The following is a 60,948-nucleotide window of genomic DNA, read 5'->3' on the forward strand; positions in this document are numbered from 1 at the left end:
TCCTGAAGCTCCCCGGGCTCTAAAAGTTCTCACTCCAGTGAAATTTACAAGTGTTGGATTTATAAAAAATGATTAGGCCAATGTTGTTAATGATGACGATGACAGTGATTATGATATCAACTACTGAATCCGGCCAAGTGTTCCAGGTGAAGAACTCCGCTTAATCAGGAGTAATCTTATTTTGTTTTCTTATCATGCAATAATTCTCGCGCTCTGCCCAAGCCGTGGTGAATCATGTATGGCCAGCTTGTTTCATTTGCAATTTTTATCATAAAATAAAGGACGTTTTCGCATTCAAATCTTTTGATCTTTGTCTTTCTACTCTTACTTTTATCTTTCCTTTTAAAAATGGCAATATTTTCTTTTCACCAAACACTTCCTAAAAAGCATAAAAATGTCATTAATGCAGATCCACGTCCACCTTGGACCCCATTGATAATGATTCTCTATCGCTCATTATGACTTTGACAATCTGATCTACCAAGTTGAAGAAGAAGGTGACGAAGATTGTGAACTCTCTGAAGAGTTGATAAGATTGTTGAGGCAAGAGGAAAAGGTCATTCAGCCGTACCAAGAAGACATTGAGGTTGTGAATCTTGGAACCGAGGACGACGTGAGAGAGGTCAAAGTAGAGGTTTTTTTGAAGAAAGTGTGAAGATAAGGTTGATCGACATGCTGCGAGAATTTATTGACATATTTGCTTGGTCATATCAAGACATGCCTTGTCTAGATGCAAATATTGTGGTGCATAGGCTACATTTGAAATAAGAGTGTCCACTGGTTAAGCAGAAGCTTCAAAGGATGCACCCTGATATGTCAAAAAAGATCAAATATGAAGTGCAAAAGCAATTTGATGCAGGTTTTCTGGCAGTTACTTCGTATCCTCCGTGGGTAGCGAACATCGTCCCGGTGCCTAAGAAAGATGATAAGGTATGAATGTGTGTCGATTACCTTGATTTGAATAGAGCAAGTCCTAAGGATGATTTTCCGCTCCCTCATATTGATATATTGGTCGACAACACTGTGCAGTTCTCAATTTTTTCATTCATGGACGGTTTCTCCAGTAATAACCAGATTAAAATGACTCTAGAAGACATGGAGAAAACCACATTTATTACACCTCAAGGAACCTTTTGTTACAAAGTTATGCCTTTTGGTTTGAAGAATGCATAGGTAACTTACCAGCGTGCAATGGTAACCCTATTCCATGACATGATCCATAAAGAGATTGAGTGCTACGTGGATGATATAATTGCGGAATCTCATATAGAGGAAGAACATTTAATCAACTTACAGAAATTGTTTGAAAGATTGAGGAAGTTCAGGCTAAGGCTAAATCCCAACAAATGTACTTTTGGAGTAAGGCATGGTAAATTACTTGGCTTTTTGATCAGTAAAAGAGGAATTGAGGTTGACACTGCGAAGATAAAAGAGATTCAAGAGATGCCTGAGCCAAGAACCGAAAAACAAGTGCGTAAGTTCTTAGGGAGGTTGAATTACACTGCTAGGTTTATCTCCAATCTTACAGCTATATGGGAACCAATGTTCAAATTGTTGAGAAAGGATCAGGCAGTAGTGTGGAACGATAATTGTCAAAAGCCATTCGAGAATATAAAAGAGTACATGCAAGAACCTTCAGTTCTTATGCCTCCTATAAAGGGTAAACCCTTGACCGTGTATCTCACTATCCTCGACGAGTCGATGGGGTGTGTATTAGGCCAACATGATGAGTCTGGCCGAAAAGAGCACGCAATATACTACCTAAGCAAAAAGTTTATCAATTGTGAAATCAAATATTCACTGCTTGAGAAAACTTGTTGTGCTCTAGCGTGGGCTGCTCACCGGCTAAGACAGTACATGTTGACCCACACTACTCTTTTGATTTTGAAGATGGACCCGATCAAATATATTTTTGAGAAGCCTTCTCTCACAGGGAAGGTTTCCCGTTGGGAAATGATTTTAACAGAATATGGTATCCAGTATATGACTTAGAAGGCCATCAAGAGTAGTATAATTGTTGACTACCTAACTCATCATCGTGTGGAAGATTACCAGCCGATGAAGTTCGAGTTTCCTGATGAATACGTGTTGTTTCTTAATGAATATTACAACCGACCGAACCCATATGAAGACCCAGAACCAGGATTGCGATGGACGCTCATGTTCGACGGTGCTTTAAATGCTTTAGGAAACGGTGCGGGAGCTGTCGTTACTTCTCCCACGGGTTTTCACATTCCTTTCACTGCCAGAATCTGTTTTTGATTGCACAAATAACATGGTTGAATATGAAGCTTGGATCTATGGGATTGAAACCGTTATTGATTTGAGAATCAAGTATTTTGAGGTGTATGGGGATTCTGCCCTGGTCGTTAGCCAAATTAATGGAGATTGGGAGACTCGACATCCAAATTTAATTTCATACCGAGAACATGTGATGAAGTTGATTCCATATTGTGAAGAGATCATATTAAAGCATATTCCAAGAGAAGAGAATCATTTAGCAGATGCGTTGGCCACTCTAGCGTCAATGTTCAAAGTCAAATGGGCAAATGAAGCCCCTTCCATCAGCATTATGAGGTTCGATGAGCCCGCTTTTTGTTATAATAATGACGAAGTTCGGGATGATAAGCCCTGGTTTTATGATATCAATAGATACTTAGAGAAACAAGAATACCTGGAGGACGCGACTATCCCTGACAAGAAAACATTAAGGAAATTGTTTTCCCAGTTTTTCTTAAGTGGTGATGTGTTGTATAACAGGAATCATGACTCTGTTATGCTCAAATGCATGGACATACACGAAGTAGACAAAATTATTAAAGAGATTCATGAGTGTTCGTTTGGAACATACTCCAGTGGTCATGCCATGGCGAAAAGGATTCTGAGAGTAGGCTATTACTGGATGACTATGGAGACTAACTGCCACCTTCACGCCAGATCATGTCATAAATGCCAAATTTATGTTGATAAAGTGCATGTTCCTCTCGTGCCTTTGAATGTTCTGACTTCTCCATGGCCTTTCGCAATGTGGGGTTTCGATATGATCGGACGTATTGAGCCTACTGCTTCAAATGGACATCGCTTCATCCTAGTGGCTATTGATTACTTCACCAAATGGGTGTAAGCTGCCTCCTACGCCAAACGCAGCCTTGTATGCCAAACTTCTTTTTTTGCATAAGCTGACCAACTTGCCCTCCAACGGATTTTCCCAAAGGAAAGGCATGGCACCTCATTCTTGAGGAGGATATTTAAGCTAACTTTAACCTAATTGTGAAAGGGAGATACCATTTGGGAGAAAGAAAACTCGGGAGCTGCAGCACAAAAGAAGTTGGACTAACCACCCGAGTTATTGTGGCAATATGAGGTTGTTGATAATATTGTTGTTGAGACTAATTCTGATGATCACTTCCATTTCTGGGTCTTCTCTGCCTTCCCCCTTGAGAAATAACATTAGTATCCCCTTATTTATATTTTTTGGAAACTGTTGCGATACTTCTTTGTTCCACTTGACGAACTTGCTTCTTTTGTCAAACAACCCTCTCTAACACCTTATTCTAATCTAAATCTCATACCAACCATTTTAGTGAAATAATTTGGAGCACTAACAACCATACTCTCATAATAGAAAGAACCCAAAGTTTTGAGGAACATCTTTGTCACCTCCTTCTCTTCCATTTGAGGGTTAATCTGAGCAACAACTTCACGCCATCTCTGAGTGTATTATTTGAATGATTCATTATCCTTATGTGACATGGCACAGAGTTGGTCATGATCAGGAGACATGTCCAAATTTTACTTGTATTGACGTACAAATGCCTCTATAAGGTCATTAAAAGAACTGATATAAGCACGATCCAGCCTCATATACCACTTCAAAGTTGCACTAGTCAAATCATCTTGAAAATAGAGAATCAACAACTTATCATCATCAGTGTGAGTATCCATATTCCGGAAATACTTAGTCAAATGACTTCGAATACAAGAATTACCCTTGTACTTTTCAAAGTCAGGGACCTTGAATTTGATAGGGATCTTGACATTGGGCACCAAGCACAAATAATGAGCATTCTTACCAAACAAGTCTTTACTTTTCATAGCTTTCAACTCTTTCTCCAATTCTTGAAATTCATCTTAGAATTCATCCATTATCTCATAAAGATCCGCATTTTCACTAGGAGTGGTGTGATAGATAAGATCCTCTACTTGTGGCATATCATGCACAACTAGACGAGCGGTGACAATTACAGGTTGAACTGGAGGAACCTAAGTCACCAAAGGAGCTTCAGTAGCAAGGTTGAAATTCTCTGGCATATAATTTGGAGCCATACCTCAAGGATAACCAACAGGCAACTGATTCTGACGTGGAGGTCCAGTAGGTACACCAGATACAATAGGAGTTGTTGCAATCTCAGAGATAACAATCACTTAAGGTTGAGACAGAGGTGAAGGTTGATTCTAAGTTTCCACCAAGGATTCCAACAGAGCAGTCATTCTATCCATTCTTACTTTCAACGAATTCACATCCTTACAAATTTATCTTTGTTCTTGCTCGAATGTCTCCATCTTTTGTCTTGAGTTGGCACGAGTATTATACCGGTGTGTCAGCTTGTCTTCTATGAAGATGAAGGAAAACGAATGAGACTCCGAAAGAAAACTTGAAAAAATCAAAACCAAATGATGTAAATTATGTAAATGATGCTTGAAATGTAATGTGAAAATGATTGTTTTAAAGGAACTAAGGAATTAAAAACAGGTTGCAAACATCATAAGTAATAACACATTAAAAGAAAACTCGAACTTTCATTTCATTAAAATGTTTGGAAGGATTACAATTTCAGTTCATGATTTCAAATAAATCATACACAAAATACATAAACTAAGGCCTAGGATCCAAGGGAACCACAACTAGATAAAATTATCCTTAATGCTGCAACTTCCTCTTGAGCTTCCCGATATGATCTTCAAAAGCAATCTTCATGTCAACCTTTTCTTTCAAGATCTTGTCAACAACACATTTCCAAGCACCATACATAGCCTCTTGCCCCCTCTTCCTTTTATTTCCATGTTGTTCAATCAAACCATCCTTCTGGTTAAGCAAATCATCTTTCTCTTTCAATTGCCTTTGTAGTTCTAACCTCTCTGCATTTGAAACATAAAACTTTCTCTCCTAAGCATCTCTTTCTTGCTTCATCCGGTATAAAGTAACTTGGAGTCCCTTCAGGTCTTCAATTGGGACAGAAGTATGTCCTATGACTTTAGGGAACATAGGTTCTTCAAAAGGATAAGGCATCTTAATCTTAGCAGCTCTTGCTTGCACACATTGAGTGTAAGGCTCCAAGGAAACACAACCTTTGTTTCCTAATTCATCCTTTCCTTTTCTATGAACCTTATGCCAGGGGTGTACTATCTTTTCCTTAAATTCCTTTCTATCAAAACCTTCTTTAATGAAGAACCCTTCCAAAAGAATATTGCCTGGTGTATCCTTCATAGCATACCTAAGCTGACATTGAGCCAAAATTGGATTGTAGTTGATACCTTATTTTGTACCAAAAAGAGGTACATTAGTGAATTCACCATAACTGTTAATAATCTTCACATTGTCGTAAAATCTAGAATACTAAGTCACACCCGTATTGGTGAGAGACATAATCCTCTAAGACCACCTTAAACACTTCTTGTTATCCTTGAATAAGTTGGACTACCAAAAGTGCGAAACAACCCACTTGTATAGTAAATATGCATGCACACATAACAGTTCCTCAATTCTTTCCCGTTATGTGATAAATAAAATAATAGGTATCTATAAGCAAAGTAGGAACTGGATTTCGAATAAGAAAGATATGGATAGCATTGATGTCCATAAAGTTGTCAAGTTAGGGAACAAAACTATGCCATAGATAAGCAAAGTGAGAACAACTTCGAAAGCAACCATACTCCTAGCACTAGTAAGAGCATAAGCCTTCTCCATCAATAACTTAGCAGGTAGACCAATAATACCTCCTTTAGTCACAAGATTAGTATCAATGACCCCTTTTCTCAAATGCACAACTTCTCCAAATGACACGAGCCTTAGGAATATCCTTTAAACCACTAAATGCTATCTGATCTGGTATAGACAAATCCATGTAATAGAATACTCCTCCAAAGTAGGTGCGAGCTGATAATAAGGGAAAGTGAAACACATATATGCTGAATCATAGAACTAGACCAAGGTGTTCAGAACTCCATCTTCTACATTAGTATTCAACACAGTCATAAGTCTTTCATACCGGTCTTTGAAATCAGAAGGACAAGCCACCAAAGATCCTACTTTCCTTAACTCTTTCAATTCAGGACGTTTGAAATGGAACTGATGAGTGTTTCTCCTTCTAGAGTCCATTTTCAAATTACCTACGATGTTTGCAAATAAAGTTCCTAAGTTCCTTGAAAACTAGGTGAAAAAATAGATGTTCATGAAGGCATGAATGCATGATTATGCCACAATCACAAACATGAGGGGTTTAAAGGTTTAACATCACGAGCATGGATTCATGTGGACAGGGTGATAACCACCCCGCAGGGTATGCTCTATAGCTTTGGATTTATGAAACAGTAACCATATTCAAAAAAAGTTCCTAGAGTTTTAAATCCATCTTTCGGATATTACCGGTTTAACGACTTGCTCGTAGACCAATAGTATTCTCAAGAGAACCTCGTTTGAGTGTAGTATCGTGTATCAACCAGACCAGGCATACGCCAGAAAGGTCACCAACATCCTAAAGGCCAAGTGGGGTTAAAGTGTTCTAAGGTCTCTCATAATCTTGGACTCCCATGTCGAAAATAATAACGCCATTACGACTACTCGCAAGATATTAATACCTCTAAATGGTCTCATCTGAGCGGGGTTCTTATACCAACCTAACAAGACTAACGCCAATAAGGTCAACATGACTATACCACCATCCTAGCTTAAGTGCATTCAAGTCCGGGTATGGGACTTATCTTATCATACAAAGATCATCAAGCCCCCAAAAAACAATTAACAAAAAGCAAGAACATAAACACAGATATACAAGCTAGGCGTAACCCACTTAGAGACTGATCCCCAATAGAGTCACTAGCTGTCGCGGCGGGAATTTTTTTAGAGATTAAACTATTGATTAACTTAACTTAGAAAAGCAAGAGTTTCCACCAAACTTTATTGTTTCTAAAGGGAATGGGAAAAACGTCGAACAAAATCCACAAAAAGGTAAAACAAAAGAGAAATCTGGATACGGGGTTGGTTATGCATGGGTAAGGTATTAGCACCCCCTATATCTATGGTACTCCATAGGAACCACTTGCAAATCTATGTTTATGAAAAATCTGGGTTATTTGTTGATTAGTTTTAATTTGAAAAGACATTTCGTCGTATTCAAGTTGAAAACTCAAACTTACTACCCATAAGTATGAGGAAATGAGCATTTGAATCATCTTGATATGAAGAATTTTTACTTGGACTTTCTCACAAACATGCCTAAACATTCAAGTTGAAAATGTCAATCATTTCTCAACATATTTTAGAAGTATAGTGGTTTGCATCACTACAAGAATAGATTAATATATAATATTTTTTTTAAAAGTCTCTTAAAAGAAAATGCACAAAGGAACAAAAAAGAAGTTTGATGAGGCTTGTCCTTTTTTATAAAATTTTAAAAGAGTTTAAATATGCTTAAATATTTTAGCATTTATTGAGAAAAATATTTTATGGATCACTTGACAGAGCCAAGGTTTATTAAGAAAATGTGTGAAGTTTTAAAATAAGAGGTTTTTGAAATAGGAGGAAGTTTTGAAAATTGAAGAAATGGGAGGGAGAAAAAGAGATTATCCTAAAGCATAAAGTAAATGATATGAAATAAAATGTATCATTGTAAGGTAGCCCAAGAGAAAGCCTTTGTGTGTGAAAGTGTACTAACCACACGATGTAGCAAGCATTTGACATTGGTCAAAACAAGAATTCCTTTCCCTTTGTATTGAGCCACAAGATGAATAAGCACATGAATACCAAAATATCTAGATGAACAACAAAGCCACAAAGAAGCATCCAAGTCTTGAATTAAAGATCAAAGAGTCCAGAGGGATAACAAGGTCTCAGATGTCACTCCAAGCAAGGGAAAACACTAAGTATTAAGGTACAAAGTCCAAATTACTCCCTCAAGCAAGGGATAGTAACACAAAATTCATAAGATCAAATTAAATCTTTTTAAGGTTTTAGCTATTTTATCATGTTTTTGTTCTTTTGAAGTAAGAAAGCAATAAAAGCATAAAGAGTAAAAGGCAAGAATGTAAAATGACATGGATGTAAATGACATAAATGTAAAGAGCATAAAGTAAGTGCATAAGGTAAATGTTAAGAGGTTAGATGTAACAAGTTAGCGATCATGAGGCAAGCAATGTATGTGACAATCATGTTAGAGTGTTGATACAAAGTCAAACTATCAAGGCATGAGTCACAATTGTTCAAAACTCAAAGAGGAAAGAAGAGAACAAAAGGCAAAATGGAGGCAAGCTCAAGTGTTTGACATAGGATCCACTATCAAATAAGTCAAGGGACCCAAACATATGGCATAACCTAGGGATGACCTATCACTAACTCAAAGTGTCAAAAATATAACCAAATGATTATCTATCAACATATTGAATTAGAGAAGATTGAATCAACCTAAGAGACTATCTATGGATGACTTGAAATGTAGAAGCCTTGATCAACCAAGTCAACAACTCAAGCTCAAACATCAAGTTGCACAAAAATCAATCAAAAAAAAGATTTAGAATTGATTAAAAAAGGGAAATTAAAGAGAAAGTTCAAATAAAGCACCAAAACATAAAAGAAATGGTTGAGAAAATTATGAGAAGTCGGAAATATTACAAATAAAAGGACCTAAAAAGTTGGATGCAAAAATATTTGAAAATGATCAAGAATAAAATAGAAAATTAAATTTAAATGAAAAATAAAGTAAAATATCAATTAAATGCAAAAATGATTTTAAAAATTATGTAAAAAATATATGTGATGCAAAATATTTTAATGGATTTTCTGTACAAAATTTGATAAAAAAATGAATTAAGAATCATTAAAAATTAAATCAGAAAGTAAAAGGAAAAAGAATATAAACATAAAATAAACAGAAAATGTTTGAATTAGGGCGCGCCAACGACTAGCACACATGTCACGAAATGATTGAAGGGATTCAAAGTTCGGCACCAAAGCGCGCATATCTGAACTTCATCTTCAACCTCCCTTTGATTTTGTAAGCATCGTGAACTTGGAGTTTGAGGCTCAAACAACACGCGTTTAAGCATCAACTTGGAGTGATTCTGGGTGAAGATCCAAAGCTAAAAGAGCTTGAATCGAATAAATGGTTAACTATTTTTTTGAGGTATCGAGTTCCAATGTTTTTAGAGTTTCCTTGGCTATCAAAGCTTTTAAATTAAGGCAAAAGCTTCCTCTATTTATAGGTGACCGGTCTCTAATTCTACTTTTTTTTGACACTCATTCGGCACCTTTTCACGAAGTCGGTAACACATTAGTCTACTTGTTTTATGGTTCTATTTAGTAAATTAGATGTTTTGCATTGTTGTTTCAATTTGTTGATTATATTTGGTTTGCATCATTATACTCCATTTTATGTCTCTTTATGGTAGTTCTATTGGTCTCAGATGCAAGCAAGAGTACCAGAGGGACAGACAAGCGAATCGGATGTTCCAGGCCCATCGGAAGAGGAAATTGAGCAACACAGTAGTCCTGACACGGCGCCAAAAACTTGATCGGGAAAATAGCAAGTGTACTATTTTTGCCGATGTAGTAATAATAGAGATGTTTCCCAATGATCGATCTCGAGGATTACGCAACAATATATGTGTAAATTGTTATTCAATTGAACAAAACTAAGAATTGGGGTTTTGTAAAAAGTCACTGCAAGAGAAACTAAAATAAATCTTTTCACAAGTTATAATAATATGCCAAGGATGGTGTATGAGAATCTCCTGTAATGACCATTGAGTGTATATCTCCTTAATAATAAAAATTGTTTCAATTACCAGATCTTAAGAATGTTTCCCCCTAAGTCCTCAGAGGGAAACCTTTGGTCATTCAATCTAACCTCTAAGTCCTTAGGCGATTATGATGAAATCAAGCAATTATAATTTTAACAATAATAAACCGGTAACCAAAGGGTATCCCTAGTCCTAGTGATATCTACTATGGTTTCACTGTGTAAAAACCTTAACAATTGCAATCCTGTTAATTGTTAACCATACATCAATCTTGATTTTTCTGATAAAGAAAACATTACACAAATTACACAGTGAAATTAACAACAAATAACATGTATTAAGGAAATTATAACTTCAGAGTCATTACATGATCAATTCAGGGACACCCCCATGGCATTGGGGGGTTTAGTCTCTCATATTATTCAAATAAGATACAAAATAAAAATGAGACACTACAAAAGGATGGGAATTCCGTTGATCTTCAATCACATCCGCTTTTGAAGGATCTCCGTTCTTCACCGCTTTTGACCGCTTCAATCTTTATTGTCTCCAATTTGTTCTCATGAAAAGTCCCTTCTCCATATTCAAAAATCCCCTATGGGATCAGCCGTGCCAAAATACAGCAAAAACTAGAAAATGAGGTGTCCCAGCCAACACCGGTCGTGTCAGGCAACACGACAGGGCGTGTTGGTTGTCTGGTGAAGAAGTCTTGACATGCCCCTCTAGGGAAGCTGGCACGGGTTGTATTAGTTGACACGGGCACCCGTGTCAGCTCCCTATTTTCTTCTTCTAGTTGTCCTCTCCTGACACGGTCCGTGTTGGACAACACGGGTGGCCGTGTCAGGACTATTATGTTGCCCAATTTCCTCTATCAACGGGCCCAGAACATTTGATTCGCTTGTCTATCCCTCCGACACTCTTGCTTACACATGAAACCAATAGAACTACCACAAAGAGACATAAAATAGAGTATAATGATACAAACCAAATATAATCAACAACTTGAAACAACAATGTGAAACATCTAATTTACTAAACAGAACCGTAAAACAAGTAGACTAATATGTTACCGACTTCGTGAAAAGGTGTCGAATGAGTGTCAGAAAACAAGTAGAATTGGGGACTGATCACAACCCCAAACTTATCTCATTACTTATCCTCAAGTGATGCTCGAGACATCAAGACGGTCACCCCCAAATTTTGCATCCACAATGCTACTGTGATCTTTCACAATCTCATGTTCACTTTTCATTCATTGTTTTACTCTTTCCCGACTTTCGACTTCCGCTACACTTTCACCTTGACGCATCTTTTGGCCTTTAGATTTTTACACTCTCACCAAATATCTCGGGATCAAAGTGTTTGCACTCAAGAAAAACAGAGCATGCAAAGTTAACTCTTATGTTTGAAACACAGATACCTTCATAACAAGAAACACATAACACACACTATTCGAGGGCTTTTTGGGTTGTAGCGGGGCTAAGGTGTAAGGTGGGGAGTCAAAACAAAAAGGGGAAATACTAGGGGTTCGGGCTCAGAGTCTGTGTTTCTACCCTCGTAACTGTGTTCAATCTTTTAATCAGGGGATAATCCTATTGGGCGCCGTTCATGTAGGAATTCATTGGCTCTTTTTTTCTTTTTATTTATCTTTTAAGCATGCTTTTTGCCAACCTCAATTATTCTAGATAAATGCTTCATCATACTTCTCATCATATATTTTTTTTCATTTCTCTTTTTTTCTTTGAAGTTTCATACTTTTCTCATTTTTCTACATTTATCTACTTTTTATCGGTGTCCCAAAATTTTGATGAAACCCCAAACTTAGACTTTTCCACAGATCCGGGGTAAATAACACTTATCTAAGCAAGGTGTGGTAGTGTATGGGCTTGCGGTTATATATAGTGGTTAACTAACAAACAAAAGGAAATAAGGCTCACCTTGGGTGAACAAAGGGTAATAATGGCGGGTTGATTGGAAAGGCTCAGGGTTAAAATAAAAACAATGCCTCAGTGTGTACAAGTGTGTTATGAAATTCCACTATCTCTTATGCAAACCCAGAGAGACAAAGACATACCTAGAAAGCTCTCATGATGACAAGTGTTTGGCTTTTTGTAGTCCTCACCATGTTTGGTATAACTTGCAGGTTTTCGAGATGTAGCTTCATCTTCGCTTCGGTTACAGAGTATTCCTAAGAAGTCTAGTGACAGAGAGTCGCATCCGATTGTTCATGTCAGTAGTATCAACTTTTGGGGGTTTCCAGAAGAGCAAGTAGAGGAGTGTGTCTTTCATCCAATCGCTCCAAGCCTCATTATTCATCCGACACGAATGTCCTCTATCTGTAACACACATAATACTACATAACTAATTACTTTAAACACACATAATAAAATGTTGAAAAATACTAAGAACAAAAATAAAAAATAATACCCCCCCCCCCCACACACACACTTGAACTAAACATTATCCACAATGTTTACTCCAAGATAGAGAGGGACTCACTCAGGTTCACCGCGGTGGCGTAAATTGCAACATCAGTTGTTGCATCATCGCATGCATCTCCTCCATAAGAGTCCCTTGACGGGCTTGCTCTAAGCCTTGGCGTGCTTGCTCCGCTCGGAGATCGCCAATTACTGTTTGCATCCACGATCATTGGTCTGACGTCACATATGACGACCCGACACTTGGGTGCATGGTGTCCTCTGGCGGAGCAACAAGCTGCTCATGTTCCTGCACCTCTTCCTCTGGTGGGTCACCTGCAGCAAATTAGTCAGCATTGTGCTTGTCCATATCATCTTGGACGACACTTTCATATAGCCAATTGGCCGTGCTGGAAATGCTAATTCGTGTAGGGTCAGGAAGAGCCATAATAAACTGACCATAATTCATTAAAGCATAATAAAAAAAAATTGATATCATACCTTGCTGAACCAATGTGTTCATGTCCAGTTTATGCTTACCTGCCATCGGCATCTCATTAAGTGCAGCAGGGTCATATCTGAAATGGTGGGCAATCTGTGTGATGATGCCCCCTATGGAAATTCCCTTTTGGGCTGCTCTCCCCACTCAACCCAGGTAATCCGCTGCAAATGTCGTAATGCTCACAGCTACTCGGTTTGCCATGACAAACAAAAAGAAGAGCTCCCTCTGGGTAGCTACACTTGTGTTATCACCCCTACCAAAAAGCGTGAAAGCCAACACCTTTTGGGCATACCTGAAACAAGGGTTCTGAATGCTAGATGCTTTCGCCTCTTTTGCCACATAATTTGATCATCCCGTAATGGCCAACCAGAAAGTCTTTGCATCAAAACTATCTGGTACGACTCCAGGGCCATATAGGGGTAGGTAGAGAATTTCACCCAGGTGCTCCACTATCAACTCGTGGTCGAGATTGTATAACCTGAAAGTCATCATTCCTCCAAAGTACATCGTTGTACCTGTCCAACCTTTTTTCAACTTGAAATCAATGGTGCTCAAGAATTCTAACGTGATGCGCTCATAGGTAGGCGCTTCATAATGCACAAATTCAAGCATTTCGAGGACATGGAACATCCTGTCCAATTCTTCCAACAGACCCAATCGAAATAACATATCAGAGCATAGGTACCTTATCAGAGTTATATTCCATTTTACGTGAGAAGAGTACCTTCGTTCATGCTCTGGGTTATCAAAGATGATATCATGCGAATTCAGATGACAGATGGTCCATTTCCGATGACGGGATGATTCCGCTTCTATTTGTTTCCCCTTGGAAATTCGCTTCAGCGATATTATTGATTCCTGCAAAAAAAAATTATCACCCCAAAAAAAGTATAGAAAATGGAAAAACGATTACCGTAGCCTTGTAAAGGATAAAGAGTAGAGCAACTTTTGTGAAGGGTGTCGACGATTTGGACAGAGTAGAGTGACAAAGTTGAGAGCTTTTTGATGGTGTGGATATGGAGAAAGTTGAAAAACAATGGAAGAGGGAGATAGATTTAGTAAAAATGGGAGAGAGAAGGTGAGAAAATCATATTTTATTGGTTAATTTAGGGTAAGATGAGTTTAAGTGGTGGAAAATCCGGGTGGGGTCCACGAAATCACAAAATCCAAAATTTGAAAAATTATGGTCGTTGGCCACTGTTTTTTGACTTTCCTCCAGTAGAGCTGACACGGGCTGTGTCAGCCTACTGTAAAATTCCTCATCCTCAGCTTCTTGCCTGACACGGGCCGTGTCAGGTGACACGGGCACCCGTGTCAGGGCCCTGTTTTTTCCAAAATTTCTGAATTTTTTTTCACTGTTTCCCCGTTCTCTGGTATCTAATCTTTCTTTTATGAGTTTAGCTCAAACCTCTTCTTCTGCACTATGCGATTTACCTGTGAACCTACAAATAAACTTGGAAACACACCAAACACTGAAATAATTAGAATAAAACCGCGTGGGTTGCCTCCCACGAAGCGCTGCGTTTAACGTCACATGGCTTGACGGTCGTCTCCCTTATCCTTGGAGACGAACATTATTCATCAGACCACTTTCTTGTCCTTTATAGTAGTGCTTCAATCTTTGTCCGTTCACCTTGAATGTATCCCCATTACTTGGACTTTTAAGTTCTATTGCTCCATGGGAAAATACTTTGTGAACCACAAACGGGCCCGACCACCTGGATTTCAACTTTCCTGGAAAGAGCTTTAATCTGAAGTCGAACAGGAGCACCAGTTGTCCCTCGACAAACTCCTTTCTCTGTAGTTTCTGATCATGCCATCTCTTTGTCTTTTCTTTGTAGAATTTGACATTCTCATAAGCTTGTTTCCGAAACTCTTCTAACTCGTGGAGCTGAAGGATTCGGGATTCACCCGCTTTAGCTAGATCATAATTAAAGAATTTGGATGCCTAAAATGTTTTATGCTCTAACTCTAGTGGCAAGTGACAAGCTTTACCATAAACCAATTGATAAAGAGACATACCTATGGGCGTTTTGAAAGCCGTTATGTACGCCCATAGTGCATCTTCTAACTTTAGCGCCCAATCTTTTCTAGATGCGCAAACAATCTTTTCCAATGTTTACTTTATCTACCTGTTGGACACTTCGACCTGGTCACTCGTTTGAGGGTGATATGGAGTGTCAATTTTGTGTTTAACATTATACTTCTTCAGCAAATTCTCCATTAGCTTGTTCAAAAAGTGAGTACCTTCATCGCTAATAAGTGCTCTCGGCACCCCGAATCTCGAAAAGATATTGTTCTTCAGAAATGTCACAACCACTTTAGAGTCATTGGTGGGCAATGCCACTGCTTCCACCCACTTTGATATGTAGTCTACTGTTACCAAGATGTAATTCTTCCTAAAGGATAGTGGAAATGGCCCCATGAAGTCTATTCCCCAAATATCAAACAATTCAACCTCCAGCATAGCGCTTTGCAGCATTTGATTTCTCTTAGAAATATTCCCCGTTCTTTGACATATGTCACATTCTTTGACGATGTCCTGAGCATCTTTGAACAATGTGGTCCAATATAGACCTGATTGAAGAACTTTGGCCGTTGTTCGGTCACCACTGAAGTGTCCTCCATAATCCTAATCATGACAAGCTCTAAGTACATCCCTTTGTTCCTCCTTCGGGACGCATCTTCTGATCAGCCCATCCACTCCTCTCTTGTATAGGAATGAGTCATCCTACAAGTAAAACCTGAAATCATGAACAAACTTTTTCTTTTTGTTAGAATCAAAATCGTTGGGGATTACACCTCCCACCAAATAACTCACATAGTTTACGAACCACGGGATACCGATAACAACGAGGATGTGTTCATCAGCAAACGCATCCTTTATCAGTCTCTTTTCTTCTGTTTCTTCAACTAGTGACATACGGGATAGATGATCCGCCACTGTGTTTTCACACCTTCTTTTATCCCGGATCTCTACATCAAATTCTTGAAGGAGTAGGATCCACCTGAGAAGTCTCGGCTTAGAGTCTTGTTTAGCAAACATATATTTTAAAGTGGCATGGTCCGTATACATGACAACCTTCGATCCTAACAAATATTGTCTGAACTTATCAAATGCGTAAACCACGGCCAACAACTCTTTCTCAGTGGTTGCATAGTTCAACTATGCAGGGTTCAACACATGACTAGCATAGTAAATGACATGTAATAACTTCTCTCTTCGTTGTCCTAGGACTGCCTCTACATCAATATCACTAGCATCACACATGATCTCAAATGGAAGAGACCAATCGGGGGTAATAATAATGGGTGCTGAAATCAATTTGCTCTTCAATGTCTCAAAGGCCATGGTGCATTCTTTGTCGAACAAAAACACCTTATCCTTAACCAATAGAGTGGTCAACGGGTTTGAGATTTTTGAGAAATCTCTTATGAACCTGCGGTAAAAACCTGCGTGTCCTAAGAAACTTCGGATACCCTTCTCATTAACAGGAGGTGGGAGTTTAGATATCACTTCCACTTTTGCTTGGTCAACTTCAATTCCCTTGTAGGAAATTTTGTGACCCAATACTATCCCTTCTCGCACCATGAAGTGACATTTCTCCCAGTTCAGAATTAAATTTGTTTTCTAGCACCTATCTAAAACAAGAGAGAGATTAGTTAAACAGTTATCAAATGAGGATCCAAAGACCGAGAAGTCATCCGTGAAGACTTCCATATGCTTTTCGGGCATGTCAGCGAAAATGGAAGTCGTGCATCGTTGGAAGGTGGCTGGAGTATTACACAACCCGAATGGCATTCTTTGGTACGCAAATACACCATACGGGCATGTGAATGATGTCTTTTCTTGGTCTTCCGGAGCGACAACAATCTGATTATACCCGGAGTATCCATCTAGAAAATAGTAGTAATCATGTCCGACTAACCTTTCCAACATTTGGTCAATAAAGGGCAAAGGGAAGTGGTCCTTCCTAGTTGTTGTGTTCAACATTCTGTAGTCAATGCAAGTGTGCCATCCGGTAATTGTCTGAGTAGGAATTAACTCATTTTTCATTCCTTATTACGATGCTCCCCTCTTTCTTAGGGACAACATGCACCGGGCTCACCCAAGGGCTGTCAGAAATAGGATATATAAGACCCGCGTCAAACAATTTCACCACCTCTTTCCGAACTACTTCCTTTATTGCAGGATTGAGTCTTCTCTGCGGTTGGACTACCGGTTTTGGTGTCTTCTTCCATGAGAATTTTATGCATGCACACAATAGGGTTAATACCTTTAAAATCTTCAATTGCCCATCCAATAGCATTTTTTTTTACTTTTTCAAGACTTGGATGGGCTTTTCTTCTTGGATATTATGTAGGCTCGAGTTTATGATAGCAGGACATTTTCCTTTAGAAACGAGAAAGACATATTTAAGATTCTCAGAAAGTTGTTTCAACTTTGTTCCCTTTTTTGGCTCTTCATCCTTCTCACTAGATTGAGGTGGGCGTAAATCCTCCCACCGGCGTGGTCGAGGTCCTTTCCACGGAGGTTGTGCGTCTAACAAGGCCAACACTTCAAATTCCCCGTTTTCCACTTCTTTATCACTGTCGAGAATGGACAAACTCAACACTCTTTCCAAAGGTGACTGTGGTGCATTCAAAGGACTATCATATGTCATTAACTGATCCAAAACCTCTATAGTATGACTGGTACAAATATCATCCTTGTACCTCATGGTGTTTCGAACATCGATTTTCAATTCCTCATCATAAACCTTCAACGTCATGGTTCCTTCTTCTATGTTTATCAAGCACCTTCCCGTTTCTAAAAAGGGTCTCCCAAGAATGAGAGGGATCTCTTCATCTTCAGGAATTTCAAGAATTACAAAATCCACCGGAAATACAAACTTGTCAATTTTCACAAGAACATCTTCAACAATACCATACAGTTTCTTGACCGAATGATCGGCGAATTTGAGTGTCATCCTGGCGTCTTGCACAACCCCTATACAAAGCTTCTTGTAAATGGATAACGGCATGAGGCTCACACTAGCTCCCAGATCAATAAGAGCTTTGTTGAATGACCTATCTCCAATAGTACAAGGGATGCTAACAGTTCCTCGATCTTTCTTCTTTATCGGAATCTTCATACCCTGCAAAATAGCACTACAAGTTTCAGTTAGAATAATCGGGTTGGTGTCGGCAGTACGCCTCTTCGAAATGATGTCCTTCATGAACTTGGCATAAGTAGGCATTTGTTCAAGTTCCTCCAATAGAGGAATGTTGATCTCCAGCTTCTTGAACAACTCTAAGAATTTTTCAAAGTTTTTCTCATGTTGTCCCTTTTTCTTGTTCCTAGTGGGGAAGGGAAGCTTAACAACCGGCTTAGGCTGAATACTGTTTCTTTCACAACAGGTTTCGGTGCTACCACTTCTTCACTCACAACTTCATTTTCTTTAATCTCAAGATCCACTTCGATCAATTGATCTTCCTCTTCATCCACCTCCTCGACTACTTCATCATATTTACCACTTCTTGTTGTTACATCACTCACATTATTATGCTCTCTAGGATTTGTCACGGTCGCACTCGGTAGAGCACCTTGTGCTTGAGAACTCGAAGCTAATTGCTGAGCGATTTGACCCATTTGGACTTCAAGATTCTTTATGGATGTTATGGTGTTCTTCTGATTGTTCCGGGTTTCTTCTTGAAATTGAACATTATGAGTTGCCATTCTTTCAATTGCAATTTCCCAATCAGCTTTCTTAGGGGCTTGTTGCTGCTGATGTTGTTGATATTGAGTTTGGTACTGACCATGTTGAGGAGCAGTTCTTTTTTGGTCTTTCCATGAGAAGTTGGGATGATTCTTCCAACTCGGATTGTACGTGTTGGAATAAGGATTATTCTGCTTCAAAATTTTGATTTACTCCACTTGTTGAGGAGTTGCAAAATAATGAACAGTTTGGTGTGAACCACTACAAATTTCACAATAGACAGTAGGAGCCGGTTGGACCTGCGCCACCTGTTGGGTACCTATATTCATCGCATTCAGCTTCTTCTCAACTTCAACAACTATATTATCTTCAATAAGGGTTTTATTAGTTTCCAGCTTTAAATCTATAACCCCTTCTGGTTTGCTTTGACATCTATCGTACAAATCCAAGTTCTCATTAGCAGCAATAGCTTCAATGATCTTCTTCACACCGGTGGTTGTTGAAAAATTTGTGGAACCACCGACTGCGGTATCGATCAGCTATTTGGTATTTATTTTGATACCATTCACAAACATCTGCATCTGTTCGGTTGGATCCATATTATGAGTTGGACAGGCGACAAGGACTCTCTTGAATCTCTTGTAAGCATCTCCCAAAGTTTCCCCGTCCTTCTGCTTAAAATTCAGAATTTCATACCTCTTCCGCAAAAATACCGACGCTGGAAAATACTCATTCAGGAAGGCTTTTTCCATTTCTTCCCAAGATGTGATGCTACCGGCAGGTAGAGAATAAAACCATTCTTCGGCTTCTTCCGCTAAGGTAAACGGGAACATTCTCAATTTCTTGGCTTCTTCGGTGTGACCATCAATTTTTAGAGTGTTGCTCATGGTCAGAAACCTCTGCAAATGCTTGTTTGCATCTTCATTCACTTTTCTAATAAAATGCTTCCTTTCAAGCTGATTAATAGTACTCGGATGCAACTGGAAATTAGTCACGTTCACTAGTTGGTTGACAATAGTTAATCTGTCGGTTGGTGCATTTGCACCTCCGTAGTCACCCAACAGTCTTTCTAGTGGCGATGGAACATCAACCATAGTTTCGACCTCTCTATCGGAACCTGAGTGAACCTGAATGAATGGAAAGCTATTCTTCGTTTGATTCTAATCTGGCCAATCGAGCTTGCCTGAGTCTCGCCCACAAGGTTCTCTCGATTTCTACGTCAAAAGGGAAACCAGCTAAGGCCTTACCTCACATACAAATATCAGACATAGATTAGTTGATATAATCGAAATAAATTATTACAATAATGAAAAATAAATTTTAGTTGCAAAGCAACACCGTTTCAATTGAGATAATTTAAACTTATATTTAGCAATAATAGAGATGTTTCCCAATGATCTATCTCGAGGATTGCGCAACAATATATGTGTAAATTGTTATTCAATTGAACAAAACTAAGAATTGGGGTTTTATAAAAAGTCACTGCAAGAGAAAATAAAATAAATCTTTTCACAAGTTATAATAATATGCCAAGGATGGTGTATGAGAATCTCCTGTAATGACCCTTGAGTGTATAACTCCTTAATAATGAAAATTATTTCAATTACCAGATCTTAAGAATGTTTCCCCCTAAGTCCTCTGAGGGAAACCTTTGGTCATTCAATCTAACCTCTAAGTCCTTAGGCGATTATGATGAAATCAAGCAATTATAATTTTAACAAGAATAAACCGGTAACCAAAGGGTATCCCTAGTCCTAGTGATATCTACTATGGTTTCACTGTGTAAAAACCTTGACAATTGCAATCCTGTTAATTGTTAACCATACATCAATCTTGATTTTTCTGATAAAGAAAGCATTACGCAAATTACACAGTGAAATTAACAACAAATAACATGTATTAAGGAAATTATAACTTCAGAGTCATTACACGATCAATTCAGGGACACCCCCTGGCACTGAAGGGCTTAGTCTCTCATATTATTCAAATAAGATACAAAATAAAAACGAGACATTACAAAAGGATGGGAATTTCGTTGATCTTCAATTGCATCCTCTCTTGAAGGATCTCTGTTCTTCGCCGCTTTTGACCGCTTCAATCTTTATCGTCTCCAATTTGTTATCGTGAAAAGTCCCTTATCCATATTCAAAAATCCCCTAAATAGTTTCTGATGACTAATTTGATGTAGCAAAATTCCAAAATGCCCTCCGGGATCAGCCGTGCCAAAATACAGCAAAAACTGGAACATGAGGTGTCCCAACCAACACTGGCCGTGTCAGGCAACACGACAGACCGTGTTGGGTATCTGGTGAAGAAGTCTTGACGCGCCCCTCCAGGGAAGCTGACATGGGTCGTGCCAGCTGACACGGGAACCCATGCCAACTCCCTATTTTCTTCTTCTAGCTGTCCTCTCCTGACACGACCCATGTTGGGTAACATTAGTGGCCGTGTCAGGACTACTGTGTTGCCCAATTTCCTCTTCCGACGGGCCCGGAACGTTTGATTCGCTTGTCTATCCCTCCGGTACTCTTGCTTACACCTAAAACCAATAGAACTACCACAAAGAGACATAAAATGGAGTATAATGATGCAAACCAAATATAATCAACAACTTGAAACAACAATACAAAACATCTAATTTACTAAACAGAACCATAAAACAAGTAAACTAATGTGTTACCGACTTCGTGAAAAGGTGCCAAGTGAGTGTGAGAAAACAAGAAGAATTGAAGACTGCTCAATAGGAAATGAAATAAGATCATGACACGTGTGAAATGGAGGCAAATTCGTATGAATTAGGTCAGAATTTTGATGATTTGTCAAGCGTGTGAAATGGAGCATGAAATGCGTGAGTTAATGATGAAACCAAGTCGTTTTGCACTTGTTCAGATGCCTTTTTCTTTGTCAAAGAGGTTGCACATGTGTAGGTGGTCCCAAATTGAACATGGCATGGAATTCGGGACCTAAAATTTGAGCAAGAAGTAGAGTCCACTGTACCATGTTGGAGCTTGAGTCAAATGAAATTCACTCGTGCGTTTTAAGATATTCTTTGTGCCAAATGATATCCTCATGGTAAAGAATCATATGAAAAAAAAATCAAATCAAAATGATGCTTGAGTTGAAAATGGCATGGATGGAAAATTGGGGTCGTGACTTGAAACTCTAGGCCAAGCATTAGGTTGACCATGTCTTGGGCCTACTTTTGTGCATATATGGGCATCTTGGCCAATTCCAAAATTGATGGACTTAGAGGCAAATTGATGTTTGACCCTTGAAGAAGAGTTGTAGAGGAGTTCAAATATGATATTTCACTTAAAGTAGATTCCAAAATCTTGAGAAATGAGAGAGTTATGGTGTTTGGACCAAGTGACATGCCATACTTGATTTTATGTCAACCAAACATGCACTAACTTGTGATTTCTTGCCATTTCTTGCACCCAAAGGCCTAATGATTAACACTTGAATACCAAATTAAGGAAACTTGATTATCCTTTGAAAAATCTTGATAATTACTTGAAAATTGAATGGAGATGGCATGAAAATATACACATGAACCATACTTGAGTCAACTTTAAAAACATGCACCAAACTTGAACTTCTCTTGATCATATGATGTTGAATAAAGCTTGACATGAATGTGACCTAAGATTATAGGTCATGTCTTGAAGTAAAATCTCTTGTTGACCAAATCTTGACCTTGGGAATCAAAACCCTAATTTAGAAACCAAGCTTGATCCTTTGATTGGAAGTCCCTACCTTGTACAATAAGAAAAAAGGAAATAACACATATTTTTGTATTTTGAAAAAGGTTAGCAAAGTTAGAATGCAAACAAGCAAAAAGGTAAAAAGAAAACACAAATGGTGCTTGATGATCTCCCAGAAAGGCAAACCGAAAGAGACAGAGATAAAGAGGATACCATGCTTGTGATCTTGGTTGAAATGCAAATTATATGATAGGTGGAATCTTAAGGGTAAAATTAGGGTATGACACCATCAATCAAGATAATTCATATTATAAAATAGTTCACCGTATATTAAACACTCAACCGTATTTTTGGCACTTGAATCATAATACACAATTAAATATCTGATAATCAAACATTCAAGGAATTATTATACTAATACAAAACACTCAAACATCAAAAGTAGTACTAAAATAGAGAAAATTAATGACAAATGTTGGGAGGAAGAGCGAAAGAAGCTTTTCACTCTATAGTCCACATTTATCACTCTGAGCTTGTTGTTCAATTTATTGCATCCATCTAGCTTGTCATGAAGTTAATTTGCTTACTTTCACTTCCAAAACTTCTCTCTACACCAGATTTCTTCATCATTCACAAGTACAATTAACTTCATTATGCAAGAATTCAACCGTGTAGGTTGATCTGATAACAATTCCTTTAAATCTAGAAATACATCGCCATGTTTAACCTTAAACAATACAAATAACTATTTCTAACCACACACATGTTACTACAACATCTTTCACTCAATCTATCAATTCAAACAGACACTACGAACAATTTTCAACCAAATTAAGCAAGGGATTAAACATAAATGGACTAATAAAAATAAAAACATAAATCACAGTGTATGAATAAAAAATTATTGTTCAAATTTTAAAAAAATCTCATAACAAAGAAAGTGAAAAAAAAGAAGAAATAATCTAGAAATGAAGGGCCATCCACTATTAGTAGCTCCAACAACAATCTAAGATGAAACACCATTTCGAATAGGTTGAGACTTCTTCTTATTTGTTGCCAACTGGGTCTCGGGCTACAAAATACAAATAAGTTTGGTGCAACAGATAAATCAATTTTCAATAGTAAAAATGACTAATCTATACCTCTTTCTGGACTGCCTCTTCTTTCTTAGACAATGAGTTCAATGTGGCATAAAGATGACATGTAGTCTAACGAAAAAAACACAAAAATATATAAGATACAAAATATATTATAACAAAAAAGGATTCATCCAGAGAGTAAGAAAGACTCAACATACGATTGATTCTTCCATGAGCCCTGTAAATACGCCGTCTTTGCTTTTGAGTTTGATTGACCTGGATATGAGAAACATATAATGAATCCACATCCAAACCTTTCACCTATAGTAGAAAGTCAATAGAGTAATATGATTAAAAGTTAGTTAGAAATATCAAACTACAATATGAAAGTCAATATCAAACTTAAAATACAAAAGACATACTTCAACATTGCTTTTAAAGTTCTTAAGCAAATCAAGAATAAATTTAGCAGACTTGGTAGGCCAACGTCCTTACCAATTGGAATGCCTATTCTTGGCTTGGGTTGTCCTCCCAACACCACATGCAAAGCGCCAAAAAGGAATGATCTGTTTGTGGGCCAAAACATCTTCCAAGTATCTTTTGGTTGGGTAAAATCGAATAAGAACAAAATATTATCATGAAAATCTAAATAACTTTGATTTATACTTCAAAACTCAACAAATCATCCTAATAAAATACATGTTTATTTACATTTACCAATAAAATGTAAAAAAACGGTTAGAGAAATACATAAATTTCAGGTGAAGCTGGTACCTGCAAGGATTCATCAAAAACATACTTTAAGATGCACTGCCTTCAATCTTCATTTTCACTCCCATCAAACAATTGCAAACTCCACCAGATCTCTGCCTTTGAGCAGTTGCGTCATGCTTCATCTCCTAGTCGACATCATATTCGAGCTTGCCTTAGTCGACCGATTGTTCACTAGAATATGTGATTTGCCCGTTGGGATCTGGGTCGATGAGATATGGGATTCGTTTGCTGGGTTCTGGGGTTTGTTTGCCAACATCACTACTTGGAAAAGAGAGATTATAAAAACAAAATATCAAAAATATGAATAAAAAACACACACCCTCATGAATAGATTAAATAAGCAAGAATAGTAATTTGTAGGAATATAATCATAAAGAAAATTGAATCTTAACCATTCAAACATTCAAACTCATCTCAAATCAAAATCAAACTCAAACATTATTCTCATTTAAAAACGAAAAATCATATTCAAATATCAACCTTATATGAACCGAAAATCAGAAAAATAAAAGCTTAGAGAGGAAAAAAAATTGTTAAAAAAATACAGAAGAAATAATAAATCGTTCACCTTTAAAATTTCAATAAATCAAATTGTTCTTTTGTCTTCGTTCGTTCGTTGCTTTCTTCTGCAAGATCTCAGCCAAAAATCATTGATAGAAGTTAGATTAAATAATTATTTTTAAATAGTGTCACTCCAAGTTCCAATGTATTCTTTAAGTATTCTATGTATAAAACACAAGTACAAATTTAAAATGACATTGAAACACAAGTACAAATTTAAAATGACATTGAAAGTTGGAATGTGAGTTTTAAATTTTATATAAATTTTTTTTAAAAAAGTTAAATTTGTTTAGATAGAATTAATCCTATAATTAAAAAAATTTGGATTAAAAAGAATTTAATACTCCCTCCATTTTTTATTATAAGTCATTTTTGACTTTTCACACGTATTAAGAAATGTAATAATTATGGTACGAAAAAGATAAATTATGAGCGATTTTACAAAATTATGGTATTGGAAAGACAAATTAACATAATTGAAATGAGAGAGAATAATAAATATTTAAGGGTATAATAGAAAAAATAACATTAATGATTCATTGGTATTATAAAGCGATTTATGTTGTGGTAGAAAATATTTTTTCAAAATGATATATAATAAAAACGGAGATAGTAATAAATTTATTTTTTATTTAATTTTCTTTCATAAAATAACCTAAGCTAAACTTATCCAAATTAGGGTGGATCAAAGTCACCTAATCAATTTTGCGGTTAAACCTACCCTCACAAAAACAATAATATTAGTAAATCAGAAGTAAAAAAAACAAACAAACATAATTTAATGAATTAGGGTGAATGTCCCAAAACAAATATGTTAATGCAACAAAAAAAGTCAAGTGAAGAAACAAATGGTTAAATCCCTGCCCAGGTAAAATCCCCAATTTACACACCTCTGCCGACCTGCTCAGAACTCAACTGCACCCTCGGTTCATATGAATACAGAATAGAGGGAATTGCTCTTCTGGATTTCGATTTTTCTTCTTCCTATTTCCTCCGAGAATCGATTTCTTCATACACACAACCTTAGTTTTTCAATTTTAAAGGGAAAATTGGGTTGAGTTCAGAGACGAAGATGACAGATGTGTCAATGTGTTGCAGCAGCAGCTGTGAGCTGAGTCCAGATGAAGAGAGGATCATCATCAGAGACATTGCACTTTCTGTTCAAACTAATATCAAAGAAGGCGACACCTTCTTCATCATCACTCAGAGGTTGGGGTTTTTTCTTTTCAGTTTGCTTCTATTTGTCTTACTTTTTTTTTTTTTGCGCAATTGGGTACCCAAATTAGACCCAAAGTTTAAGCCTTTTTTCTTTTTTGATTATGTTACATCAGTGTTTCCTTTCCTTGGGAAATGGGTGTGGCCAGAATTTTTATTTTTTTGGCCCGAAATTTGAGTTTTTCTTTGTTTTTATGCTCATTTGTGGTTACAAATGACAGTTTTAGTAGAATGTTGGGTAACATCTATGGTAGAAAAGATGGTGAAAACTAGATTTAGGTGGTTTGAGCATGGAGAGTGAGAAGACATGTGAGAGTAGTTGGATAGATGAAAATAGAGGAAAATCTAGAAAAACTATTAAGAAAGATTTTGAGATTAATGAGTTGGATAGAAACATGGTCTTTAATTGAACATTATGGGGTGAGGTAGTTTGATCCACATAGCCGACTCAACTTACTGGGAAAAAGCTTGATTGTTGTTGTGGCGGTGGTTAACGGTTGGGAGATAGGGGATAGTTTTAGGTGAATGTTGCAATAATCTGAGACTGGTTTGATCAAATAGTTAATGATTATGCCTTCATTATGAATGCACATGACCATCAAATCATTGTTTTGAGAGGAATGATTTTGGGGCATGTCTTGGATGGGTTTTTATATACTTTCGTTCAATATTATTTTACCCGAGAGAAATTGTTGCAGGCTGCTAGGAGAAATCACTTGCAGCCCTTTTCTAACAACGACCTAGCTTGCAGTTCAGTTATTTTTGTTAGAAAGCTAGGCAGTGATAGTGTTGCTATGTAGCACTGACACCTTTGAAAAAAGACGTGTCCGTGTCGGACACCAGCACCGACATTTGTGATCACGTTTAATCTATTCATATTTTCAAATTATTACCGGTGTCTCCGTGTCAATGTTAGGATCGTTTTCGGGGTGTCCGTGCTTCATAACTCTGTTGCCTTCACTTGCACTCTATTATAATTCAAGGTTGGTGTTTTCATTTGTTTAACTTGCTTGGGTGGGAGGGGGTTGTTGACTTGTTGCTGTATTCTAGTATTGGGATGAACGACTTTTACTTTAACCACATTAAGTTTTTCCCTCATATGCTTAACGGAACCTATATACCCAATAATGGGAAGCTGCTTCGGTTTTTCTTTTGAAAAACAAGATATATTTATAACACACTAATCAAAGCACAGGATATGCTAAAGATTAGAATATGGATTTGACAACTTGATGTTCTCCATAGTTACAACGACAACAACACCATATCTAATGACGATTATTCATATCCACCAATATACCATCCCACCCACTTTTAGTGCCCTAAAATCTACAACCACAACCATTATCAAAGATCAACATAAACATAACATGTAAAGAAGCACGGGTAGCTCCTTCTGATAGTAAAAAGTGCTCCTTGACCCCAATCTCATTATAATTGCATTTGCATGAAATGCTGAGTTGCTGCAGTAAAAACAAAGTACAGAAGCTGCTATGAGCATGAACCAACCGTTTACCACATCACCAAAAATCCAAATTCAGCCACATGAAAACAGTGAAGAGAAACATCTCGCGACTTCTAGTTAAGCTGTCATGAGAATAGGAATTTTGCCGCAGCTTCTGTCATCATTCCATCTTGTGACCAGCACCTGCATAGTTTTTCCATTCCACTATTAATGCGGCATGTCTATGCTTCCTTATCCTTGCTTCCTGACCTACCTGCAACCGGTACCTTATTGATATTTATGCATCCCCTATATTTTTGTTGAATTCATGTGTGCTGCATTCGCAAAACTCAACCAGTTTTTGTGATACTCTTGCTCAAGCTCCACCTCCCTTCACTGCTGTTGAAATCCCTCCACCATATCCCAGCACTAACTCTATCATATTTAACGCAAACACCACCATAATGTTTCTTCTGGTTCACCTTTAATTCTTGTTTTAGCACACTTAGCAGCATCCTCAAAAGTATTAGCACACTTGTTTTAGCACACTTAGCAGCATCCTCAAAAGTATTAGCACACTTGGTGACAAACACATTATTCCAAATGAAAGGAGCTTCTTGACTGTGTAAAATCAATTAAATGTGAACTTCAGTTTCTAGAGTAGATTTGCCTATAAACAGTCAAATGACTCTTGTGCATACAAATATCGCCCCTTGCTTGATACTGTGGATGAAGTGTCGAAAGAGAAACATATATTTTTTTAACATTAACAAAAACCCGCTATATCTTGAAACACGATGCAGACACACTTTCTCCAATTGTTGTTTTGGTGGCTATAGACTAATTGGTTGGTATAGTTTGAATGGTATGACACAGGATAAGAATGAACTTTTTACTTTGTTTCCATGCAGATGGTGGCAACATTGGATTGAATATGTGAACCAAGACCAGACAAACCCTTCTTATGATGGATCTTCCTTTCATGAACATAGCGATTTGGCTAGTTTAAGTGCTTTAAAGAGGCCAGCTGGTATAGATAACTATGATTTGATAGATAATACTGGATCAGAGGACTCTAGTACGGGTATTCAAATTCACGATACACTCTTAGAAGGGCGTGACTATGTATTACTTCCCCAAGTGGTTTGGGACCAATTATTTAAATGGTGAGTTTATCTGCTTTTCACATGTCATTTTTTGCTTTTCCTTTTGATTTATTGATTTTCTCAGTTTTATTGATAAATTATCATTTGGTACCAAATTATATACAACTAAACCTATAACTGGTCTTTAATTTTAGCTGCTCGACTTTTTTCCTTTCATTCTCAACTAGGTATGGTGGCGGACCTTCATTGGCGAGGAAAGTTATTAGTTCAGGTCTTTCACAGACAGAATTTGCAGTAGAGGTGTATCCTTTACGCCTTCAATTACTTGTGTTGCCAAAAAATGTTCGGTCCACTATAAGAATAAGCAAGAAGGTATAATATGAGACATAGTAATGAGTCGTTATAAATGCATCTTTAAAATCCTTTTCCATTCCTTTGCAAGTGTTATTCAACTTGATCATGCTATATCTACCTTAGAGTTGAGATATTTTGGGCAGGAAACTATTGGACAGCTACACAAAAACTCTTGTGAAATATTCGATCTTCAGTTGGACCAGGTAATGACTTCTCATTCCTTTTCAGATTTCTAAGGGTTTGTTTGGTTTCTGATTCTATTTCTGTTTTCTATTTCCATTTTTTATTTAATTACAAACGTGTCACATTGTTTTCATTTTGTTTTCTGTTTCCAAAGATTTAAATGTCAAACATTGAAAATAACAACCAATTGTTCTTGGTGTTTCCTATGCAAAACTATGGATATGGTGAACAAAGTGAACGCAAGGTGGCATTTTTACAATTACAAATCAAAATGAAAACACAAACTATATACATACCCTTATTTTGTAAACAGTGTTTCTGTTTTATTCAGCATGAAGTAAAAAATAGATATGTATGTTGTAGGTGCGCATCTGGGATTACTATGGCCATCGGAAGCATGCCTTGATGAATGACATGGATAAGACTCTAGATGATGTAAATCTTCAAATGGACCAAGATGTGAGTCTTCAGTATTCACCGAGTTTTATGTAGGAATTTTCCTATTGCCCTTACATTTACATTTTAATACTCTTGTTTTTCTATTGATTAATGACAACATTCATACAGATTCTTATTGAGGTCGTAAACAATACAAATAGCACAAGCTCTGCTCAAGAAAATGGATCAGCACAGAGGGAGGCAAATTCTGTTCTTGTGGAGCCATCAAAATCAAGCTTATCAGCTGCTGGTGCCCTGTCTACTAGCAAGGGTCCATCTAGAGGCAACAATATCGAACATTCTTCAACTCAGAAACTAAATTCTCCGGACAGAGATTCAGAAAACCCTTATGGAACTCTCGGTGTCACCACAAGAGGTTCATTTGGTGGTCTCACCGGGTTGCTTAATCTTGGCAATACATGTTTCATGAATAGTGCAATACAATGCCTTGTTCACACACCAGAATTTGCTAGGTACTTTAGGGAGGACTATCATCAAGAGATAAATTGGCAAAATCCACTCGGCATGGTTGTAAGTATCATTTTAAAAGCATTAACTTGTTTCCTTTTCTTTTGATATTCTTTATGTGGGTAAACTATCTGGTAAGAACTTGGAGTAGAGATAAAAGATAATTATAGTCTTCATTAAAACATGATATAGAGTATTATTCGGCATATCATGAAACAACTATTGCAAAAGCTTAGGCTTTAGTGTGAAGGAAGATGGATGCTTTTATGCCAGAAATATATCCTCACACCAGAGTCTTTTGGATTTGAACTATTGATGATTTATAGGCACACAGCCCACTCACCTATGCTTAATTGCTTCTTATTATTTAAAAAAATGGGGTCACAAAGGATCAAATTATAGATGACTTGATCATATAAACTATGGTGTTATCTCATGAACCAAGTGTCCCATCAGCTTAAGCTTTAGGTTTAATGATGCTTTTATTTCGATTTCGACCAAGGTTTGAGTCCACTTTTGATCCTTCCAATTGATTTCAGTTTGAACAAAGTCATCCTGATTATTCAAAATGATATCAAGACGACAAACATACTTTTTTTTTTCAAAAACTTCCATCCGATTGTACAATTAAGCCTAAAGTTTAATGTATGATCATGAAAGTTGCTTTTTAATATATTTATCCTGTCATTAAAATTGCAAGCAAATGCTCTCGTGTTCATTCTATTGTTCCGTTACTCTTAGTTAATAACTTGGGCGATATTTATTTTTTAAATAAAGGAATATTTTAGTAGTTTGTGGTAGTATTTGTATAGGAGTTTTGTCTTCTTTAGCTGTCTTCTTTATCTTGGTTCTAAGAAGATCACTGTCTATTTATTGCTGGAATATGAGCAAATTAGATTTTACTTTTTTGTGCATTATTGTACCAATCTTTCAATGACTTTGATTGATTGGGCAATGTTTTTCAGTCGACCCTGTGTATAATTTATCATGTCTAGGGTGAAAAAGGTGAGGCAATAGAGACTTTCATATAACTATCAAAATTGGGATTGAGTACTTTGTTTTAAACGAAAAACTATATAGGCAGTGAGAGATCCCAGCTCAGTTACCACTCAAGCTGGGAAATTTTTACTACAAAACTATTAACCCTATGCCATAGAGATAAAAATAGTGCACTAAATGACAGAAGACATAATAAAAGATAGGACCTTAGCGAAAAAAGTTGGGGTAGATAGATGATGAAAATATGGTATGTACTTACCTTTGGTGGTTTTGCCATACATTTACTTGAAATTTAGATTAAATGATTTATATATGGACATGTTTACAATTGGCTATCATGACTTTGTTTGGTCATGCGGTGGGAGAAGTTTTTCTTTTTGAGTTATCTTTTTGCATAAACTAATTGTTATAATTATAAATTATTGCGCTTACTTGAAATTTCCGATGTGTAGGGTGAACTAGCCCTAGCATTTGGTGAGTTGCTTCGAAAACTATGGGCACCTGGGCGAACACCGATTGCTCCTCGGCCTTTTAAAGCAAAGCTTGCTCGCTTTGCACCTCAGTTCAGCGGGCACAACCAACATGATTCTCAGGTTTGTTTAAGTGAAATTATTTACCCTTTTCAACTTCCATGATGCAGTCTGTGGTAGCATTTGTTTTATTATTTTATCAGGAGCTCTTAGCATTTTTACTTGATGGTCTCCATGAAGACTTAAATCGTGTAAAGCACAAACCATATATAAAGTCTCGAGATGCTGATGGCCGACCGGATGAAGAAGTGGCTGATGAGTATTGGGCAAATCATATTGCTCGTAATGATTCCATAATTGTTGATGTATGTCAGGTGAGTCAAGTGAATATATCTTCAATCGACATTGCCAGTAAATGCTCAATACTGCAATTTGTTCATGGTTGAAACCCTGGCTTCTTGATTATCGTTAGAAATTGTGATGTCTATTTTTAAATGAAAGACAGAAGCTCATATTTATTTCTAACAATTCATTTATAGGGACAATACAAGTCGACTTTAGTTTGTCCAGTTTGCAACAAAGTCTCTGTCACATTTGATCCTTTCATGTACCTTTCCCTGCCTCTCCAGTCCACCACCAATAGGACCATGACGGTGACCGTTTTTAGTTGCGATGGTTCTACCCTACCATCTCCGTGTACAGTAACTGTGCCCAAGCAGGGACGATGCAGAGATCTTATACAAGGGCTTAGCAATGCATGCTCATTGAAGCATAACGAGAGGATAGTGCTTGTGGAGGTGTGTAACATACTAGAATAAAGTTAAATGTATGTTTTGGAATTGCATTGAATACTTTATTCTAATTGGATGTGTTTTATATTGATTTGTTATTTGCAGATACGAAACCATTTGATCCATAGATTTTTTGAAGATCCTCTTCAATTGTTGTCCTCAATTAAAGATGATGACCGTCTTGCCGCTTACAAGATTCCAAAGATGGACAAAAACACAAAGTACCTCCAGTTGATACATCGCCGCAGAGAGCAGAGTAGTGACTCGCATACCGTTTCAGGATGGAAGCCATATGGAACACCTATTGTTTCGTTGATCTCATGCGATGATACAATCACAAGAGGTGACATACAAGTCATAGTGAATGGTATACTCTCTCCACTTCTTTCGAAATCTGCTTCTGCTGAAACCAACGCCGTGTCGAATTCAACGAATAAGGATGACACTGTTTCAAAAGCAACACACCTACCAACGTTACCCCTACTATTGGTAGATGATAACAATGCTTGCATTGATCTTTCAATGGGAGGGGAGAAAGTAGTTAAACTGTCACCGTCATCAGCAAGAGTTCTAGTTTATATTGATTGGTCTCAGAAGCTTCTGGAAAAGTATGATACTCATCCACTTGAGACTTTGCCTGAAGTTTTGAAATATGGGCCTGTAACCAAAAAAGCCCGTTCTGAACCTCTCTCATTGTACACTTGTTTGGAAGCTTTTCTGCGTGAAGAACCTCTGGTACCTGAAGATATGTGGTCAGTTTATCCTCTCTCATCTATCCCATATATGCTACTAATATTTTGTCTATCTCTCATGCTTAGCAAACATTCAAATGGAATATGCATTAATAATTGTTTGCTTGATCTCTTTTTGACCTGTTTAAATTATTTAATTGTATCTCCTTAAAAAACCACTACCTCTATCCATTGTTATCGTATACCCACCATGGATGCACCATGGAGGATATCAGTGCCACATTTTGGGTTTGCTGCAATGGTAAATATTGATCGATATTACGGGTTTTTCTGACATAATCCGCTAGGACGGCGCCACAAACACGCCGGTATGGAGGGATTTTGGCTCTTCACCATGGACCGCCATCTGCCATCGATAACACCGCCTCTATCCCTAAGTATAAGAATCTCTTGAGAGATTTTCTTGTCCTTTTTTATAAGACACTCTTTGAATTTTCAACTACATTAATTATTTCATTACTAACATACCTCTAACTAATCTACCTATTTTTCCGCAAACAAAAAATACTTAGTAATACCCTAACCTTATTATCTCTCTTGAAAGACGAACTTGTAAAAGCAATATTAATATTTAGCAAATTTAATACTACTACTACTACTACTACCAATTTTTGTTAATTCCCGTGATTTAGTCAATGGCGCTGTACTGTAGGCAAGGTTTATGTGCTAAGGATGCTTGCGAGTGCTACGATCAAAGAAAGATCGTTTTCGTCGCCGGTGTGGTCAAGATCGAGCTTTTTGAAGCAAGATCGTAAAAAAAAAAAATGTGCTGGGCCTTTTTTGTGTGTGCATGTGTTATAATTTTCATGTTTTTGTATGTGTGTATATATACGTATGAAATTACCATTTCCCCTTTGGTAGAATCTTACGTGTTGTACTAACAATCCGAGTTTTACAATCTTTCACAAGCCGACCGATCCTACTTAAGATCTCCTGCTTGACTACGTTGGTCAACGGTGTTCTATATTTGGGGACAAATGTAGTAATAAGTTTGCACAATAAGAATCTCACAGAACTTGTGACTAGTAACACACCTCAAGTTTGAAGGTTTGTTTGTAATAGATTGAGAGTAATAGCAAACAATGTTCATCCAAAACATTAAATATGCTACATTCGGTTACATCTTCGTTTACATAGTCAGATATAGAGCTGTTAAATTTATTTTATTTTAGACCAGTTTTGATCTAGGTGCTTTACATTAACTATGGGATGGCAAGTCTTTAGTTATTTTCAAGATCCTCTAAAATTGACCCATTAACAAGAAAACATCGCAAAAGAGAGCTTAATCACAATAGCACTATTAAGTATTAACATCTCAAGATGTTCCAAAATAGACTCAAAATGTCCACCTGCTGCAGAAACATTTCTTAAATCTTCTGCCGATTACATATATATTAATAAATTCTATGTTTAAAATCTGATGTAGGTACTGTCCTAAATGCAAAGAGAGACGACAGGCAAGCAAAAAGCTTGATTTATGGAGGCTCCCAGAGGTTTTGGTAATTCATTTGAAGAGATTCTCATACAGCAGGTCAATGAAGCATAAACTCGAGACTTTCGTTAACTTTCCTATTCATGATTTTGATTTAACAAATTACATAGCCAACAAAAACAACTCGCGGCGTCAAGTGTATGAACTCTACGCCCTTACCAATCATTACGGTAGTATGGGTAGCGGACATTATACTTCACATATTAAGGTAAAATGATAAATAAACTATTAATTCTTCGAAAGTTGATTCGACTTTTCGGTCTTCATTTTAGCAACACTGCATCCTGATTAGTGAGTGTATATTTGGAATATGCAGCTTTTAGACGAAAACAGGTGGTACAATTTTGACGATAGCCACATATCACTTATAAGTGAAGACGAGGTAAATACTGCTGCCGCATATGTTCTGTTTTACAGGAGGGTGAAAACTGATGATGACATTGTAAGCAATGGAGCTTAGTCTTCTTCCATGTATGCATTTTTAGGCATTAAATAGATTTTCAAGTGTATGTCTCATTTCAGACATTTTTTGTTGTGTAATGAAAAACACAAGCCTGTTGATATGGTAGTTAAGTTAGTTAAATAATGTACTTGTTCTATTTTCCAAATTACCCTTTGTTTTTGGAGTTTCTTTGGTGGAGATTAGGTAAATATTTGATCATATTACTAGAATATTCAACACTATGCTTAATCAAGGTGAAACTATTATGAAGTTTTGTTACAAGCTGCATAGCTATAAACATTTCTTTTACTGATATAATTTTATTGATTGGATTTCAAATAAAACACTTAACATAGATAGAACTAACACAATGGAATTTTGAAACATCTTTGACTGCTAAGTAATCCTCCAATATCTGAACAAGAAATCTCCAAGATTCTTGCCTTTCAGTTTTCTCCTATCACCCCCCTTCCACCTGTGAGTGTCTGGTGTTTTTCTCTATCCTCTCCATCTGGTGTGAGGGCTCCTTGTTTATGATGAAGGTATCCTCATTGAAAGTCTAAAAGAATGCAAAATTTGTCAAAAAAATTCTTTTCACAAAGGAACTGTTGCTATGAGACTATCTAATATTTGATGCAATCCTCTGGATTTACATATATTTGAAGATCATTGTCAGTGAAGAGGAAAATTACAGGTACATTTGAAAGGAAAGCCTTGAAATTTTGTTAATGTTTAGCTGGTGGTGCAACCTTGGTCTAACGAAATTCCAATTAAAGACTTCATTTTCAACAGTGTACCTGTATGGCGTCCAAATGCGGGGTTCCTTTCAAGTTTCAGACCAAGCAAATGGGAAAGAAGTTGGTACATGGCTGGGGGAGTTTTAGAGGTCGACATGTTTGAATTATTGAAAAAGGTGACTTTATTCATAGGCAAGATTTTTCTTGATGTTACCAATTCCCTAAAATCAGGAATACACATAGGTATTCTAAAAGATGGGGTGGTATGGTATGAAAAAGTGCCAGTGTCTTGCAATTGTGGGGTTATAGGTACCAATAAATGTGTTTCCAACCAATCTAACCAAAGATTTAGGGGGATATTTTTTTCAACCTTAGGGGTGTCTCCTAATTCGAAAAATGTCATTTTTATATTTAGAGATGCATCTTCGGATATATTAAATCACACTAGCCTTCGTAAATCAGTCATACACTCAATTTTTTTCCAAAATATAATCCATTTTTTTCTTCAAAATCTGGTTTGAAGATGTAACTCTGCAAATTTTTCTGGGTATGTCCGGAGATGAATCTTCAAAATATTATCTGAAATCATTTAAAAAGTATTGAAAGCATATTAATTGCACACAATGGATATTTCAGGGATACATCTCCGAAAATCCATTGAATGGTTTCAAAGAAGCAACATTGTCCCAACATTATAATTTTTTGAGACTAAATTATATTAAAGTAAAATCAAGTTATATTAAAGTAAAGTGAAAGTAAAAAACCACACATTAATTAAAGTAAAATCAAAATGTATGTCATACATAACTTGTTCCGAAAATACATAAAACAATACAACCAAACATAACTTACAGAACCTACTGAGTATGTCTAACCCCCGACTTCTCTGCTTGTACAACAAGGCATTATGTGCCTCCACAATAATGCCTTATATGAGGGCCAACTGAGATCTGTCTTCCTAAAAGAGTTCCGCCTCTACGCCCGATCTTGCCATATCTACAATGCGTTGACAATGCTGCTCATATCTTGGATATGGTCATCCCTAACCTCAAGTACCTCATGATTAGAAGGTCAATGTGGTATTCTATGAGTGTTTGGTGTCATGTTAGGGTGTGACATCCTATATAACCATGTCATGTAGTCGTCAACATAAACCCATTATACACGAGTAGACATACTGCAATACTCCTCTGATACCAAGTGACTCTCGAAATCCTGAAGTATCGCGTCGAGTTATCTACGACGGAGAATGAGAATAGCGAACTCTGAGGGGTGTCTCGAAATAATTTGTAGATATCCAAATTGGTGCATCACTCACTCAGACATACAAATACATCAGGTCTGACTCACATGCCAACCATCCAAAGTATAACGAAATGAGGTCAAGGTGACGCGACTGACGGTGACCACCGTATGAACAGAAGGAAATGTCATATGCTACATGACGATCAAGATACATCCAAAATTACTCAATCACATTATTCCTTATATACGACACAAAGCGACAACACGTGGCCAATCCTTAGTGTAGGTAGGCACATGTTCCCACCTAGTCTTTATACAGTTCTTTTAAGAATTTAAATCTATCATAAGTACCTCTGGGTAAGCTACCTCATCTGCGACCTTAGGTCAACTCTCAAATATGTGACCAGTATCTCGTTGACTTCCTCTCGTAAGTAATTTCCCCCTGATGGAAAGATGCAGAAGGCATGGGATGTCATCTAGGGTGATAGTCATCTCACCAATAGAAAGATGGAAAAATTACGTCTTTGAATGTCATCTCTCTACAAATGCCGCATGCATGTCATGGTTTATGGTCATGTACGCAACAATACATAAACCGACAAAACCAAAATAACATATAGCATTTCTGAACCAATCAACATCGGGCTATTCAAAATCCAATTCTTCTTGCATTGGTTTAATCATAGTTAAGATTTAGAGGTTGACATGTTTGAATTATTGAAAAAGGTGACTTTAATCATAGTTAATATTTTTCTCGCCGTTACTAATTTCCTAAAATAAGGAATGCACATAGGTATTTTCAAAAGATGAGGTGGTATGAATTGACTTTTGGTATGAAAAAGTGCCTATGTCTTGCTTCAATCGTGGGATTATAGGCTACAATAAATGTGTTTGCAACGAACCTAATCAAAAATCTAACAACTCTAACATTATAAATCCCTTTGGACTATGTATTTGATTAACACAACATGGTAAAAGGAGAATTTATCCCGCCATCCCCAAAATTTAATTTGACACCCCCGTAGTTTTCCATAACATCTATATTATCCTTCTCAAAATGTTAGTCAAAAACTCTATCAAAAAATACGGTAGAACAATTAAAATTTTCGATACAAATAAAAAAACCAGGTAGTTTATTTTAAAAAATACGGTGTGCAGTTATACTGGTTTTTTTTATACAAAAATCGGTGTATGGAAAAACTTACTATTTTAAAAAAAAATACCATGTTGAACCAATTTTTTTAAAAAAACTTGAAAAATCCAGTAGTTTAAAAGTATAGTTTTTTTTAGAAACCTCTTGCACTTACCTTGCTATGCCTACTTCTCAATTAAATGGTTTGAAACCATTGGGAAAAATAATCAAGTTTTCCACTATTTTCAAGAGTTAATATTATAAGTATTTTGATATAGTGAACTAACATCAATGTGAATGCTAATAGCCATACTGTATTATCCTACACACGAATCCAATGACAATTCCTTCTGTTGATGTAGATACTCAACTACTACACATAAGATCCTCAATGATCTTGCTATCCACAATAACCTGCTCCAAGCTTCCTTTCTGCAACATTCTTCCCTTAAATCTAACGAAGACTTGTCTGAGTGATTGCCATTAGCCTCGATTAATTGGATAACTCCCAACTTTATTTTGCGACAACCTTTACATGATTTCACCAAAGTCTTCAATGGAGTACATAGACATTCTTCTCTCTATGTGAACAACACACAACCAAATTCTATATCCAAAAAAATGATTCTTCCACATGATAGACAAAAACACAAACTTCAAAGAAAAATATTAGATTCCATAATGTACCTTTTATCTATATCTCATACTCAATCTTTAGAGTTGAAGGTCCACAACAATGATTTTTGATAAAGATTGAAGATGATGAATAGTATCTGAAGAATATCATACACACAACTAAAGTTCACAAGATCCACATTCTAGGAGGTTAATCACAAGGTATCAACAATGAATTAGTTATTGGTGAATGAAGAAAAATTCCAAGTTCTTCCAAGGTTCTTGGAAAAAGTGGGTTTCAAGGTTCTTGTGTGATTGTTCTAAGATTAATCAATTTTATTACTTGATTGATCAAATCCTTTCACTTTCTCTGAGTTTCTTGGTCTTCAACAAGAACATAAGAGCAACAATGAAACTAGAGATGTGATTCCTTACACTTTTTCTGAGTTTTTCTCTCTAGGGTGACACACATACTTTCATTGAAAAAAAGAAGAAAGATGAATAATGATGCAAGAGGGTATACACACACTCTTAGGAATGCCACTCTCAACTTACCGAGACAAAAGGTTTTTATCAAATCATGAAGTAATGATTCGAATCAAAGATATAATCAATTTGAATCAAAGGTTGGAAATAGGGAAACAAGCCATGATTTGAGTCATGTATACCTCACGATTCGACTCAAAGAAGTTGTGTTTCAAATCACACTTTGCTTTGATTCGACACAAATGAGGCAGAGTCAAATCCCACCTTTCATGATGCTCCATGATTTAAGTCACACATATGTACGATTCAAATCATATAATCTTACAACCTTGATTCAAGTGTTATAACTTGCAATTCAAGCAACACTTTTAATTTTTACATAAAACCAATTGTTAGGCTTAAAAGGAGACACAAACATGGACAACAACAACAAATGTACAAGGACTTAAAATAACCTAAGTGAATGAATACGAATACAACATATTATTTCAAATGAAGTACAAATAGCAATGCTACAACAACAAAGCAAATAAATTCACATAATGGAGAAGAATACAAATACACGATAAATCAAATAATATATTGTACACACAAATTGACAAACAATCAAAACTAAAAGCGATACTGACAATATACTTTATTCTCTATTTGTGCTCTTTTGCAGAAATAGAAATACAAATGGAGAGGGAAAGATGCGTGTTACTTAAATAGAAGCGTATGGATTCCAATCTTTGGATTAAATATGGACTTCGGAATCAATATTAGTTTGAAAATTATGTGATCCTGATTCCATTCTAGATGATATCTTTTAGACGCGTCCAAATTTTAATCTCTGAAATATTTTAACAGCGTACTTTAAGGGTATTTCCAAACTCCAATTTTAAGTGCGTCAGGATTTTAAAATCCTGAGCTGATGGTTATTTTTGGATTTTTTTATAAAATACATGAGTAACATAGGGGTACGATGAGTAACTCCCGAGACTTAAGAAACACAATGGCCCAAATTAACATGGAAACCTAAAAAATCCAATATGTACAAGCGGAGTAAAAGATCCAATACAGAGCCCAACGAGAAGCATGATTTTAATATAATCAACTATTGCATATTTATTTTTCTATGTTTGATTCAAAATATCATAATATATCATTTTAAAAAAGATCATCAAAGTTATTGAGTAATTTAATTTACATCAAATAAAATATTTAGACAGAATTTTAAAGAATGTAAAAAATTACTTCAAATTATCTTTTATCTTCTAAAGTTATAAAGTTGGGCCTATTTTAATATAAAATTGAGATAACTTAGTATTAATCAACCATGCGTTATGTTTTCTCTATTTTTTCTTAAATTCTTAATATCAACATATAGTGTTAGACAATATAATCAACTTCATAGAGCAATTTAGATCAAAATATTTTTTTTGACAATAAGATGTTCAAAATGACTTAAAATGGTTTTTAAATTTAATTCTCTTTTATATTGCTAGAGTCTTAATGTTGATAAAAATGATTTAAAATCATTCGAATTTACGTAATAATTAGCGATGGAACAAATAAGATTAAGAGCCTATCGATAGGATTATGAATCGTTTATAAAGTATTCTCACTTATTAAATATTTAATCTCTACTTTTTTAATCAATATAAAATTTCCTAATCAATATTTCTTAATACTTTCCAACTCACCATTTTTTTTCAATGACCTCATTTGAAGTCTCTAGAGACTAGGGTAGGTCTATTGTGATCGATCCCTTCTCATAAAAGCAACAACATAATTGGCTAATATTTTTCCAACGCATATCCAAAAGGACACAACCTTTAATTGATCAAGCTTTTTCTATGAGGTTTCATGCAAGATAACTACAACTTACACGTACTTTGATTAGCTAGTGTTCGTAATGAATTAAAAAGCCTTTAGTTTTCAAAGCATTAAATAAAGCGAATGCATTATAGAGTTGCATTAAAACTATATAAAGGCAGTGAATGATTCGTAATATACTAAACAAAGAAATACCATAAAGATGCATATTTTATTGGTTCAATACAATGATATTGATGGTAAGACTCAATATCAATGTGACACTTAACATTTAGTGTGAGAACGATGTCTTTGACTAAGAAACTTTTAAAGAAATAGGACTTAAGTGGGTTTCAATAATAGACCCTCTTTCATTGCACAAATGGATATGTTTTAGCAACTTGAATTGAAAGATATATAGATAAAATCAAATGTTGTCAAAGTAACAAGTATATAGGAAGATTTTTGTTTGATTCATTTTAAGGACATTTTCCATTGCTTGGACATGATAAAAAGTAGTGTGTGTGTGAGAGAGCTTTTTGATAATTTGGTTGTTTTTGAAAGATACAAACTTGTTTGCATGATTTTGTATTATTATATACTTTTAAGTGGGAGTACTTTATGTTTTTTTCATCATAAAGGTATTTTTATAAAAGATGATGAGAAAGAACGGTGTCTTCTCCTTGCCATTGCACATGTTATTGAATGAAATCAGCACGATTGAAAAGTAGTCAAAAATTTATCTTCATATTGGTGGAATTAGAGTACTTTCATTGCATAATTGGGACTAAAAATTTATCATTGGATGAAAGATAGTCATGCAGTTTATTATTGGATGAAAGATAGTAATGCAATGTGTTTATATTCAAGTCTATTTGAAAATTTGGGGAATGTCAGAAGTGTGAATGACATAAATGTTTAAGATACAAGAGTCTTGACACTATATATTCATCATAAATTTTAAAACATTAGGAATATGGGTCATTTCTGCTATAAACCCAATATTTCCTTCGTTGGTAATAGATGTGGGATTTAACCACTCACATTTGAATTCAAGAATCTCCTCCGTAAGTGAGTCACGTACATCAGTAGCTTTGTTCCACACTAGGATACACTTCCCCTCCCTTACCAATCCTAATCAGGCTCTGATACAACTGGTTAGGGAGTCTGAGGAGCACCGAAAGTGTCAATGAGCTATATGTTTGGGGTCCAAGAGACTTTAATACTACATATTCATCCAAAATCTAACGGAATTAGGGGTATGAGTAATTTCTCTTACATATCCAACATTTCCTCCATTCGAATCGATGTGGTATCCAACAATATCCCCCACAAGTGTGAGTCACCCACATCACCAGCCTTGATCCACAATAAGATCTACTCCCGCTTCCCCATTTAGTATAATCATGCTTTAATACCATTTGTTGGGGAGTCCTAGGAGCCTTAGAAGTGTCAATGGGCTAAATGTTTATGGATCGAATAAACATAGACATCACATATCTATCCAACGATCTCCTTCACAAGTGTGAGTTACCCACATAACTAGTATAATCCATACTATGATCCACTTCCACTCTCCCATCGGACCTAACCATGACTCTAATACCACTAATTGGGAAGTCCGTGGAGTCAAGCGCTAGAAGTGTCAATGGGATAAATGTTCAAGGTCCAAGAGACATTGACACCACATATCCACATAAAATCTTAAGGTATTAGGGCTATGAGTCATTTCTCTTATATATCCAATATTTACTCCATTTTTAGTCTATGTGAGACTTAACCACTCACACTTGAATTCTAACAATCTCTCATACAAGTGTGAGTCACTCACATCACTAACTTTGATCCACACTAGGATCCACTTCTGCTTCCCACCAAGCCTAACCATAACTCTGATACACTTGTTAAAGAGTTTGGGGAGTATCAAAAGTGTCAATGAGCCAAACGTTCAAGATCTAATATGTGGGGTCAAGGTTTCTTGAATCCATAATCATTTAGTCCATTGACACTTCCAGCACTTGCCTCCTCGGGCTCATTCGTATATTCTATTGAGATGAAAAAATAAAGTGAAGTTTTTAATGTTTGAGACTATGACGATTACAAAGAGAATGCCCAGATGGAAGTACTTTCCCTAATTTGATTTAGGGTTCATATGTATGAAGAAAATTAGAAAAACAATGATTGCGATGGCAAATCCGTCAATTGGGATGCCATGTAGACTAAAATAAATTCAGTTTGTGAGAATTAGACGATAAGAACCTATATTACACTTATTAATAAGTTAAGAGATCAAATCAATCATTTTAATATTAAGAGACTAAACTTGATCCGAGTTAAAGATAAATACAAAAAAAATAAAAATTAAGATATCAATTTTTATTCAAAATTATATCAACCGATACAATGGTAACACATAACCATAGAGATATTTTTTTTTTGGAATAATAATAATCTTTATTGCCAAAAACAAAGAAGTACACGCCGATCCTCAGATCCAGGCCCCAACCGACACGAATACAAACGATGACCACTAAACACTATTACAATACGCTGTCAATTTTCTATTCATTCTAAATCTATCCATAAGTATGTCATGAATATGTTGGCTTTGGAGCTCTTCCTTCCTCCCCTGTTGGAAACAAATCCTGTTTCTCACCCACCAAATGTGGTAAACCGTTTCAGCCAGCGCAGCTTTGAAAATGCGCATTTTGTTGCCCTTCCCTTTAGCTTGTTGCCAAGCAGTATGCTCATTCCAATCAATATGGATATACTCCAGCCCAAGCCTATTGAGAGTCTCCTTCCAAATCTTCTTTGTGATCGCACACTCAAAGAATAAATGGCCTCTATTTTCCTGCATATTACAAAACAGACAATTCCCATCAGTATAAGTCCCGTGTCTCATCAATCTGTCTTTGGTTTGCAATCTGTCCTGACAGACCAGCCAAAGAGTAAAAACAGCCCTTGGTCTAGCCATGTTTATGTACATTAACCTCCTCCAATCAACTCTTGGCTTGTCCCCACGCAGATGCTGATACATTCTTCGAGTGTTATACATATCATTGGCCTGGAATTCAACCCAAATATCATTAGACATCAATTCAGCTTTATGTTTACAAATGGACTTCATTAACCATGAACTGTTGTTGTTGGGCTGGTATTCCTCCATCCCTCTATTCTTCAAGTAGTAACTATGCATCCATTTAACCCACATTTTATCCTTCTTCTCGCTCAAACTCCATAGCAGCTTGCCAATGGTGGCTTTATTCCATTCCCCTAAGGCTATGATGTTCCTTCCACCATTTGCAATCGAATCACACACATGGTCCCATGCCACCGGCGCTCTTTTACTCTTCTCGTCATTTCCAGCCCAAATGAATCTTCTACACATGCTTTCAATGTGCCTAATGATCTTCTTGGGTAGGAGGAATATTTGCATCCAATAATTGGTTATAGCAAACACCACACTTTTCACCAACTGTAATTTACCTGCATACGACAAAAGACGGCTACACCAATGGTTAATTCTAACAGTCATTCTATCTAGCAGCCCTTGGCAATTGTTGATGGTGAGCTTTCTACAGTTCAGCGGCACTCCAAGATACTTGACTGGGAGCTGCCCCAAAGAGAATCCAGTTGCTTGCTGTAAGTTTTCTTTGGTAATGCCATCTACCCCTCCCACAAACAGCTTGCTTTTAGGAATGCTCATTTGCAAGCCAGTTGAATTTGTGAATTTTTCCACCACCTGCATAATAAGTTGTAGGGAACCAACGTCCCCTCTCGCAAAGATCACAATATCATCAGCAAAACACATGTCAATAAGCTTCAATTTTTCACATTTTGGGTGAAAATTGAAGTTTGGATTATTATTCAAGTTTTGGAACATCCTATGCAGGTATTCCATCACCAGCACAAATAAGAGGGGGGAGATGGGATCTCCCTGTCTCAATCCCCTTTTTGCTTCCAGGATTTTTGAGGGACTCCCATTGATATTGAACCGATACGAAGTAGTGGTAACACATTCCATTACCCATTTTCTGAACATCTGAGGTATTCCCATCTCTTGCATAATCTGAGCTAAAGCATTCCAGTCAACCGTATCATACGCCTTTTGGATATCCATCTGCACCATGCACCTCGGAGAAATGTTCTTTCTGTTATACCCTCTAATCAGTTCTTGAGCCAAGATGATGTTGTCCTGTATGTGTCTACCTGGAACAAAAGCAGATTGTGATTCATCCACCAGCTTACTGATCACCTTGCCCAGTCTAGTTGTTAGGATTTTTGATATTATCTTGTAAATTGTACTACAGCAAGCTATAGGCCTCATATCCTTCACAGTTTTAGCATCAGGATTTTTGGGGATAAGAGTTACCAAGGAGCAGTTGAAAACCTTCAGCATCTTTCCATTATGAAAAAATTCTTTAACTGCAGCTGTCACATCATTTTTCACAATTTGCCATGTAGCTGTGAAGAAGTAAGCGTTGAATCCATCCACCCCCGGTGCCTTATTCTTGCCTATGCTTTTCAGAGCATTCCACACTTCCCCTTCCTCAACAGGTCTTATCAGCTGACAAGCACTCTCTCTGTCAAGAGTTTTACCGTTCCTTACTGTGGTAATATCGATACATCTCAGGTTCAGGGATTTAGTACCTACCAATTTGGCATAGAATTGCAGAACTTCTTCTTCTATATCTTCTGGTTTGCTTAGGCTACAACCATTTGCAGACTCCATAGCATACATCCCCTTTTGCTTATTTCTGTCCCTCACATATGCATGATAGAAAGCATTATTCCCATCTCCTAGTTGTAGCCAATTCACCTTGGCTTTCTGCTTCAATATATTTTCCTCTGTTTGGTTCAAGTGGATGAGGTTCTCAGTATACTGCTTCACTCTCTCAATACTTTGCACATTGAACAAGTTATTATGGATACCCTTCTGTTCGTCTAGAAGCAATTGTCTGGCTTTCTGGATTTGGTCTTGAATGTCTGAGTATTGAGAGTTCATCTTCTTCAGAATCGGTTGCAATCTCAATAATTTCCTCCATAATCTGTACATATTATTGCCTATCACCTCTTCTTGCCAACTGTTCTTCACAATCTGCATATAGGTAGGCTCTTTAACACTGCAATTCAGGAATTTAAACATCGATCCCTTCCTTATCTGCTGTTGGCTAACACTAACTTTGACAGGGGTATGATCCGAGATATTAGGAGCCAAGTTTTCCACTACAGCATCAGGATACTTCTGCAACCACTGGACGTTCGACAGCATTCTATCAATTCTAGAGTGGATGATTCCTTGGGTATGTTTGTTGGACCAGGTGAAGTAGCTTCCTTTGGATACATTTTCAAACAAGCTAACTCTGTGCATCATCTCATCTAAATCTCTGTATTCTGCATAATTAACTGGTTGTCCACCAATTCTGTCCTCCTCCTTCAAGACATTATTAAAGTCCCCAATGACCACCCAGGGCCTATCCATATTGCTTCCCAGATTTTCCAACTTGCTCCACAATGTTTTCCTATGTTCCACTTGATTGAAGGCATAAATCATTGTAGCGACATAACGAAATGAGTTATCTATTCCATAAACCTCAAAGTGCAGAAATTGTTCATGAACTTGAATCATCCTGATTATCACTTCAGCTTTATTCCACAGAAGCCAGATCCTACCATTGTAGTGTTTGTCATAGTTGTCTTCAAAACACCACTTATTTCCATACTGTCTTCTTATTCCAGCAGCCTTATCTTCTTTAACTCTAGTCTCTAACAAGCCAACAATAGGAGACTTAAAAGAAGCAATGTAAGAAAATACCTCCCTGTGTCTAGCTCCTTTATTTATTCCTCTCACATTCCAAGTCACTAGCATCGTAGCCTTCTCTCATCCCCTACAGGACCTTCTCCATTCCTTAGGGGTGTGAAAGTGTTTTGATTTTCCATGGCTGAACTCTTTGGTGAATAATTCATTACTCTTTTACCTCTGTCCTTTTCTGCCACCTTAGTCCAGTCTGTGCTAGTACCCACTTCATCTACTGGTTTCTCTGCTACCATTGTGACTGGCTGAACCTCTCCACTTTGAGTTTGGTCCCCTTGTGGATGCTCTGATTTCTGTATATTCCCAACTGGTTGCCATATCTTCTTGACTTGGTGATTCATTGGCTTCTTCAGTGCACAGTCATGCCCTATTTTCAGGCATTTATGGCAATATTTGGGTACCCATTCATACTCAATACATTGTTGGACAAGCTTGTTGTTATGATCCCTGATGTTGATGCTGTTTCGAAGTTTTTGTGTAACATCTACCTCCACCAACATTCGGGCATATGAAACCCTTAGCTTCTTTGTTGTACATTCATCCATTGTAATTGGTTTTCCAATGGAGCTTGCTATCTTAGCCAAGCATTTCTCTCCCCACAGGTGCAGGGGCAATTGGGGAAATGTGACCCACAACGGCATAACCCGCAATATATCCTCTTTCATCTCAAAATCTGAGCTCCATTGTCTTAAGTATAATGGCTTCCCATAGATGAAATACGGGCCCTGAGCTAGCACATGCTCTCTATCCTCTTGGTTCCTGAATCGCACAATAAAATATCCTTCCTCGTTGTAATACAGCTCTGGTAGCGAAACCGAGTTCCAATTCTTCTCCATGAATTTCTTGACTGCATTCATTGATAGAGACTCTCCTAGAGCAAACAATATAATTGAATTCGCCCAAAACTCGAGCTCTTCTTCGACATCAGATTCTTCAATTTTTACTTCCACTTCGCCATCAACCATCATGGGTGGGGTATACTCCATGTTCACCTCTCTATTGATTCTTCTATTGCCTCTTATGACATCTACCCAGGGTTTCCTTAGTTTCATAGTCTCTGGCTCCTCAACCCCTGGCATTTCAATTTCACTCTCCATCGCCATAGAAGGTCCCATGTCCGGTATCTCCTTTTCCTTGCGATTGGCGTCTTGCCCTTCATGTTCGCCTGCTTGGGGTTCTTGTGATTCTTCATCATCCCCTACTTGCTGTTCCATAATTGCTTGAGTGACTATTGTTCGCTCCTCCCCTTTCCGTCGCGCCACCACCGCACGCCTTGGCCGGCCAACGCCACGTTTGCCCATGGTTGTTAAACCCTATCAGAGCAAAAAAAAGGAAAAAAAAAAAAAAAAAAAAAAAAAAAAAGTTATAAAAAAGTTTTGGGCAAAGATAACCATAGAGATATCTTTGACCAAAATCTTAATAATATTACATTTTTTTCCTTTTATATATCTTGTTTATTAAGAGATTTTATTCCATGACTAGGAGATCAAAATTGAAGCAATTGAATCAGTCTTACACTCTATCGTAGCTGGAGTTTTATATAATTGGGTGTCTCTTTATTGGCAGTATCAATCAATAAAAGTGCATAAAGCACACTTATTGACAAATTCAAAAATGATAATGTACCAATACTACTTAATTTACCATTATTAAGCTTAGGTTTCTTGAGGCATACATTACTAGTATAACTTAAAATACTATATTTCACAAAAAAATAGAGTGACATCATATATGAAGGAGAGTAGCAATGTTAAAGCAGTATTGTCTCTGTCTTTGCTCACTTTACTAGTATTATTGTCTCCTTGCCAGCCATGCTAAAGAAATTTCCAACCTAATCCAACTCCACCTGAGAAACAGACAAAAGTAAGAAAACAAAATAGCAAAGAAAATCAGAACAGCATAAAACTATGTCACAAGCCCATTACTGAACCAATTGAAAGCCATATGATATCCTAGTGGAATCTAAAATACCCTACAGTAGAAAAATCTACAGCACAAGTTATTTAAAAAAAGTGCAATCAAAAGGGATAGTGAAAACAGGACATGCAAACTAATCAATGTAAAAAAAGAAAGAGATTCTTATCGACTTGTGAGTGGTTAAATCGATTCTCCAACATTTGCTACTTGAGAGAGGACCCCTTACAACTCCATGCTTCCCACTTCCATTTGTTCTTTTCCTCCAAATTGTAGTAAAGGCCACTTAACCTCTCTTGTCCCTTCTTCTACATTTTCTTTTTCTTCATGATAGATATGATTTTATTATTTATAATATATGATACATAGGGTAATTCACATTATCAAATCTTAATATTAATATGAATAAATTAAATAATTATATAAGCAGTATATTTTTTTAAGAAAAAACATGATTATATATATATATATATATATATATATATATATATATATATATATATATATATATATATATATATATATATATATATATATATATATATATATATATATATATATATATATATAATATATATTAAATTAAGAGTTTAATAGATTAAATTATTAAATAAAGTTAAAAAATTAAATTAAATTTCTATTCAAAATCTAAATAAAGAGTTGGAGAACGTGGATTAACTTCATGTGACATGGTCATTTTGGTAGGGATCGACTCTAGTATTATGGCGTAACTGCCGTGTGAAACCACTTCTAGTTTGTTGCTATTTTTCTGAGAGGCATATTGGGAATTTTCTTCAATTCTCAATATCCTATATGCCAGGAATTGAGAGTTTTGTTGGTGCACTAAGTTGTACATGTTGTTTAATAGGCCATTGGCTCCTTGCATGTCTAGATTGACTTACAACCGTTGGAGGTTGTGAAAGATCTCTTGTCCGGATGATATTAGAGGTTGTAAGGGAAGTAGGTTCAAAGGTTCACTCTGATAGGACAAAAACACATGTTAAGAGGTTGGAAAAGCTTGAAATGCTCATTAGTTAACCATTGGAGGAGCCAAATCCCGCGTGTTGGAATGGAATGAGAAGTTACTAAGACTGAACCATCCATTTTCAATAGAGGAAGATGAACCCTGCCAGCTACAATAGCAGCAACAACTTTGGCAGATCGAGTGATTTTTGAATTCACCATAACTTCAGGAGTTCAATATCAAATTGTTTGGGGGGAGAGATTGATGTTTGTGAAGAATGAATTGGAGATCTGGATCCGCGATAGAGAAACCAATATTCTTTGTGGAATTTGTAGAAATTAGAAGTCGTTCCCCACAGTCGGTACCACTGTTCTATTCAAAACTAGAAATGATCGGTGAAATAATGAGGTAATGCATTGTTGCGATGAAGTTGTGCTTCCTGTGTGACAGATATGGGGTTAAACTACAAGGTTAGAACTTTAATACACAAATCAATGAAAAAAAGGAGTAATGTGAGAGTCAGAATGTATTTGAATACCTAAAATTACGCGCTTTCCTCTTTATGTAATGAAAGAAATTAAAACCGTCCACATGAGATGAGATGCATTGTGCGGGTACATGTTGGATCTAATCAGACAATGATAAATGTGTCTGGAGGGCGAAATATTGTGGTTAATTCAAATTGTTTTAAGAATATACATGTGGTATATCATAGACCCAGACGGATATATCAATTTTAGTTAGAAAAACTACTTTAAGAATATACTCGAGGGTATATCATATACCTGAGCGAATATATTTGTTTTGTTTTAGATAGTTTGTTTTAATTTTGATTTGGGTGGCTAGTGTGTCTATAAATACCACCCCTCATTGTAACTGAAACATACAAAAAATACACAATACACAATAATCTAATTTCCCTCTATCACTCTCTAGTTTTCTCTCAATTTATCATCATTTGTTAACTAACATGTGATGCGGGTTCCCCAACAAATTGGTATGAAGAGAACTGGTTTGCTCCTCAATCTCTAGCCATGGCGAATGAAAGCATTACCTCAAACCAATTCCTAGCCAATCTACCAATTTTCAAGGAAGAAAACTATGATAGATGATGTGCACATGTGGAGTCATATTCAGATTTTAGAAAGTGCTTGAAATCCAGAATGACGGTTTCTCAAAATTATAGACAAATGCTATTGAGGCACAAAGAAATGATTATCGTGAATTGAGAAAGAAAGATGAGAAATATTTATTCTTGATCCATCAGTGTGTGGATACAAATGTATTTGAGAAGAAAATCGAGCAATAAACGACCAAGGAAGCTTGGGATAGAAACTATATGGTGGAGATGAAAAGTTAAAGAAAGTGAAGCTACAATCTTTGAGGAAACAATATGAAAACTTGCAGATGAAGGATGATGAAACCATTATTGAGTTCTTCTTAAAGATGGTGGCTTTGAAAAATCAGATGAACTAATGTGGAGAAAAGACTTATGAATTATAGAAGTTAGAGAAGGTGTTGAAGGCTCATCCAGTCAAGTTTGATCACATTGTGGTGGCAATTGAAGAATAAAAAGATTTGTCAGAGATGAAGCTTGAATAACTGCAAGCATCTCTTGAGGCACATGAGATGAGATTGAAGCAAAGAGATTAAAAAAAGATATCTGAACAGACATTAGAAGTAAAGTTCTTCAAGAATATGAAAGAAAGCTCCTCAAACAACAACAAAGTGAGAGCAAAAATGGAAAAAGAAGTTGAATGATAATGACGATGCTGGTAAAGCTTCAAGAAGCCAAGGTGAAACTAGAAATAATGGTGCAAATAAAAATCAGAAAGTCAAGAAAAAGGTTAACATGAAGGAGGTCCAATGCTATTGTTGTCATAAGTTTGGTCATTATGCTCAAGATTAATACTTCAACAAAGATAATGAGGATGACAAAGATGTGGCTTAACTTTCTCATGCTGGTAGCAATGATGCTGAAGATGTCATTTTAATGGTTGCACCACATTTGCCATCAGATAAAACATATATTTGGTACCTTGATACAAGATGCAACAATCATATGACAAGCAATAAAACTGATTTGTCAAGTTAGATGAATAATTAGAAGACCAATTTGTTGTGCATATAACAACATGGTGACATCTGAAGGAATATGCAACATCAGGGTGAAAAAGAAGGATGTACATGAAGCTATCATCAATGATGTCTTGTACTTTCCTTAAATGGAAATTAACTTGATCAGTTTGGGTCAATTACTTGACAAGAATTATACAAATAATTTGGAAGAAGGGGACTCAAGGTCTTTGATGAAATGTCTAGGCTAATTCTGAAGGAATCTTTGTCAACCAACAAGACATTAAAGGTCATGATCAGTATGCTTGATCATCAATGTCTTTCATCAACCACAACTGAAGATAAAAATTGGGTTTGGCATCAAAGATTTGCCATCTAAATTTTAGGAGTCTTAGCTTGATGTACATGAAGAATATGGTGTATATACTTTCAAGGATTGAAGTTCCAAAACAATTATGTGAGGAATGTTGCATAACCAAGCAGACCAGGAAGTTATTCAAACATAATTTGCCAATGAAGTCACAACAAAAGCTTGAAATTATGATTTCAGATATGTGTGGTCCCTTTGAAGTGAAGTCATTAGGAGGTAATTGCTATTTCTTAAGCTTCACAGATGAATTATCTAGACATATGTGGTTTTACTTGTTTGAACAGAAAAGAGAAGTTTTTAGCAATTTCAAGAAATTTAAATTGCTGGTTGAAAAGCAAGTTGGAAACACTATCAAGAGGTTGAGAACTGATGGTGGTGGTGAGTATACCTCACCTGAATTTGCTAAGTTTTGTGAGAAGAAAGGTATTGAGCATGCAGTGATGACACCATACACACCTCAACATAATGACATTGCTGAAAGGAAGAATTGAAGCATCTTAAATATGGCTAGAAGCATGCTCAAACAAAGCATATGCCTAGGCACTTTTGGGGTGAAACCACTTTAACTGTAGTGTACATCATCAATATATGTCCAACAAAGAAGTTTAACAACAAAACACCTCATAAAGCATGGTCAGGGTTGAAGCCAAGTGTTGGTCATCTCAAAATCTTTGGCTCACTATGCTTTAGACATGTTCTTGAACAACTTAGAAGAAAGTTGGATGATAGAATCCAAGCTATCATTATGGTTTGATATCATTCAATAGGTGTTAAAAGTTGTTCTCACCAATTGAGAGCAAGGTGGTGATCACCAGAGAAGTGGAGCTTGATGAAAGCAAAGGTTGGAATTGACTCAAAATTCTAGAAAATCCAGTGCAAGAAGGTGAAAGTTCAAGCCACATCAAAATTACTCTGCATGATGAGGAACTGGTTGCACCAACAGAGCCTTCACAAACTTAAGGAGTGAGAAGATCAAGCATAACTAAAGCTCCATCAGTCAGGCTGAATGACTATGAGAGATTTCCTGATCAAGCAGCAATTAGAGAAAATGGTGAACTAATTGAAAAATCCATGATGAGGCATAAACCATCATTCATGTGCAAGCTCTGTAGGATGAAAATTGGAAATTTGCAATGGTTGGGGAACTTAAGGTTTTTGAGAAAAACCAAACATGGGAGCTGGTTGAGAACTCAAGCAAGAAAACAATTGATGTAAGGTGGGTTTACAAACTAAAGTTAAAACCAAATGGTGAAATCGCCAAGTACAAAGCAAATTTGCTTTCAAAAGGCTTTCTTCAAGGACATGGAGTATAATTTAATTAAGTTTATGCAACTATGGCCAGACTTGAAACTATAAGGTTGGTTGTGTCCATAACATCATATAAAGGTTGGAAGATGCACCAACTTGATGTGAAGTCGGCATTCCTCAATTGACCTTTAGAGGAAGAAGTTAATGGAAATGAGAAGCATGACAAATCTTAATTAATAAGGATATTGTGGTTAATTCAGATTGCTTTAAGAATATATCTGGGGGGTATATTCACTACTACAAATAATATATTTCATGACAACGATTTAACCTCATGTATCGAAAAACTGAGGTACAATGCCTAGACGCGCCCTATTTTTCTTTTATAAATAAAATAATATAAAATATATTATGTCGGTTATTTTGAAAACTGATGGGTAAACTTATTCAGTGTACATGCTTCGAATCTCAACAACTTTAGTTTATGTTTTTATCTCAAAGTGGTGCCTTGAATATTTTATTTTTAATCTAAGAATACAACACTTTTCACCTCGATTTTCTTTCCATCTGAGGTGAATATGTTTCTTTGATATATATATATATATATATATATATATATATATATATATATATATATATATATATATATATATATATATATATATATATATATATATATATATATATATATAGCTTTAGCTTTTAACATTCAGTTTCATTTGTCTAAACAACACAAACAAACACCTAACAAATAGCCCTTAACAAAATAGCCCTAAATAATGAGAGCCATAAACACATATCATCTTCAATACGAAGATGTTATGTGTTTAGTGCTCTCATTTCTTCTTCAGAGATCCAAATCATTTTCTTTTACTTCTTTTTTAGATATCTGGTACGTCAAACATCACTTCTCATATTGTTTTCATATTGTTGTTGTTGAAATCCGGAATCCTAAAGGTTTTCTTGTTTTTTTTGTTGTTATTGATTTTGTTTTTGTCGATGTTGTTGAGATCCTAAACCCTAGTGGTTGTTTATTGACGTTGTTGTTCTTGATGTCGTTGATTGTTTTTTTGTGTGTGTTGTTGTTTAATGTAAGTTATTGTTTTTGAGTTGAGTTTATTAAATCTATATGTTGTATTTTAGTTGTTGTTATTGTATTTGAGTTTAAGATTGATATTGATATTGAGATTATGTTTTTTGTGATTCTTTGTGCAACTCTCATCTTGTTCCGTCGAGTTGAGTTTATTATATATAATATCAATTGTTTGTTTCTCTAACTCTTCTTTGAATATATAACATATTAAATTGATTTTGGAAATAATCATATGGAAAGTTATGTTGTATCTGAAACTTATCTTACACTGATTAATGATTTTCTAACATTCTGAAACTCATTATTTATCTCATGTTGTTTTATCGTTAAAATCTCTCAAATACTTCTAGTTTTTGTTCAACTTTCTTCCATATTTTTTCATTTTTCAAAACATCAAATTTTATGTTTTCAAGAATGAATTAGGAGAAAATGAAGTGTTGAATAAAGAACATGAAACATTGAAGGATTTTAACCATAAAAGAGCATGTGATAAATGATGAGCTGCATGATGCTTCAAAATCACTAATCAATGTAAGTTGTTCTTCAAACATAACACAATTGTTCATATAATTATTTTCTAACCAATTTTGAAAAGTTATATGTTCAATATAGGGTTTTGTGAAATAAGCAATCCACATTAGATATAACAAACTCAAAATTGTTCTACCTGCCTATTTTATACCGAGGTGCAAATGTGGTATATTCATCGGTGAAATGTCAAAATCGAATGGACATATATTTTTGCCATTTCATAATTCTAAAAAGGTCTCTCCGGAGATCAAACCCATGATCTTTAGACATACCCGTCGGATTTTTTAAAACCGAGAGATGAAATGTGCATTTTTCATGATATTCTTTGTTACCTCGCTTGTGAAATAAAGGTAAAATCTCTTTTTCAACAAAGATAAAATGTGCTTTTTGTTGTAGTGGTCATAGATCCGGACGAGTATATCAATTTTAATTAGACATATTGTTTTAAGAATATATTTGGGGGTATATCATATATATATATATATATATATATATATATATATATATATATATATATATATATATATATATAATATATATATATATATATATATATATATATATATATATATATATATATATATATATATATATATATATATAATATATATATATATATATATATATATATATATATATATATATATATAATATATATATATATATATATATATATATATATATATATATATATATATATATATATATATATATATATATATATATATATAATATATATATATATATATATATATATATATATATATATATTATATATATATATATATATATATATATATATATATATATATATATATATATATATATATATATATATATATATATATATATATATATCAGTTTTGTTATAGACAATTTATTTTAATTTCGATTTGGATGGTTAATATGTCTATAAATATATCCGTCATTGTAATTGAAACATACACAAAATACATAATAATTAATAATCTCTTTTCTCTCAATCACTCTCTAATTTTCTCTCAATTATCATCATTTATCAAATAACTTGTAATCCAAATTTCCCAACTATGAATTGTCTTCTCAGATGAACGAGGGATGCTACACGCTCTTTGCCGTGCTCTTGAGCCTTTCATTCTAAACCGTGAGAACGACCCAAAACACGGTGCTTGTCAAAATAACTCATCAATATAGGTCACATCAAGTTGGTCACTGAAAAATGTTTATTAATGTAGCTATATGTGTAATCTCACATTTGGAGACAAACTTCGTTGCGTGTGTTTACTGATTAGATCTCCAATTTTGCTTCTATATGATGTTCCACTTCTGCTCAAACAGTTGTTCCATCCACTTGGGAACTGTTTGTTGTTGTGCTCACGACAGGACGGGCTTTTAAACCATTTCATTCCACAAGTAGAGATATTATTGTGCCTACACAAGTTGTGTCATGTGAATGAAAGAAACAAAATATACACTGTGCATTGTGGCTATGATAAATTAAAGTAAACTAGTTGGTGGTTCTATAATATTATGGGGTACAGAGTCCCTACTAGTATGAGTATATTGTGGTCTTTGATATTTCATTATTCGATATTGATAATGTGTTCCTGAAACATGTGTGCATTTTAATCGAAAAAATGTTATTCTTACACTATATTTTATTCTTATACTGTATTTTACTGTTCACTAATATGATAAATAATTTTTATTATCTGAACGTTTAGTAACCAATTTATAACTTTTTTAATCAACTTCATAATTTATATTAATCAATTTTGACGGCTATTCAAAATTATTTTTAATGTCTGGACGTTTATTAATCAATTTCATAGCTTCATTAGTCAATTTTTTATTTTTTATTAATCAACTTTGGTTTATCGTTAGAAATTATTTTTAATATCCGGATGTTTATTAACCAAATTCGTCACTTCATTAATCAACATTTTATATTTAATTAATCAATTTTTTTAATATTTTAAGTCACTATTCATGTATACTGTTCATGTATTATTCACATACTGTTCATAAATATATTATTTTATTTTAAAAATATACAATTCACCGTATAAATACGCTGAATAATATATATGGTGTAAGTATTTAATGTAGAAAATTGTCGAGGAATATATAACAACTATGAATTGTTTTCTCATTGGATTACATGAATGATTGATACTATGTTGGCACACCGTACCTACATGTTAGTTAATAAATCAGTTTTTACGATCAAAAGATAGTAAACAAAGTATTTATGACATGCATTTTATGTGAATCTTTCTTCAAAAATAAATAAAATCATTCATATGTTTAGTTAATTAATTAATTAAGATAAATTTTGTGTTATTAAAAATTGTATTGATAAATGAATTGTATATATAATTTTTTTCTTTGGATAAGAATAAAAAGATTGATTTTTGAAAGATATCTTATAGTGCGTGAGACATTTTTAGTGAGAAGAGAAAGAAGAGAGAATAAAAATAAAGATTGATATTATTGAATTATGATTGTACAAACTGAATTACAAAATATGTCTATTTATATACAACTAACTTGTATATTAAGTAAAAAATTCTAAACCATAATTAACTTTGGGATTGAGCTACACAAGTTGGATTATATCACAACATATCCCCTATAATCCAAGTTGTCGAACATAGCTAATCATAGTCGATCTGAACTATTCCTAATTTCTTTCTCAAATTCAGAAATTTGTCGATCTTCAAATATTTGGTGAAAATGTCAGTCAACTGTGCTTCACTTGATCAATTTCTTACTTCAAGTTTACATTGATTTACCTTCTACCTTAAGAAGTGAATCTAACTTTGATGTGCTTACTTCTTCTATGCAAAAATAGATTCTTCGCAAGATTATTGACTGACTTGTTGTCGATCTGCAACACTAGAGGTTTCTTCACTTCGACCTCAATCTCTTCTAGCACAGATCTGATCTGATCCAGATTGCTTGACACACAACATACGATCATGCTATGTATTTAGTCTCACACGATAACAATGCCACCACAAGTTTCTTTCTCGAGCACCATGAAATTAGGGCACAAAATACTTGAAAGAAATAATCAGTTGTGCTTCTTCGATCTTCCTTATCTCCACACCAACCAACATCTGAATAACAAGTAACCCTGGCTTCTTTTCTTTCAGAGTATCTTCGAAATAGAATTCCATAATTTATCGATCCTTTTAAGTATCTCATGATTCTTCTTGCAGCCTTCATGTGTGATACCCTTGGTTCACTCATGTATCTACTCACTAATCCGATTGAGAAACCTATATCAGGCCGACTGTTGCACACATATCTCATAGATTCGAAAATTTGTTTGTACAAAGTTGCACCTACTTTGTCTTCCTTTCCATGCTTTTCCAACTTCAAATTTGGTTCGACATGCAAAGATGCATGAGTCGATCATCCATCATAAATCTCTTGAGTATCTCTTTGACATACTCCATCCTAAATCTCTTGAGTATCTCTTTGAAATACTTTCTTTGATGTAGCATCATACCTTGCTTCGACATTTAAAATTTCATGCCTAGGAAATAAGATAAGTTTTCCAGATCCTACCTTTCAAATTCCCTCATCGTCAGCTATTTGAACTTCAATAAGTTCTTCAAGCTATTTCCACTTACCAGCAAGTCATCGACATATAAGCAGATGATTGTTATATCTTGTGCCACAACCTGTGCATAGACACCATACTTAGAACTGCATTTGATGAATCCCAATTTGACTAAGTATGGGTCGATCTTCTTGTTCCATGCCCTAGGTGATTGCTTAAAGCCATGGAGCGCTTTGTGCAACTTATACGCTTTCCTTGCTTCCTCTTGTATCACAAACCCATGAGGTTGTGTGACATAAGCTTCTTCGTGTAAGGGACCATTAGAAAATGTTGATTTCACATCTAAGTGAAATGTCCACCAGCCTTGCTTGGTTGCCAAGGCTACCACCAATCAAACAATGTCCAATCTTACTACTGGTGCATATACTTCAGAGTAGTCGAGTCTTGCTCTCTGAAGAAGTCCTCGACCTACCAATATCTCCCCATGTCTTTCTATTGACCCATCAACATTGTGCTTCATCTTGAACACCCATTTCACTTTGATAACTTTTGTATGTGCCGACAATTCGACTAACTCCCATGTGTTGTTTCTTTCAATTGCTTGTAACTCTTTGACCATAGAAGAATTCCATTTCATATTCTTTAAAGCCTGACTATAGTTGATTGATTCAACACCTGCAAGTAAAGCAAAATGAACTAATTCTTCATATGGTGTGAGTTCATCATCACTAGTCACTTCGTAGTCTTGAAGTCTTTCTGGACGAACTCTAGTTCTTTGAGGTCACTGGCTTGTTCTAGACATACCCTCTTTAACTTCGTCTGTGTCAGGAATGTCAGCAACTGCTTTGACTAGAATATCGGTAATTGCTTCGACTTTGACTTCACCGATTTCTTCGTCGACACAATATCTCATTAATGGCTTGTTAATTGGATCACCATAATTCCAATCCCGAGAAGAATTTTCATCAATAAAAATATCTAGACTCATCACAATCTTCTCATTGATTGGATTAAATAACATGTATGGTCCAATTTTATGATATCCTACGAGAATCATAGGTTCACTCTTGTCATCAAGCTTCCTTCTTCTCGATTCAGAACATGCTTGTAACAAATAGAGCAAAACACCTTCAGATGACTCATTGATGGTCGTTTTCCACTCCACACTTCTTCAAGAACCGTGTTCTTTAGCTTCTTGGTAGGACACCTATTCAGAATATAAACAATAGTGGAAACAACTTCACCCCATAAGGATTTTGGAAAATTCTTATGCTTCAACATGCATCTTGCCATGTCCAATATGGTATTGTTTCTTATTTATGCCATTCCCTTAATGTTGAGACGTGTAGGGAGAAATTACCTCATGATCAATACCATGTTCTGCATATAATTCTTCAAACATCTTTGATGTATATTCGCCACCTCCATCTGTTCGCAGAACCTTGATCTTCTTTTCCTATGGTTTTCGACAAGTATTTTGAATCTCTTAAAGATTACAAATACTTCGCCCTTTTGCTTGATCAAATACATCCAAAGCTTTCGACTATACTCATTCACAAAGGAGACTAAATACATGTTTCCACCAATGTTATGATCCTTAAACATGCTACATACATATGAATGTACTACTTCTAGTATGCAAGAGGATCACATTGGCTTAGTCGAAATGAAAGATTTTCTGGATTGCTTTCCGACTAAGCAACCTTTACAGAGTTTGTCAGGCATCTCAAGACTTTGTATACCAATTACCATATCTTGAGTAATCAGTTAATTGAGTGATGGAAAGTTCAAATGTCCAAAGCTCAAATGCCACAACCAACTATGCTTATGGTCGATTTTTTTTAGACATCGTACTTCAGTCCAACTGATCAAGGTTTTGAATGTCATATTCTTCGACAAAGGAGATTTCAAGACCAAATTATTCTGAGTGTCGACCTGTTCCAAGGCTCCATCTATCATAAGCACTGAGAAACCTTTTTCGACTAGTTGTCCAACATTTAACATATTACACTTCATTCTAGATACATAGAGTACATCTTTGATAATAACTTTTTCTCTATTTCTCCTTTGAATAACTATGTTGCCAGTACCTTATGCTTGCAACGAGCTATTATCAACAAGATTGACCTTGCTCTTTCTCGACAAGTCGAAATCTGCTAACCACACTTTTCGACTAGTCATGCGATTCGAGCAGCTCGAGTCGAAGAACCAAATCTTGGAGTCGACATGGTCAGTTGTAACTGCATCCATAACCACCTATCTGCAACAATTCATACTTCTGTCGCAAAGTCTACAATTTGACGACTTTGAATTTTTCACATCCTTCATATTACTTGACAAGAATATTACATGTCTCCTTCGATGATTCAGCATGAGAGATCTTGTCGAAATTCGCCGAATCTACAGCTGATTGAATGCAATACACGACCTTACAGACTTTCTTCTTTGCATCCTTGTTTGTGACTCTCTGA

The 60,948-nt window shown here is 35.8% G+C and overlaps 3 protein-coding genes and 1 pseudogene across 3 annotated transcripts; 1 reads left to right on the forward strand and 3 right to left on the reverse strand.

Moving 5' to 3' along the window:
- Positions 1-17,249: 17,249 nt before the first annotated feature.
- Positions 17,250-18,173, reverse strand: LOC127130571 (uncharacterized). Its single transcript, XM_051059554.1, has one exon. The coding sequence runs from the start codon at positions 18,171-18,173 to the stop codon at positions 17,250-17,252; it is 924 nt and encodes a 307-aa protein (XP_050915511.1).
- Positions 18,174-23,342: 5,169 nt separating this feature from the next.
- Positions 23,343-24,212, reverse strand: LOC127130572 (60S ribosomal protein L17-2-like; annotated as a pseudogene).
- Positions 24,213-25,558: 1,346 nt separating this feature from the next.
- On the forward strand, positions 25,559-35,173 carry LOC127126481 (ubiquitin carboxyl-terminal hydrolase 5). The gene is made up of 12 exons (XM_051055411.1): positions 25,559-25,959; positions 28,321-28,575; positions 28,743-28,887; positions 29,013-29,072; positions 29,416-29,511; positions 29,620-30,021; positions 31,410-31,550; positions 31,631-31,801; positions 31,967-32,224; positions 32,324-32,970; positions 34,397-34,670; positions 34,779-35,173. The coding sequence occupies exons 1-12, from the start codon at positions 25,823-25,825 to the stop codon at positions 34,920-34,922; spliced, it is 2,730 nt and encodes a 909-aa protein (XP_050911368.1). The 5' UTR covers positions 25,559-25,822; the 3' UTR covers positions 34,923-35,173.
- Positions 35,174-43,446: 8,273 nt separating this feature from the next.
- On the reverse strand, positions 43,447-59,498 carry LOC127130573 (uncharacterized). Its single transcript, XM_051059555.1, has 5 exons — positions 59,282-59,498; positions 58,950-59,152; positions 58,548-58,598; positions 46,895-48,044; positions 43,447-46,682 (listed from the first exon to the last, which is right to left on the reverse strand). Exons 1-5 carry the CDS (start codon positions 59,496-59,498, stop codon positions 43,447-43,449), a joined length of 4,857 nt encoding a protein of 1,618 aa, XP_050915512.1.
- Positions 59,499-60,948: the final 1,450 nt, after the last annotated feature.

This window comes from Lathyrus oleraceus, chromosome 3 (assembly GCF_024323335.1).
Source record: "Lathyrus oleraceus cultivar Zhongwan6 chromosome 3, CAAS_Psat_ZW6_1.0, whole genome shotgun sequence".
NCBI lineage: Eukaryota > Viridiplantae > Streptophyta > Magnoliopsida > Fabales > Fabaceae > Lathyrus > Lathyrus oleraceus.

Bases quoted from the DNA above. Each gene is read 5' to 3' on its own strand.
- LOC127126481 (XM_051055411.1), top strand. From the start codon at position 25,823: ATGACAGATGTGTCAATGTGTTGCAGCAGCAGCTGTGAGCTGAGTCCA. The intron at 32,971-34,396 runs GTCAGTTTATCC...AATCTGATGTAG, and splicing joins CTGGTACCTGAAGATATGTG to GTACTGTCCTAAATGCAAAG. The intron at 34,671-34,778 runs GTAAAATGATAA...TGGAATATGCAG, and splicing joins ATTATACTTCACATATTAAG to CTTTTAGACGAAAACAGGTG.
- LOC127130573 (XM_051059555.1), bottom strand. From the start codon at position 59,498: ATGTTATTTAATCCAATCAATGAGAAGATTGTGATGAGTCTAGATATT. The intron at 58,599-58,949 runs GTAGGTCGAGGA...GTCTATGCACAG, and splicing joins AAAGACATGGGGAGATATTG to GTTGTGGCACAAGATATAAC. The intron at 46,683-46,894 runs GTAAAAGAGTAA...TTGGCTTGTTAG, and splicing joins GGTGGCAGAAAAGGACAGAG to AGACTAGAGTTAAAGAAGAT.
- LOC127130571 (XM_051059554.1), bottom strand. From the start codon at position 18,173: ATGCCTACTTATGCCAAGTTCATGAAGGACATCATTTCGAAGAGGCGT.